Source organism: Hemicordylus capensis, chromosome 2 (genome assembly GCF_027244095.1).
Source record: "Hemicordylus capensis ecotype Gifberg chromosome 2, rHemCap1.1.pri, whole genome shotgun sequence".
In the NCBI taxonomy this organism is placed as follows: Eukaryota; Metazoa; Chordata; class Lepidosauria; order Squamata; family Cordylidae; genus Hemicordylus; species Hemicordylus capensis.
Genome location: NC_069658.1, coordinates 328,176,096 through 328,248,184, shown reverse-complemented (window position 1 = coordinate 328,248,184; position 72,089 = coordinate 328,176,096). Strand labels below are relative to the sequence as shown.

At 45.1% G+C, this 72,089-nt stretch overlaps 2 long non-coding RNA genes across 3 annotated transcripts; one reads left to right on the top strand and one right to left on the bottom strand.

The window, feature by feature from the left end:
• Positions 1-19,677: 19,677 nt before the first annotated feature.
• Positions 19,678-44,742, bottom strand: LOC128341548 (uncharacterized). The gene is made up of 3 exons (XR_008314440.1): positions 44,580-44,742; positions 32,237-32,298; positions 19,678-19,827 (listed from the first exon to the last, which is right to left on the bottom strand). It is a non-coding gene; the product is annotated as an uncharacterized LOC128341548 (long non-coding RNA).
• A 2,311-nt stretch (positions 44,743-47,053) lies between these two features.
• Positions 47,054-62,165, top strand: LOC128341547 (uncharacterized). Of its 2 annotated transcripts, XR_008314439.1 has the most exons (5): positions 47,054-47,230; positions 47,399-47,527; positions 50,723-50,750; positions 56,668-56,960; positions 60,487-62,165. It is a non-coding gene; the product is annotated as an uncharacterized LOC128341547 (long non-coding RNA). The 2 variants fall into 2 exon arrangements; XR_008314438.1 differs by having other exon boundaries at positions 47,054-47,527.
• Positions 62,166-72,089: the final 9,924 nt, after the last annotated feature.

The window sequence follows — 72,089 nt, the reverse complement described above, 5'->3', positions numbered from 1 at the left end:
GTGCCAGCAGGGCATCAAGATGGCCTTCGCCACCTGCTGTAACAACAGCTCTTCAGTCCTGCTCTCACCCTGGCAAGCTTTGCAAGGGTAACAACCTCTCTTCACACTCCTTGAAAGGCCTGCAAGAAGCACAAGAAGAACAGGAGGGAACTCTGTTGGCTGCCTTCCCTTCTCCCCCTTCACCACCCCCAGCCCACCTCCCCCGCACTTTCAGAACTTGCAAGGGTTAGTTTTGGTTTTGATTTCCATCAAGGTTTCTTTTCAGGCAAGGCAGCATTTGGCTCTTTGCCTCAGGTGCCCCAAGCCTTGGGCTGCCCCTGTGATGGCCACAGTCCTTATGGGGGGGAAAACTGGCCCAGTGAGCCACAGGAAAATATGAGGCTGAGCTGAATCTGTCTGTTTTTGAGTGGGCCACCACCAGCCTGTTGCACTGATGTCTCTGCCTACTTAGTCCTTCTTCCAGATCTTTTCAGATTTGTGCACTGTCTGAAACCATTTTCTTTTTGCTTTGTCCCCCAACTCCAGCTCCTTTTATCTTCCTAGACTCTTGGATGCCATTTCCCCTCAGGAATGCAGGATCCACCAATGGGACTGCTCTGCACCCATGTTGCAAATGTTTTGCAGGCCCCCTCCCCCAATTATTTTGAAATAATCCCTCAGAAACCATACAGACAATCGCCTCCTATTTCTGATTCAGAACTTAATGAATGTGCTGTGCGAGGGTTGGGTACAGGTTGCTACGGCAACCCTAATAGTCCTTGACAGCTTAACCCACTCTGAAATCACATTGTTCTGTTCGTTGTTGGCAAAGGACGTTCATGCTTGCAGGGAAAAAGAAAACATGTTCCAAAACACATCTCTGCTCTGAAAAAGCCAGCCTATGGGGGCTTCTTCCTTTTCAGCCACATCCTTGGGGGTTCAGAAGAGCCCCCTCAGCTCCCAAGAGCAGCCAATCTGCTTCAGAATCAGCATGCTCAAAGCTGAAACTGTAATTATTCCACTTTTCAACTCAGCAAAGTGGTGTATGAAGCACAGAAACATTTCAGGTGGAGAAACATTGAGAGATTGTGCCTGAGGTCTTCACTGTTAGATGAAGGTCTAGATATTGTTGTTCCCCCTCAGGTGGCTGGTTCAGGGGCGTAGCTATAATTGAGCGAAAGAGTTCAAAGAACACGGCCCCCAGCTCCTGAGGGCCCTCCAGATCCCTCCCTCCCTATTTTCTTCATTATCTCCCTCACTCTGGGGGGCCGCCAGAGAGAGGGATGAACACGGGCCCCCTCTCCCCTAGATACGTCCCTGGGCTGGTTATAACTAACTACTACCTGCTTGGTTGGTATAACCTCTAGGTTATTACCCGGCAAGAGAAGTGCCGAAGGGCTAGAGCAGTCCCTGTGGCTGCTGTAGACAGAAAGGCCTAAAGGGCAGCTGGGTTGGTTCTCTCTCAGTCTGTGTTGAGGTCAGCATTGCTTATAGCCTCAGTCCAACCTATCAGAGCTGGGCTGATTTTAGGGATATGGGGGACTTGGATGTCCAATGAACCCTGAGATGATAAGCCTGTGTCAGATTGCAGGTGAGGCCTCATAGTTTGACTGTTCCTCTACACAAAAACATTCCCTTCACACAGAAAGCTAGTTGATCAGAGAGAAGGCTAAGCTAGAATTCTTCTTTCTGACATATCGTTTTCTATGTGAATGGCATTTTTGGGCAGAGGAACATTCAGTCATGTGAACCTCCTCCAGCTGGAAGTGGTACAGCCCAGATAGAAGCTTAGCACCTCACTGAGAAGTAGGAAAAGGCAACTATTGGATACCCAGGGTGTCAGTTTAGAGCACAACATTTGGCCAATAATCCCCAAGTATGGAACATGACTTCAAAGGCTATAGTAGGACTTGGATGACCCCTAGTGGTACGTATGAGCTTGCTTAGTTGGGAGCCAGACACTTAGGTTGCATTAGGCTTTGTTCTTTGGCTTTGCTTACCCTAGTACACAAATCTCACTTTGTGTAGGAGGAACTTATTTCTGACTTAGATAATGTTTGCATACCACAAGGTAGCCAGTACAGACCCCTGGCATTTTTTTAGCTTGAAGCAGAGCATCAGATTGGACCCCATCCCTTTTTCTATTACAACCACACCCTCAGTTTGCCCTCCTTTCAAAGCTCTCCCCCTTCCTAATAGGAAAAGAGAGAAGAGGATGAAGGAAAGCAGCAGGGTTCCACTTGGCCTCCCTTCCTCAGCAGACCAGCCACGTTGAGGGGCGGTGCACCGGGGCAGGTTGCTGTGCTGCCCCTGAGAACTGGCCTGTGTTGCTCTGCTTCATGGCCAGGCTGGCCCTGACTGTTGTGTAACTTAAAGCAGGTTAAGGAAAATGCTGTGGCAAGCAGAAACTGGGAGTGGAGGAGAACAACACTGGGGTTACCAGGAGGAGGAAGGAAATATACTGGGGAGCTGCCAAACAAAAGGACAGAGGGGGAGAAATGAGAAAGACTCCAGGACCTGACTGAGCCCCTTAGCAGGACTGTGGGTGTCACCCAAGGGAAAGGTGGCCCTGGGAGTACATAGATGTTTCTTCAAGATCAGGCTGAGGTTGTCTGGCACCATGAGCTGGCAAAGGGACTGTAGGGGTGAGGATTTGGAGAGGAAATCTCACCAGTGAAGGGATATTCCAGGGGTGCTCCTCCTGTGTCTGTGGCCCTGTGAAAAATGTGGGACTCCTCACAGACAGTATGCTGGGGAAAGGCAAAATCTCAAACTTTCTTTCACCCACTTGCTCTCTCTTGCCTGGAACCAATTAACAGTCAATTTTGCAATGTTTGGCTATTTCAGAAGCCTACTATCAGAAGACGTGTGATTAAAGGCATAAGAATCTCACTTTTCATGTAACTGATCTAAGTAGCCTTTATAATTGAAGTGAAGATCTTTGAAAATGTTACCACCCGGATTCTCTAAAGCAAAGGCTCCCAAGTGTTTTCTTTTGCCAAGCTCCCACTTCTGTCTTGGCAGGGAAAGTAATCCTCAGCTGTGGCCTACTACAGTGCAGACCACTCACTTTGCCCAGCCTCTGCTCCGATCTCTGGCCTTGCATGCTTGTGGGGAATGCACCAGGTTTCCAGACAGTTGAGACGCCCCAGGCCAGAGCACTCCTACCATCCACTCCTGAAAAGACCACCAATGACCTGAAAGAAATCAGCTAGCCCTCTTCTTCCTGAGCGGCAGCAGCTCTCGGGGGTTTCAGATGGGGACATTACTTAGCCCTGCCTGGAGATGCCAGCGATGGAAGCTGGGGCCTTCTGCATGCAAAGCAGATGTTCTTCCACTGAGCTACACCACCACTATCCTTAAAGACTTGTATGCCCTGAGCGGAAGGCAGAAGACGAGACATCCGGCCCACAGACATAATCACAAACAACTTGAGGCAGTTCTGTTGCTCTCTTCTTACAGCTTTTTAATCTCCCTCCACCACATTTTCAGTTTCAGTTTCTGAAACTGTCAAGTGCAGTGGCAGAAAGCCAGTATGCAAATGCAACACATGAATGGATGGAGATTTCCTCCAAGTTGACCCTCATTCTTATGCGTAAGAGGTCATTGGAGTCCAATCTCAGCAAGGCTTAGCCTCAGAGCTTATTAGGGCAGGATTCAGTCTTGGGGTATCTAAAAAGCAATAATGGGAAAGATAAGGCATTTGAGAATATGCAGAGTGCCTTCTTGTCACCTCGGAGTAATCTTAACAATCTCCACACATCTGGGATGAAGTGGAAGAGCTTACACAGTTGCAATTTCCACACTGTACTGGGTATTGGCACCTTTCACTGTTTGTGGCTTCCCATAAAAGATGCCATCTGAGGAAGAATTAACTGCCTTTTCAAGCTCCAAAAAGCAGTCAGAAAGAACTGAAAACATACTTATAAAACTCTGAATTCTAGACAATGCTAAGGAAGTGACTAATACTAAATAATTAGATTTGGCAATCTTGTTGAGCGGGGCACTGCATTTCTGAGCTGAGCTCTGCCTTGTAGCCAGCTGCAGCATCTAGAGTCCTGATGCATACAGAAAGCGTGGCCAGTGCCACCCCTAGTAGGAATAATGGGGAGAATGGGAATAGCTTCACAGCAGGCAGCTGAGTCTAGGGAGAGGTTTCTCTCTTTCTCTCTCTCTCTCTCTCTCTCCAAGAAAAAGGGTTTTTAAGGGGTAGCAACATCAGGATCTGTGGAAGACTGAATTCCTAGCCAGGGGAACCTCCCAGAAAATCAAAGGAGGGAATGCCTTTTAGAGATGCACACTCCATGATGGCTGATGAGCAAAGAGCAGCACCCCCTTAAGGCATCCTGACCCACCCCACAACACTCTGCTTACAAGCACAGCTGTTATTTTTCTATATAAATAATGTTGTCAAAGTGCCAATGAGGTTCACAGAATGAACACAGCCTACACCAGGAGGTGTGGGAGGTGGGTGGGGTGGGGTGGGAGATGGGCAGAATAGATTCTGATAACAGGCTCATTTTATAGTTGAAAGTAAGTGCTATCCTGATAGAGAAACCACATTGTTCATGCCTTCACCCAAGAAAGGGAGACTTATCTGGATCAAAAGTATTTCCTTGCTCCTGTCTTAACACATGGAATGGTTAGGGCAATCTAGAACTAACTTTCTTTCTTTCTTTCTTTCTTTCTTTCTTTCTTTCTTTCTTTCTTTCTTTCTTTCTTTGATTTAGTTTCTAGAGCTTTATTTATTTGTTTGTTTGTTCGTTCGTTTGTATAATTCAGTTTCTATACTGCCTTTCATAAAACTCATCCCAAAGCAGACTACAAAAATCAAAATACATAAAAAACTCCATAAAAATAACATTAAAACAATAAAAACCATATGACACCAAAAAGCAACAGTCATATTCAAAAGAGACAAAATAGCAAAAGAGCTGATGCTACATGGAGTTGTGATGATATGAGTTAAAAAATTATGATGCTACATGATGATACATGTAACCACCACACACGGAACCCAATAGCAAGTTGATATGCAGAGAGAGAGCATTTATTACAGTCATAGACCAGCTCATAAATGTGTGTGTGTATCACAGTTAGGTAGCCATGTCGATTCAATAGCAAAAATATCAAAGCCACAATCTGGCAATGTCTTGATAAGGACCAAGCAAAATGATACCGTCTTGAGCAGCAGGTTTTGAGAACTCGAAAGCTTTGTTGCTCAATATTTTGTGTCATTTTGGTTGGTCCTATAAAGGTATTGCCTGAGTGTGGCTCTTGGAAAGACAGCTCAATATCATTTTAGATGAGAGAGTTTGTGTATGTGTGAGATGCACTCTTCCAGTCCCATGCCCTCAGGACAAGGATAAATTTTGTAGGGGAGCATAGCCCTGGAAGATGGCCAAGTATCTTTAGAGATGTGGAATGGTAACACAAGATGGTTGGTAACATAGGCTTCTTCTTATACCTATGACAGGGGCGGAACGATAATAGGGCAAGGGAAGACAGTTGTCTGGGGGCCCACTGCCTTGGGGGGCCCCCAGAGGCAAGTCATATGACTGACTCCACCAGCCATGCGCCCGCCCGGGCTTCCTTCAGTTGTATTCATTCTCCGAAATTGATGTGAGTGTTAAGACCTGGAGCTACCAGAACAGCATGTCTTTCTCTAGTACCATTAAGTGACTTGCATCATCCACAATTTACAAAACCTTTAAAAAAATAATTTAGGATGATGTTCTATTGTGGCACATAGGGGATATATATATATATATATATATATATATATATATATATATATATATATATATATATATCTGTGCTTTTTGTTAACACTATTCAGCCTCATTTAAGATTTCTTTACTTCATGAGCTGAGCTTTAGTGAGCGGGGGCATTTTAAAATCTTGTCTCTGGGCCCACTCCAACCTTGCTATGCCCCTGGCCTATGAATGGTCTCAGCATGGTGGATTCTAGCATTAAGAAGGCTCTTGAAACTGATGGAATCTACTCAGCAAGGAGAGCCCCACACACCAGATTTCATTTGGTCACAGTGGGAACTCTCAACCTTTCCAACTCCAACTATGATGCACTGTTGATATGGACATATTTGACTAAGGCTTCCTCACCATGTGCTTCCCATCTGGTTAAGGTTCTGCTCCCCAGCAACATGTGAAAGAGTGTTGTCATCAGTCTGAGTCCTCATGCTGAGAGCTCCTGAGGATGTGAGTCACCCATGAACAGTAGCACAAGCAGATTTGCAGCTCTATGCCCTGGGGAGGGAGGGAGGGAGACAGAGGTAGCAACTTCTTTGCAAACCCCTTTGCCTAATTTAGGACAGTGGCACACAGAAATCTAAAGAGCATGCATGCTGTCGGAAGGGCTGTCTAACAGAGATCTCTTGTGGCAGATATTGGTTTAACTAGGGTAGAATGGAAAGGAATGGGAACTGAGCCAAATGATTCATCATGATCCATTTTGTTCCCATGTATTTATCATTGTCTGATTACATGTGGCTCTCTGTGGTCTCTCTGCACCATAAAAATATTTTTTAAGATCTGCAAAGACCAATGGAGAAAGAGAAGGTAGAGAGGTGACATAGGAAAAGAGGGGAAGAGAGAGGATGTAAAGGTACCTTTCAAAATCCTGTGCTTCAGTTATCCTGTTGCCCTCCACACTGCAGACATAAAACAGCATCACAGCAAACTAACAACTACAATAAACTAAATTTTGCTGGTCTAAGACTGAAAATGAAATCTGATCTGAATAGATGGAAGCCATTCTAGGCTTATTCACACATCTGCCAGCAATGTAAGAGAAGTGCCCAGGAGAAATGCCCAGCAAGACAGCTGGGTATGCTCCTGGTTTCCAGTTGTGTGCTCGCAAACTTTAAGGGGGAGGCAGTGAGAATGATCGTGTGCAAGGTGGCAGCTGGGTGGGATGAGTCGTGTGCCCTACCCAGATCCCGTTTCCAGCATTTTACTGAGGTGGGAGAAAAGCTGCCCTACTAAGCTGCTCCTCATACATGATCTATCTCTCCGCCTCTTACCTTAATATTTGCAGGCATACAACTGAGAATTGGGCGTGTGCCTGGCTCTCTACCCAGGCTGGGTGCTACTCTTTCTTTGTTGGCAATCATGTGAACAATCATGTGAGCTAGTGTAAAATTATAATGTCTATATGCATAAGAGAGCCAGTGTGGTGTAGTGGTTAGAGTGCTGGACCGGGGAGACCTGAGTTCAAAATCCCCATTCAGCCATGATACTTGCAGGGTGATGCTTGGCCAGTCACTTCTCTCTCAGCCTAGCCTACTTCACAGGGTTGTTGTGAGGAGAAACGTAAGTATGTAGTACACCACTCTGGGCTCCTTGGAGGAAGGGTGGGATATAAAATGTAAAAAATAATAAAAATAAATAAAATAATAAGAACATGAAAAGCCTGGCTGGATCAAACCAAGAGTCTTATCTAGGCCAGCATCTTGTTTCCCATGTAGCCAACCAGATGCCTGCAGGAAGCCCACAAGCAGGGCATGAATGCAACAGCCTTTGCCCTGTCATTTGCCCATAGGATTGAGTATTCAGAAGTACTAGCTTAACCCACACAGAGCATCTGCATGCTAGTGCTCCCCTCACCTCCTGCCACAGCCCTCCTCACCTCAGAGATCTCTCCACCCTCACTTGAGCTGCACTCCTGCTCCTGCTCCTGCTGCTCCTCCATCCCGTTGCTTCCACCCCCCTCACCCCTCTTGGTCACTCCTCCATCCCTTTACTCCATCCCCCTCACCCCTCTTGGTTGCGGCTGCAGCGTTGCTGGTGCCTATTGGCCAAGCTGCAGCCCCCTATCCCCAGAGACCGCCCCACCCTCACCAGAGCCTTGCTCCTGCTCCTCCCCACAAGAGCAGCAGCAGCAAGCAGCAGCAGCAGTTGATCGGGCCCTTCCTTGCTGCCGCTACCACCATGGCCACTTGTTACTTTCAGGCTGCTGACAGGCTTGGGCCCCTCCCTTGCTCTTCCTTCTTTTCTCCCCCCCTCCCTCTCTCTCTCCCCCTCCCTCTATCTACCAATCTACCTTCCTGAGTTAATAGATCTTGTTTCCTCATCTTATTCACACTACGGCAGCTTCCTTCTTCTGAAGGGGCTTTTTCCTCCCTCGTGACCCCTCTTTTCGCAGACCCCTGCCCACAAATAAATAATATATATATATATTATTTATTTATAAATAAATAAATAAATAAATTATATATATATATATATATATATATATATATATATATATATATATATATATATATATTCCTCTCCTATGTTTTATAATCAAAAACATCTTCTGTCCAGTAATAGTTGCATTCCAATAGAGCTTAACTATCACAGGCTCCACCTCCCTATCTGCATATGGAATCCCCACTGCCCAATCACCATGGTGCCACAGGCTCCTCCTTCCTATCTGCATATGGAATCCCCACTGCCCAATCACCATGGTGTATCTGCTCTCACATGCTCCTCCTCCCTATCTGCATACGGAATCTCCACTGCCCAATCAGGTGCTTCTGCTTGCAAACTCTCACAAGAGCTGCCATGCATGGAATTAGCCATGGGTACGCCTTAGAGAATTATATATATAGATACTGCTTCCAAACATGGAGGTTCAATAGAACTAGTGACTGACAGACCTACTCTCCATGAATGTATCTAATCCCCTGTGGCTAGAGGCCATAACCATATTGTAGTAGTGAGTACGTTAATCATAAGTTGTGTGAAGCAATTTGTTCTTCATGTACTGACATTCAGCTTCACTGGATGACCCCAAATTCTAGTGCTATATACTACGATGACAACAATGAATATTTATATACCACTTTTCAACAAAAGTTCCCAAAGCGGTTACATAGATGTAAATATATAAATAATCTCTGTTCCCTCTCTCCATGCCATTCATAATTTTACAACCCAGTACCATGTAGCTCTTTGATCTTTTTCAAATGAAAAAGCCCCAATATGTTCTCAGTATTATTGCTTCTCATTCTATTACACATAACAACAATCTTTCTAACCCAGTATTAGCCTTCAACTCGTTTTCTTCTTCTTCTTTAGATGAATTACTCTAGCATTTTCCTAAATATATTTTTAAAAGGTAGAGGATGAATGCGTGGGTGAATCTCCTCCCCCCGCCAATAATAAGTAAAAGAAATAAATTGAAAGAAAAGGCAAAAGAAAGCAGAAAGTAAAGGGCAAGCATAAATGTAGCAAGATTTATAGAATCATTAAATGTGCTAGGAACAAAAGGATGACAGTCTTGGTCTCATGTGGCTCAGAAACAATATCTTGCTGGTACTCAAACAAAAGAAGGAGAGTCTGTACAGTAGCTGCTTTGCCCTACAGCACACTCCTGCTACAATCTGATGCTATGTAGTTGAATCACAAAAACTGCCCTGAGCAATTTGTGACTTTGGGGGTAATAACTACTATGGCAGATGTAGCACATGGAACATTTGTGGTTATAGATTAGGCCTCAGGAGGAGTTTCACAGCCAAATTGTTTACTTCCACTTGGGTCATCGTCTGGTCCAAGTAGATGCAAAGACTGTGCAAGGGTTTTGTTTTGTTTTTTAAAGGTATTTCCTTGAGAGGATCTCTTTCAGCTCAACCTCCATATGACTGCTTTCTAAAGACTCATGTGGTATGTGGAAATAGAAACACGGAAGGATCATTTGGCTGTTAACGTACAACTGCAGAAGATTTGTAGTGTTAGGCTATAGCCGCAAGAAGACAGAACTGCAATGGCACCATAGAGAAGAACTGGTCTGTTGTGACAAGAGTGTCTAGAGGCAAAGTGTTCTTCCTCAGAGGTCTGCCAGAATTCCTTGGGATGACTATGGTTTCAATAGTGTGGGATATATGATCAACGGAGATGTTCTGGATAAATTGGTGACATCTTTATACAAGAAAAGCATTACTTTTTCCTGGTGATTTATGCTGGTGACTTATCTTTATAAAAGAAAGGGATGTTAATATGGTGCTATTGATCATATACTGAAACTGGGAAACAGGAATTATTGATTCTCTTTTCTCCTTGTGCCCTGCTTCAACTTGATAACATCCTTTGCCTTCTCAGATGCTTAACTGGCCCTCACACTTTTTTTTAAATGCCCAGTTAATTTTCGTCACAATTTAATTTGGCATCTGATGTCAAATACAAAGCTATTTCAATTTCAGTATTTACTATTGAATATTGACACCGGGCGGCTATGAACTGAAGCAGCAGAAATTCAGGACCCTGGAGAGTGGCTTCTACTTGACTAAGTGAAGTTATGTCAGGCATGTTCTTTATTTTATTATACATAATAATAATAATAATAATGAATAATAATAATTCAATTTCTATACCGCCCTTCCAAAAATGGCTCAGGGGGGTTTACAAAGAGAAATAACAAACAATGCTTCTGGCTTACTTACAAAAGGTACACATTGTTCTGTACCCCATCTTGACAGCTTTCTTGTGTAGCATGTAAAATAGTGAGGAGAACTGGTCTTGTGGTAGCAAGCATGAGTTGTCCCCTTTGTTAAGCAGCGTCCACCAAATTGCATTCAAATTGCATTGGAGTGGGAGACTACTTGTGTGACCACTGTCAGATATACCCCTTAGGGGATGTATGTATGTATGTATGTATGTATGTATTTATTTAAATTTGTACACCGCCCGAAACTTTGGTCTCTGGGTGGTTAACAATAGCATAAAATAAGTTAAAAACATATACAAAAACTTAAAACAATTTAAAAATTTAAAAATAAACCAAAGATTAAAACCTAAAAAATTTTAAAAGCTGAGAAAGCTTTTTAAGGAAAATTTGGCTGTGATCCTGTGCAGGTGATCCTGTGCTCCTGTACAACTCATGTACAAGTTTCCAGGTCCCCTCCCTGGCATCTCCAAGATAGGGCTGACTCCTGCCTGCAACCTTGGAGAAGCTGCTGCTCAGTAGACAATCCTGAGCTAGATGGACCAATGGTCTGACTCAGCAAAAGGCAGCTTCCTATGATCCTTTGTTCCTATGAAGCCCTATTGTCCTTTGCCAAAGTGGATGAAGCTCTTGCTTTTTTGCAGAGCTTACAGTAGACCCAGGGCTCATTTATCAGGAGCATAACATGCAGCTTTTCCCATGGTTCCCAGACTTTCTCTTGAAAACTTACTATTCTCAGTGCTTTTATGGACATCATCAATGGTACCATTAACTTGTATCAATTTGTAGCCTTTATAACAAAACTTCAGTGAGGAAAAAGTACACTGGGGTTATACTGAATATATATAAAAAAGCATGTTCCTGCTTTTTGTGGAGTCCAGCTTCAGCTTCACTGTAGAGTGTGTGTGTGTGTGTGTGTGTGTGTGTGTGTGTGCATGCACACACAAACCATTTGACAGCAAACCGGTCCATCATGATTGGGCCGGTTCAACAGTTCCATCACGAACTGGACCGGCATCCAGGAGAGGCAGGTCAGTCCATGACTGAACCAAACTGAGCCCAGTCCTTGGCAAACCGGTTCACCGCAGTTCAACAGTTCAAGGGGCTATGCATGTCAAGGGGAATCCGGCGATGATTCTCCTTTACAAGCAAATGGGAATCCTGGCTTGAAAATGTTTCTAAAGGGTGGCTGAGGAGGCAACAAGAAGGCACCTTTAAAAATGAATGTAAAGTGCTTACCAGTCCTCGAAACCCTGGTGCTCCCCCCAGCAGTCCACCTGTGTGGTGGTGCTGGTGTTCCAGAACTGACCTGGCCTCCGTGGATGTGCCAGGTCATTTGCAGTCAGTTCCAGAACCTCTTGCAGTCAGTTCAGGAACTGCACCACCACCGTGTGGGCAGGCTTTTTAAACATGCCCTCTCACCACCACCAACACCACCAACACCACTCATGGCCATGCTTTAGAAGCATTTTCAAGCCAGGATTCCCCTTTGCATGTAAAGGGGGAATCCTCACCAGATTCCCCTTTACAAACATAGCCCCACAAACCATTGAACCAATTTGAGCCAGTTTGATCGAATGGACCGGCCAGGCCAGTCAGTCCAACCAAACTGGTTCATGGACCAGCGGTTCAGTTCAAATCCAGATTTTTCAGTGCTGGCCATGTGCATGCCAACGCTGCATGGAGGCTGCAGGGAACAGCACCGCTGCCCCATGTGGCTGGTTGGGCACCAGGCGCCATGCCTGGAAAAATAGCAGGGTGGGGACAAGCAGGTAAGGAGCTCTTTACCTGTTCCTTAAGAGATCTGCTCCCCACCCTGACAGCCCATACATAAGCAGCTCGTGCATTTCTCCATTGGAAGCATCTTGCAGCAGTGATTGCACAATGCTAAGTCCTGACACAGCAGGGCTGTTCCACAAAACTATGGGTCGTATTTGGGATGTGGACAGTGGTGCTGAGCTGTCCACATTTCCCTACACAGAACATGAAGCACTGTCTTTAAGGTTCACTACTAATATATATATATATACCCTGCTAACTGGGCAAAGAGGCACCTTTTACCGTGGTGATTCTCTTTATTTAGCAGGGGGAGAGTAACTGGCCCTATCCACCCCCAGCACAATACTTCCAGTGACTGTTGTAGGTGTCTATCTTATGTTTTGTTTTAGAATGTGAGCCCTTTGAGGACAGGGTTCCATCTTATTTATTTATTTTTTCTCTTTGTAAACCACCCTGAGTTATTTTTGGAACGGTGCTTACCAGTCTGGTGCTTACCAGTCTTACCAGTACTATACCTAGTATAGCTGGCTTCCATCTTTTAAAAGTCCTAGGACCCCTTCCCCTGGTTAGCAATTAGAAAATAGAAATCAAAATAATCATATATAGACTCAGAGCAGGACATTTATAGGGCTCAGAGCAGGATATTTTATTTACGTCTGTGTCCAGCCTTATTCCCAAAAGCTCAGGGCAAGAATGAATCAAACAATTCACAATGTAAAAATATTGCTGTATCTGTGTATTTCAGAGCATAAATATTAAAACTGAGCAAACTAAAATAAATCTTACACCTCTTTAAGCCTTCCCACCAAATGTCAGACCAGTCAAAACGGTCTTGCTTTGTCTCTGAATACATTCAGGCAGTGGCTGATGTGAATGTTCAAGGAAGAGGTTTCAACTCACTGTGGAACAGTCTCTGAGAACATGTTTCTAAGGGACCTCCTCCTTTACAGTTTGTGTCCTTCAAGTAATTCTAAAAAGATGCTTCCTTTTTATCCTGGGGACCATGACAGGTCATAGGAATGGTTGCCTCCAAGCAATGTAAGTCAAAACCATTAATAGCTCTTTAAATGAAGACTAGCATTGTGAAGTTTATTATAATTGCATATATAGATATGTACCCTTAGAATGACTTATGACAAGTTCATGAAATTATGCTCAGAAAACTACAAGTAGCTAGTGCATACTTTGAATCACTGGGTCATTTTGTTCCAGTCCTGAATTCACACACTGTTGTTAAAGTTAGTGGTCCCCAATGCATGCTGAATATAGCCTCCTCTTACATTATAGGACTGGTATCGTTGCTGTTCCAGTAATAAAAGAGTTTAAACATGTGTGGGAGGGCCAGGATTGCTTGGAAAGAACTATGCTAACATCAGAGGCCAGAACAGGGGCAGCATATATGATCCTATCCCTCTCTTGTGGTTTCTCTATGTCCTTATGGAATGGCATGGGAAGCCAGGGGAAATGGCACATTAGAACCATAAAATAAGATTCAGGCCTTTGATATGGCAAGGCCATCCCAGGATGCAGAATATATCTCTGGATGCAGATTAAGGCAGTCTGGATTAAAAAAGATTATTCACCATCCCAAATAATTCAGCTAGTATGCGTATATGCAAAGGCCATATAAAGAAAGCTTCCATTGATGTGCCTGACATCAAATGGGTGTTTAGAAAAGCAAAGTATCTCCATTGGTTGACTTCAGCATAACCTCAGTGTCACATGCACCAGTCATTTTTCTTTCCATTTCAGCTGGGGGGTGCAGAGAGAGAGAGAGAGAGACAGAGACAGACTGTGTCTCTGTGTAGGAGTCACGATAGCATAGAGTTACTATCAGGATAAAAGACTGTACTCCCAAAAAAGTTTTGGAATCTAATTGGCTTCTTACCATCAACTATTTCATCATCTAGTTAGATAAGATTTATTTTTTTTTAAAGATGGGAAATTGAATCACCAGAATAACAGTGGTTTGATCAAGACAACTGTGTGGCTTTTCAGCATCCTCCATTGAAAGGAAGGAAAAGGAAGGAAGGAAGACTGGTACATCACTATATGATGTTCTACTTCAATTAGTTGTCCTTTGGGGCAGGCCCATGTCCATTATTGTCATGGAGGCTATGAAGCTGTGAGCTAGACTCAAGAAGCTAACCGATGGCACATATCCAGAAATTGTCAAAGACAAGAACTCCAGGTTTTCTCAATACCTTCCCAGTGAACCTCTCAGCCAGCTCAGGGAGTCTGTTTTGTATCGGAGGATGGAGCACCAATAAAACCCTTAACTGGTCCTGGACATCCAAAGCTGGGAGAATCATGTGCCATGATCAGCACTGGATGCCTTCAATGAGCAGATGTATTTGTTTGGACCTGCAGGATATGCATCAGGAAGGAAGACCAAAGACTCAGCAGGGGTTTTGTTTTGTTTTTTCCTTTTGAACATGAATGTCTTGATGGTTTGTGCCTTCTTGTCCTCTCAAGGCCTGGCTTGTGAAACATTTATAGTGCAGGGATCTGTCACAGCAAGCAGCATTTCTACGACTAAAGTACAAAGTGAAGCTTCAAAAGCAGCTGCTGGGTGTCGGCAGGGAGCTGGGCAGGGGTGGGCTGTGAGCTGTTGCTGCTAATGGTACCAGCAGATGTGAGCAAGTCAAGTGTTTCGCAAGCTCCTCTCTCTGATCTGTCACAGCAAGGGAATAATATTGCTCCCATATTGTTCAGCAGTGTTGCATTTGGCTGTTACTTATTTGCCCCTTGGGGGCCTGTGTTAAAACCATGATGCATCACAATGTAAGAAGGTTAAAGTCTGGCCATAGGATTAATGCTCTCCCCCACATCCCTCTCCCTCACACACTGCTTTCATGCTTTACATTGACCATGCATGCTGTGGGTTCTAATGCTTTAACTTAGGACTGATATACACATTTAGAGAAATGGTATGTTGCAGTGGGACTGGGACTTTACCATTCTAGACTGGAGGCAGGATCCCTACAGGTTGAAATAATCTCCCCAGGTTATTCACAGGTGAGAAGGTCAGGCAAAAGGGTGAATCCCACATTTTCTAAATGGCAAGAAGTGAGCATGAAGGCATCTGAAAGACCGTCTCATTAATTTGCTTCATATCCCCTTCTTGAATGCCTGCTGTTATCATTACGTAACACAATATGTTATGTAATATTTCTGTAGCATGATGAATTTAGTGTTCTATGGAGACACATGAAGTTTGGTTCTGCTGGCATCATGGTGCCATTAACAGGCAGAAAGCCTGCAAGAGAGCATCATCTATGGATGCTGCCTTTCTCTTGCTTGTGATGGTCTTGAATATAGTTGCAGGGAGACTGGCTTTTGCTTCCTAAGAGTTTAGATGCTGCTGCTCTCAACTTAAAACCAGAAGCATCTGCTAACTACATCATGACCATTACCATGGCAACAGAATTAGGCTTCTAAGTGGGGTGGAGGAGACCATTCTTCTGGCTTACTGATCAGGAACTTGGAGCAATCAAAGAAACCTATTGCCTGATCCTTGGTTTAGTGCAGAGTGAGCAATGGAAATGGTTGAGGTTTCCAGAGTGGGATTCATTGGATCTCAGAGTGGCTTTAAACATTACAAGTAAATGCTGCAAGCTACATACAGATTACCTGGGAAATTCAGGTGGTAGTGTTTGTTTTTTCCTGATGGAAATGATTTTACATTGCTACTATTGACTTGAATCTATGAGTAACTCTAGTAATGTTCAAGAAGTTCTCTTTTGTTCTCATCAGACCAGAAGATTTTAGAAAGCTGTAGTTGACTAGTCATTTGGCTTTTTCCTCAATTAAATCTATCAGATTTAAATATATGTGCATGCATTTTAAGCACACGTCATCACACCTCTAGTTCCAGGACCAAGCATCCTTCCACAGAGTAGAAGCAGAATTGGAAGGGGGCAGGGGAAAATAAGAAACAATGTTAATTGTTTCCACAACCTGCCCATTAAATCAAGCCTGCTCAGCTTTGGCTCCCTGGACGTTAAAGGCTCTGATCTTCTTGTTCCACTTTTGCCAAAACCCACTGCCTTCAAGCAAAGCGCTCTTGTCAAGCTGCTTATAGCTTATATTGCTCTTGTGTTCCAAATGCAGTCTCAAACCATCTATATGTTCCACCTTCACCCCCCAAATAGATATTTAACCAGGCAGTTCAATCGAAAAGCAAAACTCTATCTCCATCTCCATGCAATTAAAAAGAAAGGCTTTGCATGCATCCTTGAAATCCCATTCAGTACATGTGGGCATGGACTTGTTTACTGGGGACCAGATAAAAAAGCCTCATCTGCTTCCTTTCTCTCCTCTTCTGACTTCCTTCCCCACAGCTGAACAATCGCAGCAGCTGGGGGGACCTTTGCTGCAACCACTGCTCCCCCGCCCTGCCCCCGGCACACCTCTTCACGCTGGGAGAAGGGAAGCACGGAGAGTGAATGATGGCTGAATGATGGGCTCTTGTTCTTGCTGCCTGTCCCAGGGGCTTCAGAGGAGCTGCACCATCTGCTTCAATGCCATCTTGAAGCCAATAGAAGCAGTGCTAGCTAGAAATGCACGGCTATATTTCTGCTGGAACTTCTGAATCCACGTTCTTGAGTGTTCCTTAGAACAACTGCTTTCTTGTTGAGGCTGGTTTATGTTCAGCCCTGGGTTTATTCTGGAATCATCCTCTTTGCCCCATACATGACTCTAAGCGACTAAGTATTAATTATGGGAGGAAGGGGCAAAATGAGCCAGGACAACTCCTCTGCAGGAGCTTAGAACTCATTGTAGTCTCCCACTCCCAACTGTCTGCCCCGATTCTTCTTTTCTCTAGCCCTATTGACTTCTAATGGGGATCAGGGGAGGAAGGAGGCTTGTTTTACTGCCACCTGAGTCCTCCTCTTCCCTCCCGCAGATGGCTTCACTCACCCTCTCCCTTATCTAGGGGATAAAGCCGGCAGCCCTGCTCAGATCTCCTCCTCATTCCTTGTCCAGCTTCTTCAAATAGTTCTCAGCAGCACGGGCCTTTGTGTGCCTGCCCAGCTGATAACCTACTTCCTGTCTGAGGACTCTTGAGACCTCCCTGCCAGCAGAACTGTCATGGCGATGCCGTCGCTCACCCACCTCATGCCATCCCCATTTGGCCTCCTGGATCCTGATCCTGCTGACCCTCCCCAGTGGCTCCACTTTCATTGTTGTCAATGGGCCCTCTGAATACTTATCTCTGCCCAGTGTCAGGGCTGGTGGTCTTGAGGGGAGTCTGGAGGTGGTTGTGGCTGATCATCTGGAGGTGAGCCAGGAAGCAGCCAAGCAGTCAAGTGGGTGGTCTGGGAAGTAATGAGTGTTTCACGGGAGTAGGACTCATACCTAATAGGATGTGGAGAATGCAATCTGGATACTATGCAGACGTATTCATGAGGGAATAAACCTCCATCTGGAAAGACTTAGAGATAGGCAGTCAGGCTGTGCCTGAACAGCAAGGTTGTATACCACCTTGGTGCGTATGCGTTATGTGGTTTATCAATATGATAAACAAACAAATTGCTCAAACCTAGAAGCCTGGCCAGGGTCACCTGACTCCCGCTGAGCTGGTGACTGTAATACCACTCTCTGCCCAGCTGTTGTGGGCAGGTGGCTCCTGTTTCTTCCTTCCAAGGACCCTTAGCTTTTTGAAGGTTAAATGTGTGCAGAGTGAATGGCAGCAAAGTATGTAGGCCAGGCATCTACAGTCAGTGTTAAAGCTGAATAATTCACTTCTGCTCCAGCCTTTGGGCTGCATCTGAGGGGAAGTGGAGTAAATAATAATAATAATAATAATAATAATAATTATTATTATTATTATTATTATTATTATTATTATTATTATTATTTCTTGTTTACACAGTCAGACAGGTGTTATTGACTGGTTTGTTTTATCCAGACATCGAGTCCTTCCCAAGGACCTGGGATGCCAGAATTTTATTGTCAATGTTGTTGCTGCTGTTATAGATATCGTCGCAGAATATAGGCTGTTCCCAGTAAAGCTGCTTTTTGTAATTGGCTGATGGTGATTTCTGTGGCCCCTATGGTGTTGAGGTGCTCTTCAAGGTCTTTTGGAACTGCACCCAGGGCGCCAATGACCACTGGGATTAATAAAATAATAATAATAATAATAATAATAATAATAATAATAATAATAATAATAATAAATAATTTAGGTTTCTATACTGCCCTTCCAAAAATAGCTCAGGGCGGTTTACACAGAGAAATAATAAATAAATAAGATGGCTCCCTGTCCCCAAAGGGCTCACATTCTAAAACGAAACATAAGATAGACACCAGCAACAGTCACTGGAAGTACTGTGCTGGGGGTGGATAGGGCCAGTTACTCTCCCCCTGCTAAATAAAGAGAATCACCACATTAAAATGTGCCTCTTTGGCCAGTTAGCAGGGGTATATATTTTGCAAGGAAACAGGGCAGTTGAGGGAAGAAGCCAAACCTATTGGCAGCTCAGCCTTTCCTCATTATAGTTCAATCCAATAATCCACGGCATAATAATGGTTAGAAGGCTATACTAACAGCTGTGGCATGTGCAGAGGTGCTCTTACCCCCTGACCTTGGGGGCCCAGACTGTGGCCTCCAAGGTCCAGGGGGGCCTCCTGCCACCACCTCACGTCTGCCCCACCACTGCCCTGCGGCGTCGGAAACTTCAATAATTCTAGCCACCATGTGCAGAGCTGGGGTGTGTGGGGGTGAGCTGAGCACACTCACCGTGGGGGGCAGGGGCAGGCAGAGCAGGAGCAGCCGCTGGGCTGGACTGTTCGGCCCAGCGGCCCTTGAGAACTATTCGGCGCTCCAGCACACCTGTGCAGTTAGAATAAAGTGTCGCAAGCCTGTGATGTCATCATGTGAAAGAACTGGGGGAAGAATTTAAGTTTTTCCAGCAGAAGTTTGTATGAGTGGTTGGGCCTGTATGATTTTTTCAGTGGCCTGAGCAGTCCTAAATCTGTTGGGCTAGAAACCAGAGATTATCTGCAGATAAACTGCAGCCACCAATTTATGTCTTATGCACTAGGCTTTCCCAGTGAGTTTTTAGCAATAAATTGCTGAATTGTGAGGAGTGGTCCTGCCATGGATTGCTGTTCTCACATACTGTAAAAGCACCAAGTTTGCCACAATGGAAACACAACATCAAAGGTCTAGGTTCACGTTGATTTTCATTCGGGGATATACAGCAGCAGGTTCTTCAGCCTCCTTCTCACCACTACTTCATTTGCCTTGCTGCACATTTCCGCAACCCTCTCCCTTCAACGAGTACTGTGATTTTGCATCTCTTTGATAGCAGGTAAGCAGCTGGCTGGCTTTTCAGCAAACACAGAATGCACTCCAAAGCTTTCACTGGCTCCCTCAGGAGGTAGTAATGGGTTTCTTCAGCATCATTGACTTGTTATCTTAAGGGGGAAACTTACCACTAAGTGAAGTGTCCTGTTCCCTCTGAGCAGGCCAGGAGTGAAGAGGCTCCTGCTTCTTCCAGGGTCCTCAGCAGCACTACTTCACCAACAAGCTAAGTACATAACAGCCTGACTGTGTGCAGAGCACTGTGCCTCCTACGCCAATGGAAAGCAATTCTTCTGCCTGGAATTGGGCCCTGTTTGGATATAGTGTGAAACGATATTTGTCAAATATTTGAAACTATATTTGTCAGGTAGTCAAAGCAGTGGTTAATCTGTGAAGCCAAGAATCATGTGGCAGATGATTGAACTACAGGTGAAACTCGGAAAATTAGAATATCGTGCAAAAGTCCATTAATTTCAGTAATGCAAATTAAAAGGTGAAACTGATATATGAGACAGAAAAAATTCCTCTTGTGTGATGATGATATATCCTGCTTCTGAGTGGACCACTCTCTCACGAGAGTGCCTGCTCACAGAGATACACATGCAAGCTGGAGGGCTTTTACCACCTGTCCCAGTTGACAGTTCCACCAAAACTCTGGGAAGGGTCCCTTGCCAACATCCCTCCTGGTCCCAGTGACTGCCAGGAGCTAAGCCAAGAATATAAGCACTACTTAAAAGAGTCTGGACTCCCCACAACACATCTCCATGCTTGGTTATGATGCTCGTGGTCACCCCCGGGTGTCATGTCCCAGAGTGCCCAGCTGTGGCTGGTTTGCATTCGTCGCAGCTTTGGGCCCAGATAGTAGTGATTAGCCTGAGACATAGGATTCATTCCCAGTCTCTCCTTGTCTGCCCACGCAACCCAGAGCCATTTGAGCACCAAAGTGGCCACTTTTAAGTTTGGAAGGGTTGGGTGGGAGGAGGAAAGTTTAGAGTATGAGTTCTATTATTGGCCCTCTCATGAGAAGCCTAACCCTTGGCCAGCAAACCAGCATGAGGACGGGAATGAGTTGGGTCTTTCTCACTACTTTGCCCGGCTTGCAAGCCTGGTGGCACCCTTGGTTACAGTGAACCAATCCCCAGGATCCTTTGCCTGCCTTAATATACATATCACCTCCTAGGAAGTCAATAAGATATTTTCCTGGCATACCAGACAAGCAGCCCCAGCTCTTCCATGGTCCGGCAACCAGTGTCTTCCCCTGGGATCCTCGAGCATATCCCTTGGTCTGGTTCCCCACGCCCCCACACCTTTGTGTACACTAAGGCCAAAGAAGCCACACTCCATTGATAGCATTTGAGAGCCCAAGGAACAGGGTTAGATTGGGTGCTAGGTCAATGAGAGGGCTCCTTGCATGTGTGTCTATTCTCCTTCTTTTATTTAAAGCATGCTTTCCCCAATGTCGTTCCATCCCCTTAAATGCAGGAACTGCAAGGACATGACATCCCTGTTGCCAAGCAGCAGCAGGAGGAGCAAGGGGACAGCAGAGGGTGGGGCATCAGCTCCGAGAGGCAGCCAGCAAGAAATGCAGCCACCCTAGAACTGATGCATTTATGGGCTGCTTTGAACTGGCCTCTCTATTGTGGTGGAAGGAGCTTGCATATGAAACCCAGGTTATGGTGGGCATCAGAATTCGGATGACACAATGGTGCCTCCCAACCTCAGGTTTCAGCAGTGAAACTCACTACAAACCGAGGGTTCAGATTCAGGTTTGGGAGTGAAAACTGAATTCAGGTTGGGTGACGAAGCCACAGCATCCCACTTTCAGACAATCAGAAACTCAAACCACTGGTATGTTTACCTATGGTTTAGCATTATGTCTGAATGGGGCCTGGGCTCTAAATCTACCAGATGTTGCTTAGATGTGACTAACACAGGCCTGCTCAACTTGGGCCCCCCAGCTGTTTTTGGACTATAACTCCCATAATCCCCAGGCACAGTGGCCAGTAACCATGGATTATGGGAGCTGTAGGCCAACATCTGCAGGAGGGTCAAAGGTGAGCAGCCATGGACTAACATGAGGTGATATATGAACAATGAAAGGTCTCAGGGTACAGTGTGCGTGGCCTATGCTTTCTCCTTGTATGCATATAAGTGGATTTTAATAAAAACTGAGTGTCAGATCAGATGTACCCTCAATGATCTCTCTCCCCCCCCACACACATACACTATATTGTATAGCCAGGACTGAATGATGATTTCTCAAAGAAAGCCTGACTAAAGTTGACAAGATGAGCACTTTTCACAAGGAGCATACACCTTTGCTTATAGTGCTAAGGACAAAATATAATGTGGGGCTTCTCCAACAAAATGTGAATTCTTGTCACTGATTAGAAAGCCCATTTCAGTCGAATTTTAAATCATGAGAATAATACCCAAAGTAGAGGCCAGACCCAAACCCACAGTGACAGGGCTCTTTGCTCTCAGAAAAGAAGTGAGTAGGATTCTACTCAGTGTGGGCTGGTAAGATTATCCTCTCCACAGTGGGCAAGCTCCATGTCAAAGGGGCTTGAGAGCAGAAAACTAGGCTTGTGTATCTTAACTTCAGACTGCTTTTATTGTAAGAACAAGAAACCGATCCGGGAGGGGCATAAGCAGTTACTTTATTCCTATGTTCCTCCATGGACCTTGTTCAGTCGCAGGTCTTGGAGAGCTTGTTTGATCCTGGCTCTGTGGGTGGGAGTCAGGGAGGGAGTCGCATGGACTATCTTTGATTCTCCTTGTGGTGGGAAGGGCTATGGTCCCCCATGGAGATGCTGGGCTATCTCAACCTGAAGCCGGTAGCCTCCATCTTCTGCCCCTCCTTGGGAGGGTGTGTGGATAAAGCTGAAGAAAGGGCATATCTTTAACTCACTACTGGTGAGGTGAGCCAACTTTCTTTCAGGTTCCTTTGCTGCAGCTGCTGCAGGCCCATAGCCAGAAAGGTTGTGGTAAAGGAGCCAAAGGGTATATGATCAGGGAAGGAGGAAGGAATTAATGCAGAATGCACAGAAGCTAAATACAGGTGGTCTGCTATGTTCAAAATAATTTAATTGTATTCAACAGTAACGGAATCTAATTTTATCAAGTGTAAAGCTTAGTGCTTGTCAGTTATCCCCATGTTTTTGTGCTAATTGACCAGAACAGTAGAAGATTTACTTCTTACTGAGCAATTTGCAAGAACTGCCTGCCTGCCTGCTTTTCTTTATACATCCACAAAGAAAAGAGTGTTCTTTTTAAAAAGAAAGCTGAAAATTCAGACAAGAGGCCGGAAGTCTCCCTGAGGGGGCTAGGCCTCTACAGGCCCTCCTGTGTCTATGGCCCTGAAATGAATAAGCCCTCAGATCAACAGGCAGACAGCAATCATGTAGCTCTCTGCTGTGTGTGTCTTTCCCAACCAGTCTTTATTATCTCAGGTCATATTGTCATGCTGTCAGAATAGTGAGCAAATGCTTGAATCCTGAACCCTTAAAAGTAGCAACCACACTGTGATGGTGATACACCTACTTTGATTATTGTTGGCCAACATCCAACCCTTGTTCAAGACAGTCACAGTTCTGTGCAAAGCCACAGGGATGTTTGAAGTAGTGTTCCTGCACAAAAGTTCCTCGCAAGACTTATGAAGAAGAGGTTTTATACCAGGAAGCGTACCACCTTGCTGTACAAGCACAAAGACGATTGTGCTAGTGCAACACTAGTCTGGAGTGCAAGCTCCTGAAAGAGCGCATCTAGCGAACACAACTTTCTTGCACTAGTTTATGCAAATGCAGCATTGGTCTGCATGTCGGCCATAATCATTGTCGTCGTCATCATCCTCACCATCTATGTGCATAGCACTTTACAGAGAACAAGAGGGCAGGTTTCTGCTCCAAGGGTCTGCTTACAAATGAGCAATTGCAGCTGAGAGTCTGATCCATTGCATCTGAAGAAAGGGGCCCTGAGTAGTAGTCATCCCTGCAGCATGGGGAGGGGAGCCTTTAACTGCTTTGCCCTACCATGGTTCCTATGTAGATTGGATCCTCTTGCTCTTGTGGCTTCTATTTGCCCTGGGGCCAATAGGAGTTTCTTTCTTGGGGCCCCAGGGGAGGAGGCAATCCAGGCTGGGGTATGGTGGGGCAAAAGGTTAAAGCTCCCCTCTCCCCATGTGGCAGGCGTGATCGTCTGACCCCAATAGCTGCTATTTGGAGATTTAAAACAAGCGCATCATGGTCAAGCACACTCGCTTATCATCACATGTAATTTTCTCCTCAGAAGCACTTAGTAGAAAGGCATTTCCCATGCTTATGCTAAACACATACAGTCAGTTAAAAACATTAGCTTTTGCCACTAGAGGCAGCAGCCATAGCAATCTTAGTTCGGGTGGGGGGTTAACTCCTGGGAGGGTGGCCCCCGGCTCACTTCTGGCAGGCCCTCATCATCAACATCTGACAGGACTTTGTTTATATTCAGCATTTTAGTGTGGATCTGCTTCCAGCTCAACACACAAGCTTATTCATTCTGGACAGAATGCTTTCTGGAACTTCCTGGTGCCATGAGCCTATAAGCTCTCTTCCAACTGTGATCCCAAAATTCCCCTTTGAATTTGTAGGATATTATTATGGGCAATAAATGATTCTGTCCCTGTCTTCCATTCCCTTGTTCCTTCTCCTGCTTTAATATTAGTAAATGACCCCTTGGCAGTCCCTCCCTGGCAATTATTTTGACAGATAAATGTTGCCTGTGTAGCTCACAAAAGTGGCCTGGCTCATAATTAGCTCAGTAACTCAAAGGAAACAGAGATGCATACTGACTGCATCCAGGCAGACTACAAGCAGCAAATGGAAGGCTGACAGCTACAGCAAGGGGCCTGGGCCATTGCTAACACGGGATCGAATGGCTTTGCAGCCACAGGCAAAATCACTTAGGATGGCTTAGGAGAACTTTGGCAGTGGAATCCAGGCAGGTGGACAGGACACAACAGCACTCAGGCTTAATGGAAATATCTGGAAATATATGCACAGAGAGTCAGACACTTGTCAAGCAAGCAGAGCTCAGTTCTCTGTTCCGCCACAGGCACCCCATGTAACTGTAGATAGTTCATACACTATGGGCTGGATCCTAAGAACCCTCTGTTTTTCACATTGTAAAACCAGAAGCATAAATCCACTATCACAGAGAATTATCTCTTACAATGGCTAGCCAGTTTCCCAAGAATGGGGAGCCTAAACCGAGAGTGTGGACTCGGAGTCCATTATGCCCTGTCAGTTCTGTCCCCTTCAGTTCTATCCCCTCCTTCCACACCAAGGTGGCAGCAGTTATCCACAGTGCTGATGTGGATCTCCAGCGCAAAAGAATTATGCAGAGAACTACTTTGGGTGGGGTGGAATGGGGTGCGGGGAAAGGAGCTAGCCAGAAAAGAGGGTTATCCAAGGCCCTCAGCATTTTATCCTAAGGACTGTGGGAGGTTTCTATACAGCCTAGCACTACCACTACGCTGTACTAGTAAATTAGCATAAGAAAAGAGTGAAAAGGTGTCTCTAAAAGTAATGAGGTAGAGCATAGTATCATAGGATGCCACCTTAGTCATTGTGATACAATCCTGTGTGCTTGCACTGCAGGATCTGAAGTGGTAGCTCAGACATCAGGTGGCCACTCATTTTTGTCCTAGTAAACAGTGTGCTCAAAGTAAAATGTAGTAATGTACTAGATAAGCTAAACTGAAATGTCTCACAGCAGTCATTTTTGGATTCCAAAAATGTGCAGGATAAATCTGCTAACCTAGAGGGAGCTGTGCTGTCCAAAGAACTGTCCATAAAGTAGTAACAAATTCTGGAAATCTTTTAAACACATCCTTTTCCAGATTTGCCCCATTTAACCCATATTTGTCAGGGCTTAGCAGAGGTCAGCTCCAGATGTCAAGTTCTTGGACCTTGGGAAGTTGGATGTCAGTAGAGGGGGCTGGAGGAAGGAGCATGGCCCCCAAAAGGCAAGAGAATGCAAGGCAGACCAAGATGCAAGGAGCAGGAGCGGGTGCACTGTCAGAGCCAAGCAGAATGTATCCAGTGTATCCTTCTGGTCAGAAGGACTAGAAGCAGGAGCACAGCCAAAATCAGGCAGGTGTCAAGATCCAAGGCAATAACAGTGAACTGGAGGAACAAGAAACAGAGGTAAGATCAAAGTCCGGTAGGGGTTATGATCTGAGGCAGCAGTCAGGAAAAAGGAGCAGGAGTGTAGGCAGAGCCCTCACACTAGCAACCATTTCTCAGGCCAGGGCTTTATAGGACTCAGTGAATGGGGACTGGCCCTTGGAGATTAGGTGACCTGATGTTTAAATAGGCTGGTACTCCAGCCTTGATAGCTTCTTTGACATATGGAGCTCACTTTGCTGAGCTTGCACAGGAAACAGAATACCAGTGGGACAGGTGAAAAGATGCCAAAGCCCATTTTCTGGGAGCCCCAGTTTGAGATATGCACATATGCATAGATAAGGCCCTGGGGCCTTAAAGATCCCTTCTTTTCCCTCAGCTTGGCTATATACTTGCTATGAGTTTTTGCTGCTCTCCTCTGCCCCTGTGAATGCTCTGCATTCTGGATGGAGGGCGGGATGCACAGCCTTCAGGGACATATTTCTGCAAGGTAAAAAGGCAGGGGCAGAGGAGAGCAGTGAAACACCCCCCCCCCCACACACACACAATGTGTGCACTCTGCTGCTAAGCAAGACTGTGCCTGAGTCAGGAGCAGCCGCTTTGCATGTGGATGGATGCTGCTCTGCTGCATCTCCCCAGACAGCTGCTCTGGATGTCAGCCAATGGGGCCATTAACACAACCTACCTAGTCGTAGGCAAAGGTCTTCACAAACCTTGCCTCCCCCCCCCACCCCCAGATGATTGGTCTATGCTTGGTGGGAGCGCAGAGCATGTTCCTACGCGATCCACCCTGCTCTGTGCAGTGCAGAGCAGGCGGATCTCTCTGAGGCCAGGACTTGTTATCCTGGCTTCTGGGTATCCCACAGTGCACTGCGTGCCGAGCATGGTGCACTGGGGGATTCCCCCAGGGAATGGTTGCTCTAGGCACACATCTCTGTGTCAGTGTGAGCGGCAAGCAGCTCCTGCTGACACACAACCCTGGCAGCCAGGTTAAGGGTGCATTTGTGCCAGGCTTCGGTGCTGGGTTTGGTGAGGTGGCCCCACCGGGATCCACATGGATCTCAGTGGTTCTCATGGGCAGCCAAGCCCAGGCCTTGGATGCTCTCAAGAACAGCCTCACTGTCTGATATATCCATGGAACTCCTGTTCTCTGCCCCCCGCCCCGCCATTTCCTTTTTTCTATCTCTTACGTTTTCCAAATTCGGTAGTGGATTTGGGGGTAAGTTAGCACTTGTTAAAGAAATGGAACCAAGAAGTTACAGCAGAGAGAAAAGTAAGAGATTTTGGCTTTATGTCTGATTGAAACATTGCTTGTATTTGTCATTGTTTAATGTCAAAAACCAATAAAGATAGTAAATAATTATAAAAAGTTAATTGAGATCAGTAGTGCTGATATGAAGCATCCTGCCATCAAGCACTATTGCTGCTGAAAAATGCATTAGACCCAAAAGTGCATTAGAGCTGATTTGGAACTATCATGATTTGCCAAATGCCAACAACTCCAAGGCTGAGCTACAACTTGAACCCAGAGATCTGAACTCCAAGTACAGTGCTCCACTTCTGCCTACTGAACTGGACAATATGGATTAATTTGAATGCCGCCCCTAGTTCATTTGTTGGTCTGGCTTCGGAAAGCACTCATCACAGAACATGGGAGACACTCAATTTACACACACGGAGTAGTCAATTTATTAACTGAATACTCAAATTGGTAGTCCAGTTTGAGGGTAGTTCCAGACCTCAAAATAGGCTACCATTTACTTTTCCTCCTTATGAGAGCAAGAGCAATATTTTGATACAAAAAGTATATTTTGCATTTTAAAAAAGCATATGTATGTAAGTGTACATTGGCAGTATATTCAGTTTCAAAGAATGGCTTTCTTCCCACTCTCTACTCCACATGAACAACATTAGCACAAAGAGTGAAAAAGACACTCAAATACACCCTGATTATTGCACATTTTGCTATTAAATTTCCCCAAAAGAACCACAGCCATATGTGAAAATGCTGCTCTTAATTACATCAAAAACATATCTAAAGAGGTATTTCCAGTTTATTTTTAAATGTTCCTTCCTTTGTCTTAAACATTTCTGACACAGATTCCCCAATCTCTTCTTTAATGGGAGATGTTGAAGAAGGCTAATGAATTACATGAGACTGATGTTCCCCCCCAGGATATGTCACTATCGCTAAAAGTGTACAGGAAAGTAGAAATGTTCTGCCCAAACCATTCTCAACTCATCATTCCCACATCCAATTATCAGCACATCCAATTAACATGGCTCTTTACATGAAGAAACTGATCAGGGAGTTGGTGCTGCATAATGGGAAAGAAAGAAGAGTCGGTTCAGATTCAGAGAACGATAGTCCCAACTTCAAAGGTTCAAAGAGGGGCCATTCTCCCAGTCATAACCCATAAAGGAGAGGAAGCTCTCTGCCTCACTCGCCTGCCAGAACGTAAACAGAGATCTGAACTTCCACAAAACTCACAAATATAATAAAAACCTTGTATCTCCGGCAAGTGTGAGCTTAAAAGCTTTCATGGCTCAGCTTGGTTAAAAAGTGGAGGGGGGCCCATTGTGCTCCTTTCAACGACTGGCTAGAAAATAAAGCAACAGCATTGATGTTTCTCACACTGACTGGAGTTCTGCAGTTAATGGTGACAAACGTTTCACAGGCAACAAACCACACAACTACTAGCACTCAAAAGCCCCAAAGCAGCTCTTTGAGCTTAGCTTTTCTCCTCAGACTGTGGAAAAATATTCTCCTCCAGGCTGGAGTTTCATATAGGAAGCATTTGGAGCAGGGGAAAGATCCTATTTAAAGGCTCTGAATTGTGCCATATGTACGTCACATACCATCACAAATAAGTGCAGCTCTGCTCGTACTGTAAACAGGGAACAATCCTTCTGCAATATTCAGAGCTCTGAGATGCTGGCAATGTACCCGAAACTTGTCATGCAAAAAGCTCGTGTCATTGGACAATTCCCAGGTATGTTCAGTGGGAAGGAGGACCTGTATATGCTCTACATTTGGGTCCATTTATGTAAGGATGTGGCAGAATGCCCTGAGTTCATCTTCAGGAGCCGGCATACACAAATGCACATCCTCTCTGCACCCTTCTGCAAGGACTGAGAAGAGGCACATACAGAGAAAACTACAGAGAGGGACAGGCAGGGACGGATTAAGCTTTTTGCCACCCATAGGCAACCAGAGATTTGCCATCCCAGCAAGGGTTCCCCTTTTCAAGTAAAGGGCTTGGGGAGGGGGATTAAATCTATTCTTAAAATGTTTTCAGCCCATTATGGGCCTTGTGTGCACACGCACAGAAGCCCAAAATGGGCTGGAAATGGCCCAACCTGTCATTTGGGACCCACCTCTCATGAGAGGAGCTTTTACCGCTGTCTCCGCCACCATCCCACCACATGCACGTACGAAGATGGCCCGACAACTTGTCATGGTTTGGGAGGCAGGCCACTAGGAGCTCTCACCGCCTTCGCAAATGTGTAAGTCTGGCACTTGCTGTGGATAAAATAGACCTGTGATAATTCCAACTTACCTTTATGAATTTTGCTATTTTTCTTGTTATAATATGCCCCCAAACATTCTGGGGAGAGGGGAGGAAATGACCTTGGTTGTAAAACCAGACTGCACAAACTTTGCATTGCATGCCAAGTACTTTGCTCCAGTGGCAGGTTTTCCTGCCTGTCCGCAGTCCGACCACCTGCCGATCTGCTCTCCTGCATGGCTGGGGATGGCAGGCTGAGGGCCAAGTGGACCTGCCTGCAGCCTGCCCTTGGCCTTCTGCTTCCTTAGAGGCCAAGGCATTGGGCCCGGGCAGGGGCTGGCCAAGCCTGGAGCAGGCAAGCCACTTCCCCATGCCTGTGCATTGCGAGTACATGACATCATGTGCTTGTGACACTCACGAATGGCACTGCGCAGGTGTGGGGAAGCAGCTCACTTGTTACCGGCCTGGCCAGCCTGGCCTAGCCCAGATCCAGTGCCTTAGCTGCTGGCGCCCCAGAGGTAGGCATCTGCAGGCTGGCCACAGGCAGGCCCCTTGGCCTTCAGTTGTGCACAGCAGATCGGCGGATGGGCGGGCCACCCTCAGAGCTGCACGCAGCTCAGCCATCCAGTGTGGGCAGGCAGCATGGCCACCCTGCTCCCCGGTTGGTCATTGGGGGGGGCCCCAGGTCCAGGCTCACTGCCGTTCCACTCAAGAGAGGAACTGGAGAGGAATTTGATCTTGCCTCCAGTTTTGACCTCACACAGAGGAGGCTGATAAAAAATGATGGACAATCCTCTGTACCAGCAAGAACATAACTAACAGCTCCTGTGCCAGAGAACCCAAGAATTACAAGTGTGTGCAACAGGAGGAAACCACTGAAAAGTCGTCTTCAAGACTTTGTCATTGAATTTTAAATTTTGTGTTATAAAAGGGAGGGATGTGTTGTCTTCTATCAAGTAATCTTGTATATTGTGTTTTTGAGAAGTTGGTCTCAGAGGGAGTCCTGCAGAGAGAGAGAGAGTGTGTGTGGTGGGAGGCATAGTCAGAAAGGAAAAGGAGAAGGAGAAAATTGAGTTCTCCTCTGAATCAGGTTCTGAATAAACCTTTAGTTAAATCTACATATTGAGGCGGGTCTCACGATCCGTGAGACCCGCTTTTTTAAAAACTGCGGGGAGAGCGGGCTAAGTCCGCTCTCCCCGCAGATGAGTGGGTAGGGAGCCCTGGGCGGCCGGATTGGCCGCCCACATGATGGCCGGCTCCGTGACAGAGCTGGTGGGGGCTGGGGAGCTCGGGGGCCACATGACCCCCGAAAGCCCCAGTATGCCCTGCGCGAGTGTGCAGGTCATACTGGGGAGACCCCCGAGCCGGAAGGCTGTTTTTAAGCCTCCCGGTCAGGGGTCTACTCGCAAGTAGCCATGGCGCAGAGCCGCAGCGCGGCTACTCACAAGCAGATAGCCCGGGTTTGCGGAGCGCTCGCTCCACAAACCCGGGCTAAGGGGCTGGCTACAGGAGCGGGTTAGCCGCCCCAGAACCACCAGGCTCAGCTGCGAGCCCGGTGGTTCTGACTATCACAAAAATCGGGCTAGGCTTTCCAAGCCCGATTTTTGTGATCATCAGAATAGCCCCAATATGTCTTTGTATATAATATGTCTTTGGTGCTGTACTAGTGAAGGGGAATCTGGTGAGAATCCCCCTTTACCAGTATAGGCAGGGGGGCTTTCCTAAGTATAGAGGGGGCAGGACTAAATATGTCCTTACAAGTATGAGCTGTGTCAGCCTTGGATTTGAGCCGAACCGGCAAGTCTGGTTTTGTGCACACCCCAAGACTTTACGTGCATGTGGGCAAATGGCCTCTGTGCATGTATGGAGGTCAGTAAAATGGCCCTGCATGTGTACAGAGGCCTGAACTGGGCCAGAGAAGGCCCAAACTGGGCCACTGGTAGCCCGCAAAACTCAGGGGGAGGCCGGCGGGTGGGTGAGGAGTTGCCACCCCCAATGCAGCTGCAGCACGTACTTGTAAGTACATATTTACTCCCCTCCCACCCCCGCTATACTTAGGAAAGCCCCACTACCCCTGTACTGGATAAAGGGGATTCTTCACTCGGTTTCCTTTTACCAGTATAGCTCTGAGCCGGTTGAGCTGGCTCGAATTGGCCAAAACTGAGGTGGGCTGGGTAGGCTTGAATCCAGTTTGGATTTGAGCCAAACTGGTACATCCGTTTTTATGCACATCCCTAGACTGTACATGCATTCATTTAAAAAGTGAACTTGGGTGCAGACCCATTCAAATGCAGATAGGGAGTGTACTGCTGGACCTGTGTTCAGCATAACTTATGGTTAACTCTCCGTGCATACAGATTCGTACCTGATTACAGTGCACACAGATTGTATGTATGTTGAACACAACGTGTGAATAGGGTTTATGTCTTTTCGGAAAGCAGCAAGTGCGGTGTAGTGGTTAGAGTGTTGGACTAGGACCAGAGAGTGAAGTCCTGAGTTCAAATCCATGCTCCACCATGAAACTCACATGGTGACTTTGGGCAAGTATCTTCTCTCTCAGCCTCACCCACTTCATAGGGTAGTTGTAAGGATAAACATAGCCATGTACACAACGCTGGACTCCTTGGAGGAAGTGCAGGATATAAATGTAACTGGGGGCATAGCAAGGTTGGAATGGGCCCTGGGACAAAAAGTGAAGACGCTCCTCCCCATCTTCTTTTCCCGAGAGGCGTGAAGGAGTGAGCAAATAACAAACTGCTATCCAGTCGCCAGGCCAACCCCCCTTTCCCTTAGGGGCCAAGGGACATGTGTCCCCCCTTGTTCAATTGTAGCTATGTCCCTGAATGTAATCAGCAAAGGGCGAGGCTTACCACTTAAGAGATCTACATCTGTATGCAGCCTTTTTCTTTATGTACTTCTGTGCTGTTTCAATTGCACAGACATTCCATGCACTTTACACCAGATACCCCTTGTAGATAGTTCAACTGACATGTGATGCCATCCTGCTCAGCATTTCTGAGAGTCCTTTTTCTTTTTAAAAGGGCCATACCTTTGGTTCTTTTTGTTCTTCAGTCCTGCATATCTTAACAAATGGTTTCCACGTGTACCTCTCTGCAGGAAGAAAAACACTTTGATTCCAAACCTTCATTGGTCATGTTTTATCTTCTCACATAAGTATTGGCCTGCATTTTTATGGTGACAGTTTTGCTTAAGCTTTCATAAATATTTGAACTTCTCGGTGAACCAAGGCATAGCCATTTTTCAATATAACTTTCATTTTAAGACGGGGGCAGGGGGCGGGGAATGAGCTGGAACTATGGGCTTCTTCTTCTGTCCTATGAGACAAAATCCATCTCCCTATGTTTTCTACTGAGCAGCAGAGGGAGACTCTTTTCAAGACAAGGCAACTGTTTTGCTTAACAGCTCCTTTAATTCTTTTGCTGCCATTCTGTCCTGTTGAGAATGCCATTAAAACATGACTCTCCTTTTCATAGGCTCAAACTACACATTGAAGTTGTGCACACGAGCAGCCAAGCCCAAGCTTGCGCAGCCCTACTTGGGTTGGGCAGCTTGTGTGCAGCACTAGGGATCGTGAGTGATGCCGGTGCGGCCTCCTCCGCAAGCCCAGGAATTTACCCCCGGCTCAGGCTTGTGAGCACACTCAGGCTGCACGCAGCCTGGGTGCCCAACTCCTAGGGGTTCCCCCAAGGCGCCATGCTTGTTGTGTGGTGCATTCTGGGATTCCTAGAGGCTAGGAAAATGAATCCTGGCCTCCAGAGATCCACGCCGCACAGAGCAACATGGGTTGTGTGGGTGTGTGCCAGCACATTGAAGAGGACATCGCCGATCAGTCTGGGGGGAAGCGAGGTCCATCCCTGCCTCCCCCCACCCCGCACCCTCCCCGCCCCATTATGGTCATGAAAATAACTTTAACATGTAAAGTTCTGTGATAATCTTTCCTCCGCAGTTGTTTTCTAACCTAAAGCAGTGTGGGTCATGCTATGCCTGAGTAGCAGAAGGATAGGCTGAAAGAGATCCTTAACTCTTTGCTCTCCCGTCATTTCCAGCTCAAATTCACACACACCCCCAAGCTGTTTTTAAATTCATGGAGGAAAGAAGTGGAGATGATGTGGGGAGCCCATATCACCACCACTACCCCCACAAGCGAAAAAGCAGCCCAGGGAGCATGAATTTGAGCTGGAAAATGACAGGAGGGTAATAGGTTAAGCAGTCTTTCCTCATGAGCAGTTTTGGATTAGAAAACAAAACCACAGAAGAAAAGATCATGGAACTCCACGTAATGTGCTTTTTGAGTCTCAGTAGGGTGTAGGCATTTTTAAATATACAGGCAGTCTTTTTTAACCTTTGCCTGAATAGTAGAACCAAATTTGACCCAGCATAGTGTTACTGGCAATGCTTTTCTGCTGGCTCTCAGGAACAACCCCCCCCCCACACACAAACACCTTATGTTTGAGTCTGCAGGCTTAGAGATCTCACTCTTGGCATGCTCAGGAGCCTCACAGCATCATGAGCTCTCCTTGTGGCACATTTATTTATTTATTTATTTATTTGATTTGATTTGATTTATATACTGCCATTCCAAAATGGCTCAGGGCGGTTTACAACAGAATAAAAACAATGAAAAACAATTAACAATTATAATCAAAACTATAAAAACAGAATAAAACCAATTAAACATTCAAACAGCTAAAAACGCTGGAAAACCAAGGCAAACATTTAAAACAGTTTACAGCAGTTTAAAAACCCTGCAAGGCCAGGCCAAACAGTAATGAACTCAGTAATGAACTCAGATTATGGATTTCTGTCGGGAGTGCCCATGGGCCCGCCTGTGAGTCGTCACCAGACGAACTGGAGACGGACCTCCTCAGATGACCTTCACATCCTCAGATGACCTTAACACACATGGGGACAGGTCACTTTGTTGACAGTTGGACAGGAGCCCCTTGATTTGGCTACTAACAAGCAAATTGGAAAGCGGAGCAGATGCATGCCCTCCCTATCTGGGATACCCTAAGTAGACCTCAAAAGTTAGCTAAAGCAGGTTAACTTCCAGCCAAGGCCACTCTGCACTCAGAATGAACTGCCTCAGCCCCACCCCTCCGTTTGCAAAGGATAGCAGCAAGCTAATGTGCCCATTAACTCAGCAGGAAGAATTCAGATAAGGCTTGTGGAGGTAAATCCCCCCCTTCCACACAAAAGAGGTTGGATCTGTGTGATAAGGTTCTAGAGATGCACCCATTAAAAATACTGATTGGATTATTGGACTCTCCGTCCATGCAGATTTCCTCTTCTCACATCTATGCACTCTATTTTCATGACAATCAGCCTTGGCTTGCCTCAGCAATTCCCACATTGTTACACCCAGGAAGAGCAATCAGTAACAATGGAATCCTTGCTGGTTCCACCCAACACACCCATTCAACAAAAAAGGTCAATTGGAATGTCCCCCCAGGACATGTTTTGAGGTATATCAAATCCCAATTCCATGATCCAATGTGCTCTTTGCATACCACCCACCTTGGAGTCATTGACTTCCGGGACGATCTACTGTTCACAGGCCACCACACCAGGCTGTGTTCAGTTCTTCGTGCCACCCTCCAGTCCGTATTTCTTGCCCAGTCTGATCTGCCCAGTCTTCCCCGCAAACACAGGAAGCTGGTTACATGGAGGAAGCACTCTCGTGGATTCACCTCTATCAACGAACCCCTCCAACCTTCTTGCCCCTGCCTCTGACTGAGCTGTCCCTGAGGAATGAGGTCCTTTAGTTGTTCCAGGAGCCCTGAGGTTTCTTTGTCCAGATCAGGTGATCTGGGATATCTATATCCCTATTATCTTTTCTTAAATCCAACCTCCTCTTTCTCTAAAAGCTCTTTCTCTTGCCCGCCAGGGAATTTATACAATTAGGAGTTTAAGCTAAAATGCCTCATTGCAGTTGAATATATCTTTGAGAGTAATATTGCTTTAACCACATATTTCCGCTGTACCCCTCCCTACAATAAATACTTCCTTTTGATTTTGAAAATTAAATCTTGCCTCAGACTAGTCATTTCCTGGGTCCAAAAATTTGCACAAATTTAATCTGACGTGGAACTGCTAATTTATCCAAGCAAGCCAGAACACAAATTTAGGGGTGTTCACCAATCACACCTGGACAGTTTCATTAACAATAGTGGAAAACAAAAGATAAAACCTTGGATTTGACTCTTCTTTAACTCCATACTGCTCATATTATTCAACATTAAGGAGGTTAATTTCCTTGTGGCAACTCATCTCCCATCCCCGTGTGTGTGTGTGTGTGTGTGTGTGTGTGTGTGTGTGTGTATATATATATATATATATATATATATATATATATATATATATATATAGAGCAGTGTAATCTGACGGGGTCATTTTTACCCCAAACTAGACCAGTTTTATCTTTCCATTTGTTGTGAAAAAGAAACAGGCAGGCTGAAATGCAGACTAGTTTATCTTCATAAATACAATCTTTGTATGTCTCCAAAAATATCACTACAAAGATTCTGGAGAGTCAATAACACTCCAAGATAACTTTTTACAAAGCTTGTGATCTCTCAAATTCACAGCACAATGTTATACATTTTTATTTTTCTAGATGTTATGGGGAAGAGAAGGTGACTATGAGATGTGGGGCTGCTGCTTCCGAGGTAGCTCTTTATTCTGTGTAATGTTTAGTTCTGGCTTGAGAAATGCACATTTGTGGAGGTGCAGGGGCGTATCTAGGGTAGGGCAGGCAGGGCACATGCCCCGGGTGCCACTTGAAGGGGGCGCCATTTTTTTAAATAAAAAAAATGGCCAATGAAAACAAAATGGCCACCGTGCATGCTCAAATGGCCTCTGTGTGTCATGCCAGGCTTTGCAGAGGCCAGTTGAGCATGCATGGTGGCCATTTTGTTTTCAGTGGCCTTTAAAAAATATTTTTTTTTAAAAAAAATGGCCACCACACATGCTCAAATGGCCCCTGCAAGGCCCTAGGTCTTTCCAGGCCTTGCAGAGGCCATTTGAGCATGCATGGTGGCCTCCAAAATGGCCACCATGCCGATCTTTGCAGGCCTGAACAAGCCCGAAAATCAGCCCGGGACTGGCTGTGGTGGTGAATGAAGAGGCTGGTGGGGGGAGGGGGAACATTTGCAGACTGCCCCCCCCCCAGTCTTTAGGAAGCTCCCAAAAGGGGCTACAGGTTAAAAAAATTCTTCATTTAATATAATATAAGTCACTGTACTCATATTCCGTTTGGTACTATGTATAGAGAATCAGGGCTTGTGAATACTGAGCTGAAGCTTATGAGCTAGAATTGTATTCATTTGCTCTTACTTTGCTTCTTGTGATAAGTGAGTTAAATGTGATGTCTTAATCATATGGCTATTAATGGTGAGTTTGTCTTTGAATCAGTGTGAAATCCTTAGTATTAAGGCCCACTGGAAGTTTCTTGCTCTCTTTCTCTCATTTTAACTGTCTTTCTGAAAGACTAGAATATATTCCAAGCAGTGACACAGTTTGCTTTGCATATCCTTTAATTATTTTCAGAGTATCTGGGAAAAGTAAAATTCTCCATTTATTTTTAAAACTTATGTAATGGTGATGCTACAATGCATAGTAGAGAATTAGACAGGCACTTCTGTTTCATTTTCCAAGTACACCTCCACATAGTATTTGGGTATTTCATGAGCCTCAGAATACTGAAATTTGTAGTTTTCCAGCATTTTTTGGTCTGGCTACGTCTACTGCTAAATAGTTTTTGAAATATTAAAAGATTAACAAGCCTGACTTGTGTTTTTCAGCTGATATTACGGTAAAGTTATCTGAAAGATGGGTGTCAGATGTTTGGACAGGGGGCGCAATTTCAGTGCTTGCCCTAGGCGCTATTTTCCCTAGATACGCCTCTGTGGAGGTGGAATAAAAACTGTCTGGAGCAGAAGGGCTTTCATCTACTAGCACTGATATGTCTACCACCTTAAACCCAAGTGATGATGGTGAGGTGTTAAGATTTGGTCAGGACAAGGTTTCCGAGAGGGGGCAGTGTAAATTGATCTATACAGTTCTTGGAATTCACAACTTTAATAAATAATAATAATAATAATAATAATAATAATAACAACAACAACAACAACAACAACAACATAATAATAATAATAATAATAATAATAATAATAATAATAATAATAATAAATAATTATTATTATTATTAATTAGTTCCCCCGTGACGCACTACCCCCAGTGAGGCACTACCTTGGCGTGGTTGTGGGTCTTGCGTGCTCTGAGGAAGGTGAATGCTATGCCAGAGGTCCAACCATACTGGACAGGTCTCACCAGAGGAGCCAGACGAAGAGTGCCTCTCCCATCAACAATATGGTGAGACATAACTTTAATAAATCTATACCGGATCAGTTGTCGCCCGGGTCAACAAGGACCGCACCAGGTACTGGTCCCTTGACATCTGGTGGCAAGTGGGCTACAGGACTCAGAATCTTCAGTTGAGCAACCAGGGCTGAGACTGCAGGGTTACCGGAAGAAACGTCGCCAGGGAGGGAACTTGAAACCTTCTGCTCTTCTCAGAGTGGCTCCATCCCCTGCGGGGAATATCTTACAGTGCTCACACATCAAGTCTCCCATTCACATGCAACCAGAACAGACCCTGCTTAGCTAAGGGGACAAATCATGCTTGCTACCACCAAACCAGCTCTCCTCTCCTCTCCCCTTGCTGGAAATAATATACAAAAAATGCCAACAAGGCAATGGAGTTTGGAGCAGACAAGTGTGCTGCATTAATAATGAACAGAGGAAAAATAACAAAAACAGAAGGAATAGAGCTGCCCAATGGAAGCAAGATCAAGAACCTGGAACTGAAAGAACGTTACAAATACTTGGGCATTCTCCAGGCTGATAACATCGCACACACTGAAGTTAAAAGAAAAATTGGAAGTGAATACATCAGGAGAGTTATCAGATACACTGCAGGAATAATAGACTGGACCCAGGCAGAGCTAGAGACACTAGATTGTAAGACCAGGAAAATAATGACCATCAATCATGCTCTGCACTCCTGCAGTGATGTAGATAGGCTATACCTCCCTCACAGCTCAGGTGGAATAGGAATGCTGCAAGTCCATCAAACAGCAGAGGAGGAGAAAAGAGGCCTTGAAGAATATATCAAGGACAGTGAAGAAGATGCATTTCAAATGGTCAAGAACAAGAAACTATTCAACACCAATGAAACAAAGCAGACCTACAAGAAAGAACAAGTCAAGAACCAAGCAGAAAAATGGAAAAATAAGCCACTCTATGGTCAATATTTGCAAAATATTAATATAAGTGAAAAATCAGACATCACCAAGACCTGGCAATGGCTTAAGCATGGCAACTTGAAGAAAGAAACAGAGGGTCTTATATTGGCTGCACAAGAACAGGCACTAAGAACAAATGCAATAAGAGCAAAAGTCGAAAAATCCACAACAAACAGCAAGTGCCACCTTTGTAAAGAAGCAGATGAAACAGTGGACCACCTAATCAGCTGTTGTAAAAAGATCACACAGACTGACTACAAACAAAGGCATGACAAGGTAGCAGGGATGATACACTGGAACATCTGCAAAAAATACAAGCTACCTGTAGCCAAAGATTGGTGGGACCATAAAATGGAAAAAGTGGTAGAAAATGCAGATGCAAAAATATTACGGGACTTCTGACTACAAACAGACAAACATCTGCCACACAATACACCAGATATAACTGTAGTCGAGAAGAAAGAAAAACAGGTTAACATAATCGACAGCAATACCAGGGGATAGCAGAATAGAAGAAAAAGAAATAGAAAAAATCGCCAAATACAAAGATCTACAAATTGAAATTGAAAGGCTGTGGCAGAAAAAGACCAAAATAATCACAGTGGTAATTGGCGCCCTAGGTGCAATTCCAAAACAATTTGAAGAGCACCTCAACACCATAGGGGCCACAGAAATCACCATCAAAAAGCAACTTTACTGGGAACAGCCTATATTCTGCAACGATATCTATAACAGCAACATTGACAATAAAATTCAGCCATCCCAGGTCCTTGGCAAGGACCCGATGTCTGGATAAAACAAACCAGTCAGTAACACCTGTCTGACTGTGTAAACAACAATAATAATAATAGTGGTAAATGAAAGCTTGGCAAATTATCTTCCAGTGAGATTTTCACCTACTTTAGAGATCCTTGGTTTATGTTCAAAAACAGCAGATGCTTTGGAAATTCTGCAGCTACTTCCCACCTTGTTAGTCACATTATCAAAAAGAGTTCTGCCAAAGCAAGAGATGAACTTTTCAGCATACATAAGTGGATGATCAGTGGATGGTAATTTGAAAAGGAATGTAACTAGATTTTAGATTCAGCTGGGTAAGTGCTTCTCTCTTCTATAAATTCATAGATAGGCCAATATGTTCTACAGTTTTTGAGCAACAGCTCTTTCTAAATATCATCAAGAGGGTGAACTATCAGAACATAGTCGTTGGCACAGAATATATCCCTAATTAATTGCTCCCCAAACATAAACTCAGCTGTCTTCCAACTAAGTTTAAGTATGACGCCATCTGTCCAAAAACAGATCCTAATACTTTATTCCAGATCATTTAAGGCATCAGGAAGAGCTAAAGATATGCACTGTTGTTTTATACCACAGTTTGCTGAACAGATAATCTTGAAGAGAAATATTTTCCATCATTCCCGCATGAAAGATTCTAATTGTGTTTATTAACTTCAGGATTGCAACCAGACTGACATGTAAACATTGTGCCATGGGCAAAACTGTACAAAGTGGGAAGAAATGGAGTGTGACGTCTACAGGAAATAAACTTCTGGCAATATTTCAGAATTCAGATTCAACTTTTGAAAGCTGAAAATCAAACTTCTCTGATAAAAACTGAGTTTGTTACATATATTTGTTGTCATTATTGAATTTGACAACTTGATAATGGTCCACTTTTTAAAACCCCAGTACAGCAGTATTCAGTCTGACATTTTGTAGGAGGGGATCACAATTAGGAAAATATAATTGAAGAAAACATGAATTAGAAGCATTTACTTGAGATCCCCCTCCCTCCAAATTCAAACACATCTTAACTGCTTTACATGGCACATGTGGGAATGAGATAAATATATGTGAAAGTGACAAATGCATCTTCAGTTACATTTTTTAGATAGGCATACTCTCCAGAGTGTCAGAATTAGTGGGGCTCCCTGAGTTTTACACCTAGGTTTCCCACCAGAATGTATGAAATTCTCCTGCAGATAAATCAGTGAAGAGCTCAGAGGGGTGCTGGGTGAAAGTCATAAGTGAACTATTGATAGAAGACCATTTTAATACTAGGGATGTGCAGAAAACTGGATTTGCCGGTTTGGCTCCAATCTGGACAGGATTTGAGGCGACCCGGCCCAGTTTGGTTTTGGCCCGTCAAGCTGGACTCGGTTCACATTCGAACTGAGCCGGTTTGACTGCTTTGGCACTCTGCTTGTAAAGGGGATTCTGGCAAGGACTCCCCTGTACCAGAAAAGGGGCAGGGAGCTGTCCTATGGGTAGAGGGGATGGGAGGGAAGGAAATAGCTACTTACAAGTGCCGCTGCTGGATCTGGTGGTGACGGGGTGGGGGGATGGACAGCAGGGGTGGGGGCGGCTTCCCCCATCCCCACTGGCCTCCCCCAGAGTAGGCCAGCCTGCTTCAGGCCTTCCTCAGCCCAGTTTGGGCTTCTGCCCATGCGTGGAGGCCATTTTAGTGGCCCCCGCACATACGCAGAGGCCATGTTGTGTGACCAAGTGCAGAGGCCCAAACCAGGCTGAGGAAGGCCTGAACCGGGTTGCTAGCAGCCCTGTCTCCCCTGGGAGAGGCTGGCAAGGGTGGGGAGGAGCTGCCGCCGGCTACCCACACACCCCACGGCTGCCGCAGCCACTGCTGAGGTGGCACTTGTAAGTATTTAATTTAACTTAATTTGATTTAACTTAATTTTTTTAATTAATTAATTAATTAATTAATTAAATTAAAATATTTTCATACTCCCCAAAACATTCGTCTCTGGGAGGTTTACAATCAAAATCATTTAAAACATCAAATCAATTAACCATCAAAATCATTTAAAACATTTAAAACATTTAAAGCCCAGTACTAAAAAATTTAAAGCTATAAATCTAATTTAAAAACTGGGTGAAGTCACTATTTACTTCCCTCCCACCCCCTCTACCCTTAGGACAGCCCCCTTCACTGGTAAAGGGGAATCTTCACCGGATTCCCCTTTTCCAGTAGAGTTCCGAACTGGCTCAGTTTGAACTGGGCCCAGTTCAGTTTGAATTTAGACAAGCCAAGGCTGGTCAGGTTCGACTCTGAACCCATCGAGCCAAGCTGGCTTGCATACCCCAGTTGGTACATGGGTATGAATCACAAATGACAAAATATTCTGTGTGGTGTAGTGGTTAGAGTGCCGGACTGGGACCAGGGAGTCCTGAGTTCAAAACTCCATCCAGTCATGAAACTCACTGGGTGACTCTAGGCCTTGAATTATATTTCTCAGCCTAACCTACCTCACAGGGTTGTTGTGAGGATAAGTATACCGCTCTGAGCTTCTTGGAGGAAGAGCAAGATATAAATGTAAAAATAAAATAAATAAAAAGACAATTCCCAATTCAAAAGGTTTGAGATTCTAAATTATTTATTGTTTGATTTCTGTACCGCTTTTCATTAAAATAACCCCGAAGCGGTTTACAATATAATTAAAACAAACCACAATTAAAATACAAAAAAAATATTAAAAACCTAAATGATAGTTTTAATTGTAATTTTAATCTGCTTTTAATTCTTTTTTTATTTTAATTGTTAGGGAATTTTTATTTTAGTGTAAACTGCCCTGAGCCACTTTAGGAAGGGCAGTATATAAATTGAATAACTAACTAAAATAAAATAATAATAATAATATATCTCTATTTAAAAGTTTTAAAACCTATATAAAACAGTAACACTCAAAACACAAAGCAGCAGCAGCAGTAAAAACAATACTCTCATATAAAAGCCTGGGTGAAGAGCCACATTTTTACTTGTTTTCTAAGTTTTCGACTGTGAAGGAGGCTGAGGAGTGGATGCCAGCTGGGAGAACATTCCAAAGCCTGGGGGCAATGACTGAGAAGGCCCTGTCCCACATGCACAACAGCCGAGCCTCTCTCTCCGTCAGCATGTGGAGCAGAACCCCCTCTGATGATATTGTCAAGTGGGCAGAAACCCTTGGGAGCAGGCAGTCCTTTAGATATTTAGGGCCCACACTGTTAAGGGATTTAAAGGTCAAAACCAACACCTTAAATGGGACCCAGAAACAAACTGGTAGCCACGGCAGCTCTTTCAGAATGGGTGTAATATGATTCCAGCAGGCAGCTCCACATAAAATCCTAGCTGCCACATTTTGCACTAGCTACAGGTTCTGAATATACTTCAAGGGCAGTCCCACGTAGATCATGTTACAGTAATCCAGCCATAATGTGACTAAGGTGTGGGTAACTGTGGCCAGATCTGTGAAACCAAATTAGATTTCATTATGCCACCTAATGGCACAGCGAGGAAGTAACTTGCCTAGGAAGCAAGAGGTTACTGGTTTGAATCCCCGCTGGTATGTTTCCCAGACTATGGGAACACCTTTATCAGGCAGTAACGATATAGGAAGATGTTGAAAGGCATCATCTCATACTGCACGGGAGATGGCAATGGCAAACCCCTCCTGTATTCTGCCAAAAGACAACCACAGGGCTCTGTGATCGCCAGGAGTCAACACCGACTCAACAGCACAACTTTACTTTATGAGGATTTTTGGCCAATGGAAAAATGTATTCCAAATGTGCTGCCATAGTGTTAGTAGCATACTGTGCTAAGGTGCATACAGAAGTAGTAAGGACTGCAAAAGGTTTAAGAAAGCTCCTTTTACCAATAGATGACCATGTTACTGATGTTCTCAACCTGTTCTCTCTGCAATTGGTCCCTTTATTATTATTATTATTATTATTATTATTATTATTATTTCTTGTTTACACAGTCAGACAGGTGTTATTGACTGGTTTGTTTTATCCAGACATCGAGTCCTTCCCAAGGACCTGGGATGGCAGAATTTTATTGTCAATGTTGTTGTTGTTGTTATAGATATCGTCGCAGAATATAGGCTGTTCCCAGTAAAGCTGCTTTTTGTAATTGGCTGATGGTGATTTCTGTGGCCCCTATGGTGTTGAGGTGCTCTTCAAGGTCTTTTGAACTGCACCCAGGGTACCTATTATTATTATTATTATTATTATTACTAGGTTTTTTTAGGCCCGTTAAATTAACGGGCGCTAGGAGAGTTGTGCGCTCTGCCTGTGGCCTCCGCGGCCGGGCCAGGCCCGCCGCCTCTTCCCCCCCCCCCCGCGACCCAGTCTCGGGCCGGGCTGGGCTGTGGCTGGCCTCCGCAGCCGGGCCGGGACCTTCACCATCGGCCTCCTTCTGGGCGGGCCGCCTGTGGCCTCCGCAGACGGGCCGGGCCCGCCGCCGCCTCTCCCCCCCCCCGCGACCTAGTCTCGGGCCGGGCCGGGCTGTGGCTGGCCTCCGCAGCTGGGCCGGGCCCTTCACCATCGGCCTCCTTCTGGGCGGGCCGCCTGTGGCCTCCGCAGACGGGCCGGGCCCGCCGCTGCCTCTTCCCCCCCCCTGCGACCTAGTCTCTGGCCGGGCCGTGGCCCCAAATTCTCCCTCCCGCCCAGCTCCGGGGGCACCGCCAGGCCTCGGCGGCGGCTCTGCCACCACCTCGGCCAGCTTCCCCCGCCACCTCTTCCCCCCGCCCGGCTTTGGCGGTCAGGCCTTGGCCGCACCGCCGCCTCGGCCAGTTCTCTCCTCCTCCGCATACCCGGCTTCTTCGGGGCAGCAGCTTCTAGCCGCCCGGGATGGCCGCCGGATGCTGGCAGTGGTGTCTCCCTTGCTCAGTTCTGGGCATGCGCTCTGCGCATGCCCAGAACAGGCCAGGGAGGCACAAACGCACGCCTTGGTGTCCGTGCACGGACGGACACCAAGGCTTTTATTAGAGAGGATTATTATTATTATTATTATTATTATTATTATTATTTTCCTCCAAGGAGTCCAGAGCGGTGTACTACATGCTTGAGTTTCTCTTTCACAACAACCCTGTGAAGTAGGCTAGGCTGAGAGAGAAGTAACTGGCCCAAAGTCACCCAGCTAGTATCATGGCTCAATGAGAATTTGAACTCGGGTCTCCCCGGTCCTAGTCCAGCACTCTAACCACTACACCACGCTGGCTCTCTTTAGAAAGTTCCATAGGAGCCCTACTGATAAGCAAGACATAATGGGCACAGAGACATGTGTACCTGGGAGTGGGGCACAGATCATTGGTGATGGCTAGTTACTAAACCATCCAGCAATGGCCTCATCTTGCAGTGATGACAGCTTCTTTTATCTTCACCAGGGAGCCTCCAGCTACTCTTTCCTAGGCAGAGAAGTTACTAAATATTGAACAAAGATTTGGCTAGAGTCTTTTCTCTAAATAAATCACAAGCTTGAATAGCAATCAGAGAAGCCCTTTGTGCTGCTGAGCCAACAAAATCAGCTGTGCTTTGCCTCTACTTTTTCCTTGCAGCTCTCATCTCAACTCCCTCCCCTTGATCTGTTGCATTAAAAAGAACAGTTCTGCAAATGAGTTGCCCTTGCACTCCCCATCAGAGAAGTATGTTTTTGGCCTCTATTTCTCTCTCTCCCTCCTGCTCTCTTCTCCTCCACTCCACCCCTCTCTCCTAAACAGGCAGACCTCAGGGGAGAAGCTACCTAACTTGTCTGCCGAGTGCCCGTTGCACGTGAAGCCTGTATGAGTCAGGACCCCCATCTCTCCCTCCCCACTGCCTTCATGTATAATAGATGGCTTGGCTGTCAGCGAGCCCGGCTCACTGCCTCAATAATTGATGTACTGCAGCTCCTGCCTTGTGCAGGCTTCTGGGTGCCTGCCACAGCTGTAGCTGCAGCACACTCATAAGTTCAGAAGGACTTGCTTATCATGGCTAGTTGTAAGGAGAGGGAGAGGATAAGCGCCAATAAAGGCCAGAGATGGGGAGTCCAAGCTGATTGCTTTAGGCTTCTTCCTCCCCCCCCCGCCCAAGTTTGGTCCCCCTTATTGCTCTTCATTCCTCAGTGATCCAGGGAAGGAGGTCCAGAGTGGACACCATTTTAAGACATTGCTTTACAACCCTGGACATTGAGAGTTAGGTGATCACAGAATGTTCAGGCTCAAAACAGCTCAAAATGGAGCCTGGGGTCCCCAGATCCTTAGAGGCTGAGTTCAACAGAAGTTGCAGCTTGGGATTCCTGGAGGACCTGCAGTGCTGTATGGAAACAGGGCCTATTGGCACCTGTAGAGTTCAGCATATGGGCACACAACACACTCTAGACATCATCATCATCAAATAATCACAGCCACAAAAGGTTGGCCTGGTGCATCAGTCTCAAATCAGTGAGGAGCAGAGTTGCCATATTCGTTAGAAAGAATTTCTGGACACAATTGTCAACAGAGGGACGGTGCACAAATTTTTAAAACCTACTTTGTTACTGTGATTAGAGAGTGCTTGATAATGAAGCTTGGTGGCTGTTTTGCGTATTTTCCCCTATAGCATTCTTTGCAAGGAGAGGGCTAGGAGCTCATTTCATTTTGGGAGCAGTACCTGGGGGTACAGCTTCTCTAGAACTTCAACTTTCATGGTGAAACAATAAAGGACAGCTGGATTTTACAGCCTGTTGCTCCTTGCATTTCTTCCTGCTTTACCCAGGAGATACTTCCTGTTGGCTAAGAAGGGCCCTCACAAGAGTGCAGGTGCTGCATTAGGTAATGAGTGCTCTAGAGAGAAGTGGGGGCCCAACAATGCCACTAGAGGAAACGGGGATCTCTGTGTCCATACCCTTCTCAGCTAAACCCTGAGGTCCACTACCATCCTTGCTAACTCTAGAGATGATCCAGGAAGGAGGGGAAGAGGTTTACTGAGCCATAGAGAGAGAGAGAGCTAGCCTAGCCAGCCAACAGCACTGGTGCCAGAGAACGGGTCAAGATATGGGGCTTTTAAACATTGACACCATGTAGCTACAATTCCTGGAGAGAAGCACCGGAAAAATGGGTAATATTCATTAAAGCAATCTTCCCATTCAAATTTTGGAGATTTTGTGTCCAGGACACTTATCCTACATCCTGGACAGGACATCTGATCCCTGGACTGTCCAGACCAATTTTGGACATGTGGCAACTCTAGTGGGGAGTGTATGAAGGGCTTAAACTTAAGTTGCCTCTGGGATGTACATGGACCCGGTGACTGCCAGTTCAGACAAGGAGGGGTAGCTTTAAGGAATGGGGAGAGTGCTCTCCCCTCACCCACCTAACATGTTTCCCCCAATGGTGCTGTGTGCAAAACTGGTCCCACGGGGCAGCAGCGTACCTCCTTGCCATCCCAGTGCATCGCAGACCAGAAGTGGCCAGAAGTGCCTAGTGCACATGCGCACATCACGACGTGTGCACACACACTGGACACTTCCAGCCTCTTCCAGTCTGCAACACACCAAGGCAGCAAGGAGGCATGCTGCCGCCTCATGGGGTTGATTTTGCACACAGTGCCAGCGGGGAGAATGTGATGAGGGGGGTAGGAGCACCTCCCCCAGTCCTTAAAGCTATCCCCCCCCTTAGAACCAGCAGACTTTCGAACCAGTTCGGAGGTCTGTAAAAGGGTGTCTGAACCAGTTCTGTGCACAACCCTAGCCTCTGTATGGTTTGCGCTAAATGTGTTTTACTAGGTTTAAATTAGTCAGTCACAATATCCCAGTTCCTTTCCATTCCAGTAGGAGCAGAGTGAGAAGCAAGCAGGACAGTGTTTTCTGTAGCACATGGATGGATATCCGTAACAAGAGCCAGCCAGGGAGGCGGATAGAATGTGCTGTTGCCTCTTGAATTTCAAGCCACCTACTTATCTCTGAGCAGTAGTGCTGGAAGGTGAGGAGAAGTAGCTAGTACAGATCTTAGCCACACACCACTCAAACCCCTTGTGCTAGCCATTTAATATCTGGATTTGTTTGTGATTTTATCAGTGCTTTCCTAATCTGTCTTCCTTTGTAAAGGTCTGCCTATTTGCATCATTCAATCTTGTTCATTTTTCAACAGATATAGAGAGCAGACAAGCAGGGAAAGTTAGCATGCTCCTCCTAATGAAAGCCACTTGAGAGTATGAACAATAGAGAAACAAGGCAATTGGTGAATGCCCCCTATTTGAAGGCCTGTGTGAGAAGGGAAGTATGTATGTGCAATAATGTTGGTCTCAAGCACTAAATATCAGTAGAAACAATATCAATGATATCTGATAATATCTATATCAGTAGAAACAAGAGCTCCATCTTTGCAAGGAGCCAATAAACTAGCTGAATGTGAGGCTTGGCTTGCAGTCCTGCACAGGTGGAGAGAGAGGGGGAAGTGATTTTTGCTTCTCTCCTCTCTCCACAAAAGCCTCTTTCTCTGCCAGGAATATGTCCCCGAAGACTGTGCGACCCTCAGGGACATAGTCATGGCAGAGAAAGGGGTTTTTCGTGGGAAGGGAAGAAAAGCTAAAATAGTTTCCCCCTCCTCCTTAACCCATGCTGGGCTGCAAGCCAAGCCTTGCTCTCAGCTAGTTTACAGGTTCCTTGCAACGATGGAGATCTGCTCTGCCCTTATAAGAGTGCACTGCATGTCAGTCACTGTATATGGATATTAAGGCCATCAGATTTCATGGGATTAGTAATTATGGGGTTGTTAATATGGGGAGCATCTTTTACTGCCATACCTTCCACATCAACAGGAGTGCTGTTAACTCGTCTAGCATTAGCATTCCATGCCACGAAGAACCAAGGAAGTAATGGAAATAATTTGGAAAGTGGACTCTAAAGTCCATAAAACTATGCACTGGAAGAACATAGCTTTTTGGTCAGATTTCTTTCATCCAAGCTTGCTGCAATTGTAAGCAGCAAGTTGCTTCATTAACCCATTTAGAACAACATTGCCTGTGAGGTATTTTAAACATGTTGCCCATCTTCAGTAAGTCAGTGCATGTTGTGCTTTCTCTCCTTATCTCTGAAGGGCAATCGTTGTATGGAAGAGCATGTAGCAGAAGTGTATAGGCCTAGCTAGTTCAATACACAATATTGCCAGTTAAAGGATCTTAGACAGCAGAAGACTTATAACCACTGCTACTTGTGATGTGCAGCACCAGCCAATAGAGCACTGGCCTGACTTTATATGAGACAGCTCATTATAGTCTTTGTTGTTCCCTTTAATGTAGGATAAAACTAACTCAGTTTTGTATGGCCAGGTTTACTGATTTTAGATCAACAGTATATGAGATGCACGTTAGTTTGTAAAATCATTCACACAAACAAAACCCCTGGGGCTAGGGAGAGCTGGGAGAAAGGCAGGATTATACCTACCTTCCCCCACATGAGCAAGGGCTCATCTGTGCTTAGCTGCACCATGCACCCATACGATCAGCACAGCAGAGAGGTCTTCAGCAGAGATCTGGAGGAGGAAGTCCTCCAGTATCCCACAACGCATTGTGCAGGCAGCAGAGAGGCTACCCACATCAGTGCAGCAGCTCCTGGCTTCCTGGCTGCTCTATAGGTGGCACTCAATGGTTGGAAGCAAGCCGGGCTGCTGGGAGCTGATACAAACAGCCCAGATCACACACATGATGGAGGCTGTGAGGTAAGATGGGGCCTTTCCCCTCTTACCTTGGTTAACACCAAGGTAAAACTATAGGGGAGCCCTGATCTGGAGTAACAGGGTAGGAATGGGTCCTATATCTCCATACGAGCCTCTCTACCTGGTTTTCCTGCTCCTACCCTGCTTTGGCCAGTCGTGAGAATGACCTTAGTTTCATAAGAACAGCTCTGCTGCTTAAGGCCCAAGGTCAGCATCCTGTTTCACACCGTGGCCCACCAGATGCCTCAGGGAAGCCCACAGGCAAGAGATGAGGGCATGCCCTTTCTCCTCCTATTGCTCCCCTGCAACTGGCATTGAGAAGCATCTTGCCTCTATCTTAAAATATGACTTTGCCTGATCTCTTTAAATCATTGAGTAAGTGGACATATTTGAGAATTCTCAAATGCTCTTACTCAAACATTCTAACATTCAAAGTGTTCCACACTATGTAGTCTTATTGTGTCAATCATCATCACCATGGTTTCATTCATTTTTCTAGATCTCATTGATTACTTTCAGGCTGCACTGAATGCCATATGCATTATATTCTAATCTAAAGCTTGACCTCAAACTAACTACATAGAACAGATAACTTTAAAAAGCTGTAGAGTAATCATTGTTACCACTGGGAGCTGCATTCCAAGGGCAAAGAGCAGGCAAGGATGATTCTGTGGCAGGTGCTTCTCTCCAAAAATATTTCCCACTTCCCCATCCACCAGACTGGTACTTCACAGCAAAGTGTCAGACAATACAATCACAATGGTTGTTCTCACAACCATCCCTACCTGCGTGGCGTAGTGCTAGCCTGGGTCGGGCTGGTTGCGAGAAGCGCCAAGATCGCTTCTGATCCCGGTGGTCCTCCACTGGGTAGCCTGGGTGTGAAGCCCAGGCTAAAAGTAAGGTATGAGGGCGCACCCGTGCCTCTTACCTCACTGCCCAGTTGTGTGGGCGCTCAATCTGCCAGCAATTCATTTTGGGCTGCTAGCACCCACTGAGACTATAGAGCCAGGGGGAAGGAGCAGGAAGTTCCCCAATGCATGGTGCTTTGTGGGATTCCTGGTAGGGGTGTGCATGGAACCGGCTGGCCTGGTTCGGTTTGAGTCTGGACTGGACTCAAACTTGACAGGCCAAGTTCAGTCTGGCCCCCATCGAACCCCCCGGTCCAGTCCGGATTCCCTCCCCCCGCAAATTTTTAAAAATTAGAAAATTAAAAATACCTCTAGCCCCTTCAGGGGGCTTCCTGTAGGCCATGGGTGTGTGTGTGTGTGTGTGTGTGTGTGTGTGTGTGTGTGTGTGTGTGTGTGTGTGTCCGTCCACAAAGGTTCTCCCTTTAAAAAAAAAAAATTGAAAAAATTTGTGCACTTGTCCAGAGGTTCGGTTCCAGTACGGATGGAACCGGGATGGGGTTTGGTTCGATCCCAAACCCCCAAACCTCTGGACCGAACCTCCGAACCTCCGGACCAGTCCGCACATGCCTAATTCCCCCCCAAGTTCGGTGCATTGTGGGATTCCTGGCAACCATGCTCCATCCCACCCCCCACCCTCTGGATCACTATGCTGCTCGCCGCCCTGCTGATTGTGTGGGGGAAGAGGTCATGTGGGGGGAGGTAGGTAGGCTCCTGCCTTTCCCCCCAGCCCTCCCTAGCCCCAACACCAATGATTGTGTGAATAACCTTATATTATATGATGGTCCTATAGCATGAATTAATTATTTTAAATATTAATTATTTTCTTCATTCACTCACCCCTCTATCTCAGAACAAGCTGCAGAAGTCAGTGCAGTCAGGTAGGTAAGAGACTCATTAATTACCTTAATTATGTCAATTACCTGACCCCTTTAAATATTTAATGTATAGCAAAATCCTTGCTCCCTGATTAATGTTCTTTGCTACCCCTTTATGCTTCCAGACTGGTTGTTCTAGAATTGCTCCTGATTGCAGCTACAGAAGCCCCTTATTCATAGCAGAAGCACTGCAGGGGCAAATTAAAATCCTCATCTCCCATGATGCAGTCCTGATCTGGATAGGGGCCCCAATGGCTCCTATTTAAATAAGAAAATACAAGTACACCAGGGTCAATAGTCTATTAGCATAATGTGCAGTTTGGTACAACTGTGTGCTCCTCTTCTCAGCTCAAGAACATAAGAAATCTAGAACCATAAGATTCTGGATCACACTGCAATTTCACATTATTCTCAGTAAAAGAAACTAGCTGGGAGCTTTCCAAATTAAACCCTACAACAATGTCACTGCAGATCTGCTAAGTGCCCTTCCCTACCTGTTGTATTGTGACACCACAGTCCCTGCACTGACAGCAAGGTGCCATTCACATTTCTGATGCCTTATTTCAGATTTTATCTTTACATTATAGTGCTACAACAATGCAAGTCCATTACAGGAAAATAGCTGTATTTTGGAGTTTGAGATTCTGGGGATTATTTTCAATACGATCCTGCCAAGTCAAAGCATTTTACCCCTGTTGTAACCTGTAATCTGGAAAGTGCCCTGCAGGAATTTTGGAAGCAGTTTATATATAAGCAGAATGTTTAAAAACATCCTAATTACATTCTAATTCTATATAATTGCTATATAGTTAGGGCAGCTAGGAAACGGCAGTTCGTTAAGATACACCTTTCATACTTTACTATGGCTGTATTCACACATAACAGGAAACCGGAGGTGAAGGAGCTTGAGGTTGAATTTCTTGTACGTCTGAATGCATGCAACTGTGGTTCCATTAGAAAAGCGACCTTAGCTTTCCATTCTCAAACTACAATTTGAACCATCAGATAGTAGTGAATTTTGCTGCTCCTACCTGAGGTTTGTGTTTGGCAGCATTATTTCCGAAGGCAGAATTGGAGTACAGTGAGCTGTAAGTGGAGTTGAGGGAGGAGGCTCCTCCCTCTCCCTGGCTGTGATTGGCTGCCAGGACTGTCCTTCATGCAAGAAGGAAGCCCACATAGCCAGCTCCCCTGGCCAAACAGCAAGTTCTCCCTCCTCTTTGCAGTCTCTGAGACTGTAATTTTGAACATCTGTGTTGTGGGGTGGGGACATTCAATGGAGCAAGGACCATGTGGAAGGAGCTTTCTCCCTCAACTCTGGTTGCAGCTTGCCTATAATTCTATTTCTGCCTGTAGTGATCAGCCTTCCCTCCCTCCAAGGCAGTAAACCCTTGTCTTGATACACACGCTGGTGAACCCCAGGGCAGCCAATCAGTACAACAGGTGAGTGGGACATAGAGAGTAGTTGCTGGGAATTCTGGGAACAAGAAGGGTGATCTTTGTTGGAGAGAAGCACATACAGAAAGGCTCAGTGAAGGGCAAGGAGTTTTTGCTCTCTTGTGGTCAAAGCCAGCATGGAGGTTTCTCTCATGGAATAACTGCAGATCCTTGAGAGACAGGATTGCAGGAAGCTTGATTCCCATCAGGTGTTGGGTGAGTTTTCGAGGAAAGGGGATTCAGCATAGGGAATAGTTTATCAGATTTTGCATTAGAAACTTCTATTTCTTTGTGTGTGTGCTTTGCATATTCCTGATACTGTTCTATTATTGTTTACCTGCAATGTAATTAAAATAAGATACACTAAACTATGCTCAGCCCACCTAAGGTGTTGCAAAAGACTGTAAACGTTTAAGCATGCCTAAATGCAAACTGCAACTGTTGCCTAAGACAACCTATTTTTGTAACCTACTAAGTATTTTGGAATGTATCTAAAACTGAAAGCCTCAGATGAAAGCAGTCTCTAGTAATTGAATAAAACTGGGGTTGTTCTTTTTTTTGTTCTTTTCTTTTTACAAGCCTTTCAGAGTCAGTTTTTAACTAGGAAAAGAGGGGGCAGAAAAAGTGATTTCTCTGGTGCAAAAGCGTCCTCAAGAGCTCAGCAGCTATCAATTTTTTTCTCATCCCATGTACATATACACATGGAAGGTTTTTTGTATTTGCCCAATACTCAGTTACAGAGGGAACTTGGATTAAAGCACCCAATCCTGGTCTGGTTATCTACAAGCTTTAGGGTGCTTTAGGGTGCTTGGTGGCAGCATTTTAAATCTACCGGAAATATAGAAAGGTTTTATGAGAAGCCCACCCAGGCAGCTCAGCAGGGATGACTCAGCATTTTCTTTCCCTAGCTCTAAGGCAAAGGTTTTCATTTGCTACACTGCCCTTGGGCATAACACTGCTAAACACAAACCTCATGTAGGAGCAGTGAAACACACTACAACCCAAGGGTTCAAACAGGAGTTTGGGAAGGGAAACCTCAGGTTTCTCATTATGTGCAAATGCGGCCTTTATTTTCCCCTGGCTACAGCCCATGTAATTGCAATAATGTTTGGAGGTCAGAGCCACACACCTGGGAGGATCCCTACAATCTGTCCCACCCACACAGCCAAAACATTCCTGCAGCAGAGTCAGGAGACCCCCTCAGAAAAATGGCTCCTGTGTGTCAGGGCAGGCTTGGTTCTCTTCTCTTTAAACTATTTAATTGTTGGGCGATCAGTTGGTTCAAGAGGAGTTTTTCTTGAGAGGTTCAATATCCTTGACTAGATTTGGATTTTGCGAATTTTGTTATCGTAATATTCCTTACTCCTTATATATACACATATATACATATATAATTACTATTATTGTATCTTTCTTATGTATGGGTTAGATAAGATGGACAAGATCTTGTTTGTAAACATGTATGGTTTTCTGGACTCTCAGAGATGTAGCCTTTTCTGTTTCTACCTTTAATACTAATAAAAGCATTTTTTAAAAAGAAAAAAAGGAAAATGGTTCCTGTGTTGCTGCAATAATGTATCCAGGATCCAGTTGCTATTTAGTTAAGACAGGCACCATTTCTAAGGCAAAGCTGTAGCTGTCTTTCTGCCTCTCTCTTCCCTCCCCAGTGTTTCTATTAATACCAAACTACTCGTGCTTCAGATCATCCCCTTCTGAGTTCCAGCACCCAATTGATGTACACACAGGTGGAAACCAGATTCTAACAAGCAGCCTCCTGCTGCTGTGTTTTTAAAACAAGACATCAAGCATTGTTACCTTCAGCCCTCACTTCCCCATGTTTCATCTCCCTGCCTTGGCTCTAGGTTGCATTGGGGCTAATTTATGAGAACTGCTGTGTTTAATGGGGAAAACTTTTCTTGAAATCAAAGTCTGGTTCCAAATTTGAACAGACTTGCTGCCTGGCTTCGTACACTCACTTTCTGCAAAGTGCAATGAATAAGATGAGCAACCAGCTGCTTTTGCTAATGGATGACAAAGGTCCCTTCCATGTCATGGCCTGGAGCTTTCTCAGACAGCAGACTTTCCTGTAGATTTTCTTCGAGGCTTTATTGTGTGTTCAAAGTTGCCCCCAAAACCCGACACAAAAAGTGGTTTTTTTAATACCTCGGATATAAATTGGGCTACACTCTAATGTATGATGAAAAGCCCGAATTGTATGTGAAGTGCTCCCTGATAGCTCACAGGGACTTCTAGGTAAATCTGGCCAATATGTGAATGCACACACTTCCATTCCAGAGGAGATGCAAACTAAAAGCTGGGTGTGAAATTTCCTGGAGGCGTCAATGGCAGAGTACCTGCTTTGCCTGCAGAAGTCCCTAACATCTCCAGAGAAGAATCTCTGGGAGCAAAGTAACTCTTCTTGACACTCAGGAAAGCCACTGCCAATCAGAAGTAGTAAAAATGGCTCGACAGACCAGTGTGGTGTAGTGGTTAGAGCAGGCGCGTAACAATGATAGGGCAAGGGGAGACAGTTGTCTGGGGGCCCCACTGCCTGGAGGGGCCCCCCAGAGGCACCTCACGTGACTCCCCATTGCCCCCTGCCCACCCCCAAGGCCCCTCAGCCACTTGCCCTCTTCGCCGTCTCTCCTGCTTGTTCTGCTGGCCGCAATCGAAGCAGCAGGCAAGCTGCAAAGAGCTCCTTTTCTCCCGCCTCTCAGCTGATCGGCGGGTGGGCGGGGCTTCCACGGAGGCCTCCCTGTAGGCCGCAGTGAAGCCTGAACTCGAGTAGGGCCCAAGCAAGCCCGGAAGGAGGAGGCAGCCAGAGTGTTCTCGGCAGCAGAAGACCCCTTGCTGCCCTGCTTAACCCAGACCAGCATTTGCCAGGTAGAGTGTGAACTCCTTTTTGTGGTTACCTTTCCCGCCCACCCCCCCTATAGGGATCTGCTTGCCATAGGGCTTGGATATGGGGGGGGGGAGGGACCGAGAAGTCTCTGAATATTTATTTTGAAACAGCTTGGAAAATTTGCTGACTTAAAAAAAAACTGTCTAAAAAGTCCTATAAGTGGCTTGTTTCATGGCAGAAAATTGCAAAAACTTCTGGAACAGTATTTTATTAATTTTATTTATTCATTCATTCATTTATAAATGCACTTATGATCAAGTTGTTTTGCAACCCAGAAGGTCTGAGTGAGAACTGTGAAGCATGTGTGGTGCTTTTATTTTATTTTTCTTGTGTGTTCACTGCTCCCCAATAACTTGCAGGGACTTCAGGGTAAATCTGGCCAACATGTGAATGCAGCACCTCCATTCCAGAGGAGATGTGTCTTAAAGGGCTTTAAAAGCCTCCTGTGAAAAACCTCCTGCAATCAAACTTGACTGAATTTGTTCAGAATTCTGAGAAAACAAACATAGGTTCACCCTGCATGGTTGAAAGTCTCCTTTGCTAATCTGCAGCGAGGGGCCCATTTTAATAATTCATCTTTCTAGTGTGTTCTAGGCATTAAAAGTAAAACAAATGTATAGTACTCAATGTATATCACTATATATTGTGACGTGTGTGTGTATTCAGTGAAATGTATTTGCAGGCAGCATACTTATTTTGGAATATCAGACTTAAATCCTTGGGGGCCTGGGGTGTGCGGAGGCCCTGGACTTTGGGGGGGGGGCCATTTTAAAATCTTGTCTCTGGGCCCACTCCAACTTTGCTACGCCCCTGGGTTAGAGTGCTGGACTAGGACCGGGGAGACCCAAGTTCAAATCCCCATTCAGCCATGATACTAGCTGGGTGACTCTGGGCCAGTCACTTCTCTCTCAGCCTAGCCTACTTCACAGGGTTGTTGTGAAAAAGAAACTTAAGTATGTAGTATAGCGCTCTGGGCTCCTTGGAGGAAGAGCAGGATATAAATGTAATAATAATAATAATAATAATAATAAAAAATAAATAGGTCTGACTGACGATGGGTCTGACTCCCAAAGCTGCTGTTTTATAACTTCTCTCATAAACACAAAACAATCTTATGTGGATTTAACTAAGACTTTACTTCAGAAACAACTCCATTTTCTCCTTCGCCTTTCCCTCCCTTTTCTTTCTGACTCCATCCCCACCACCTCCCACACACTATAGGATCCCTATAGGATCTGTACTGAGACAAATTTCCAAACAACAAAACAGAGCGAATTATAAACAGATTACTAGATAGAATACAACAGCCACTCAGTACCAAAGCCATTATATGTGTTCAGTGACAGCACATATGATTTGCAGATATTCTTAGTTTCGGTTATTGACATCTGTAGTTAAAGTATCTGCAAAGATCTCTGTCTGAGAGGTTGGAAGGTTGTTGCCAGTCAGGGTAGACCATACTGGATTAGGCAAAATGTTGATCTGATTCAATAATACTGACTGTATACAACTTGAACTAGAACTGCTTTCTTTAATCTGTGCCCTGTTCTTTGACTGATGGGAGAGGATTTTTTTTTTTTTAAGGGAGAAAGAGAATAAATCAGCCAATTTCAAGTCAGTATCTACAGGAGGGAGCAAATAGCATCAAAACCAGAATTATACCAAGCTGAGTCAAATTGTCTGCCGACTGCAAAAGAGGAAAGTAAGTCCACTGAGCACCAAGTTGAAAGAGACAAGCCAAGGGCAGAGTCAGAGGCTGGAAGCTGTCCAAAGAAGACAGGAAAATGAATGAAGCACAGCAGGAAGGTCCAGGGAGCAAGAAAGCAGGAAGAAGAAATTCAGCCGAAGTAGAGAGGAGGAGAACAGGAGGCAGGCAGGTAGAACTTGGGGAGTTCTTCTGAGGTTCCTATGGAATAGTTTGGTAGTTCTATGCTGAAACATCCACCCCACCCCCCGCCATGCACCCCTCCCCCCCCCTCTCTCTCTCTCTCACACACACACACAAACACACACTCTCTTTCCCTGCCACTGTCAGATTCTGCAGCAGTTACCAAGTTTGTCAGAAAGCTACACCGTCCCTAATATTATGAGCTCTCTCCTCCCTGGCATATGGAATGTATGTTGCAGGTGGACTGCGAATGACAGTGGCTATAGCACATTGAGTGACTCTAGAATACAGACATATTATTAATAATATTTATTATTATTGCTTGTTTACACAGTCAGACAGGTGTTATTGACTGGTTTGTTTTATCCAGACATCGAGTCCTTCCCAAGGACCTAGGATGGCTGAATTTTATTGTCAATGTTGTTGTTATTGTTATAAATATCGTTGCAGAATATAGGCTGTTCCCAGTAAAGCTGCTTTTTGTAATTGGTTGATGGTGATTTCTGTGGCCCCTATGGTGTTGAGGTGCTCTTCAAGGTCTTTTGGAACTGCACCCAGGGCGCCAATTACCACTGGGATGATTTTGGTCTTTTTCTGCCACAGCCTTTCAATTTCAATTTGTAGATCTTTGTATTTGGTGATTTTTTTCTATTTATTTTTCTTCTATTCTGCTATCCCCTGGTATTGCTATGTCGATTATTTTGACTTGTTTTTCTTTCTTCTTGACTAGTTATATCTGGTGTATTGTGTGGCAGATGTTTGTCTGTTTGTAGTCGGAAGTCCCATAATATTTTTGCATCTTCATTTTCTACAACTTTTTCAATTTTATGGTCCCACCAATTCTTGGCTACAGGTAGCTTGTATTTTTTGCAGATGTTCCAGTGTATCATCCCTGCTACCTTGTCATGCCTTTGTTTGTAGTCAGTCTGTGCGATCTTTTTACAACAGCTGATTAGGTGGTCCACTGTTTCATCTGCTTCTTTACAAAGGCGGCACTTGCTGTTTGTGGTTGATTTTTCAACTTTTGCTCTTATTGCATTTGTTCTTAGTGCTTGTTCTTGTGCAGCCAGTGTTAAACCCTCTGTTTCTTTCTTCAAGTTGCCATTCTTAAGCCATTGCCAGGTCTTGGTGATGTCTGATTTTCCACTTATATTGTGCAAATATTGACCATGCAGGAGCTTATTTCTCCATTTTTCTGCTCAGTTCTTGACTTGTTCTTTCTTGTAGGCCTGCTTTGTTTGATTGGTGTTGAATAGTTTCTCATTCTTGACCATTTTAAGTGCATCTTCTTCACTGTCCCCTATATATTCTTCAAGGCCTCTTTTCTCCTCCTCTACTGTTTGATGGACTTGCAGCATTCCTCTTCCACCTGAGCTGCAAGGGAGGTATAGCCTATCTACATCACTGCGGGGGTGCAGAGCATGATTGATGGTCATGATTTTCCTGGTCTTATGATCTAGCGTCTCTAGCTCTGCCTGGGTCCAGTCTATTATTCCTGCAGTGTATCTGATAACAGGTATAGCCCAGGGGTTTATGGCTTGTATGGTGTTCCCGCCATTGAGTTTGGACTTGAGGATTTTTCTAACTCTCCTGATGTATTCACTTCCCATTTTTCTTTTAACTTCAGTGTGTGCAATGTTATCAGCCTGGAGAATGCCCAAGTATTTGTAATGTTCTTTCTCTTCCAGGTTCTTGATCTTGCTTCCTTTGGGCAGTTCTATTCCTTCTGTTTTTGTTATTTTTCCTCTGTTCATTATTGATGCAGCACACTTGTCTAGTCCAAACTCCATTGCTATATCGCTACTGAATATACGGACAGTGTTTAGCAGTGATTCAATTTCTGACTGGGACTTTCCATACAACTTCAGATCGTCCATGTACAGCAGATGGTTGATTTGACTTGATGTTTTAGATGTTTGGTATCTGAGGCCTGTTTTATTTAGTATTTGTGAAAGTGGGGTCATGGTGATTACAGACAACAGAGGGGATAATGAGTCCCCTTGGAAAATGCCTCTTCTAATGCTAACCTGTCCAAGTGTCTCGCCATTGATTGTTAACTGTGTACTCCACATGCTCATTGCTTTTTAAAATAAATATCTGAATGTTTTTGCTGACACCAGTTGTTTCTAAACATTTTAGTATCCATGTGTGAGGCAATGAATCGAAGGCTTTCTTGTAGTCAATCCATGCAACACTTAGATTGGTTTTTCTTCTCTTGCAATTTTCTAAAATCATTTTGTCAATCAGTAGCTGGTCTTTTGTGCCTCTGGTGTTCGGGCAATTTCCTTTCTGTTCAACTGGAAGCTGTTTGTTAGTTAATAATAATTAATTTATTATTTTATTTATTTATTTATTTATTTTATTTGATTTCTATACCGCCCTTCCCAAAATGGCTCAGGACGGTTTACACAGAGAAATAACAAACAAATAAGATGGATCCCTGTCCCCAAAGGGCTCACAATCTAAAATGAAACATCAGATAGACACCAGCAACAGTCACTGGAGGGGCCCCAGCTCTCCCCCAGCTAAATGAAGAGAATCACCACATTAAGAGGTGCCTCGTTGCCAGGTTAGCAGGGGTAAGCATATAATCCTGGTTTTATTCCATGAAAGGAAGCTGGCATGCCAGCCAGTGGCATAGCAGCCGGGTTGAAGGCAGCCTGGGTGCACACTCCAGGGCACCCTTCCGCCCCTTTGCTCACCACTTTGCTTCCCCCACCCACCCCTCTGCTCACCAGGTGATGGTTTGTTTCCCACTGCAGCATGGAGTTGGGGGGGAGTATGGTGGTGGAGGTGATCAATATGGGGCAGGGCACGCTCCCAATTGTGGCAATGCCCCTGATGCCAGCTGCAAAATACCTGCTCTGGTTAATCTAAGAATATCCCTTTGGGCTGCCTGTCACCTCCTTTCCTGTGCCTTTAACCCGCATGATGGTGAAATATCAACAACTGCTGCTTCTCCTGTCACTATGGTTCCATGATTAGAAATGCTGTGTCTGTTGAGTTTCTCACAGACATGCAACTATTAAAAGCAGAGAAGCTTCTTTCAGAATAGGAGGAGGCAAATGGAACTCAAATGTTCTGATCCATAGAGAGGGTGATACACATACTTTTGTACACAAACCATGCATGTGATGGCACAGGCTTGCAAAAATCTCTCAAATGCGCAGGCACACTACACAGCTGGCAAAAGATGCTGGCCCAAACAGACGGCCCCAGCGTTGCTCTGGCCATTATCGCTGCTGCTGGGGGAGAGGGGAGAAGGGAAAAGGACTGCTCCACTCCCACTAGGCAGCCACCCCTCAGCTGCAGTAATAATAATAATTTAAAAAAACATGGGGGTTTGGCGCAGCGGGTGCGGGGTGCCTGCTGGAGGCCACTGGCCATTTGGAGCCCCCACTCAGACCTTCGAGGACCAGACCAGGTCCCCAAGGTCTGGGGGTTAGAGTGCCTCTGCTTTTAAACAAAACTGCAGTTTGCAATTTTAAACAACTGTTTGTTTAACTGTACAACAGGGACATCAACATCCAAGATACTCTAGAGAAGATATTCCCTACTTGCAAGAACCTCTAGTACAGGAAGTTAGATCAGCACTCCGGTCATTACCAAATCAGAAGGCTACAGGAATTGATGGAATAGCTACAGAGATATGGCAAGCAACAGAAGAAGGATCAGTCAAGGCTCTAACCAAATTATGCCAGCAAATTTGGAGAATGACACAGTGGCCAACAGATTGGAAGAGGTCAGTCTACATACCCATACCCAAGAAAGGAGACTTAACAGATTGTGCAAACCATCACAAAATATCCTTAATTTCACATGCTAGCAAAATAATGCTCAGGATCATTCAATGCAGATTAGAGCTCTATGTGGAAAGGGAAAAGCCAGATATTCAAGCTGGTTTCAGAAAAGACCAAGGAACAAGAAACATCATTGCTGATTCATGCTAGATAATTGAGAAAGCCAAAGAATACCAAAAAGAAGTCAATATGTGCTTTATTGACTACAGAAAAGCCTTTGATTGCATCAACCTTGTCAAGTTGTAGAATATCCTTAGGAAAATGGGCATCCAAGAACATTTCACTATTCTCATGAGAAACCTATACACAGGACAGGAAGCCACAGTCCACACAGAACATGGTGAAACAGACTGGTTCCAGATCGGCAAAGGAGTAAAACAAGGCAGTATACTTTCTCCGTATTTATTCAATTTATATGCTGACCAAATACTGAGAGAAGCTGGATTGGAAGAAGATGAGCATGGTTTTAAAGTGGGAGGAAGAAACATCAATAACTTGCACTACGCTGATGACACCAGTCTGATAGCTGAGAATGCGGATTATCTGCAAGCTCTAGTAATGAAAGTCAAGGAGCACAGTGAAAAAATGGGACTACAATTAAATGTAAAGAAGACTAAAATACTGACAACGGGTACAGCAACCAGCCTCAGAATTGATAATGAAGACATTGAAGTGGTGGATAGCTTCTGCCTTTTAGGATTGACTGTCAACAGTAAAGGATCCAGCAGTCAAGAAATATGCTGCAGACTAGCACTTGGTAGGGTTGCAATGAAGGCCTTGGAAAGGATATTTAGATGCCATGACATGACTATACCTACAAAGATCAGAATCGTCCGGAAAGTGGTTTTTCCCATGACACTCTATGGATGTGAAAGCTGGACTTTGAAAAAGTAAGATAGAAAAAGTATTGACGCTTTTGAACTTTGGTGCTGGAGAAGACTTTTGAGGATACCATGGACAGCCTAGAAAACAAACAAATGGGTCATAGAACAAATCAATCCAGAATTTTCACTCTAGGCACAAATGACCAGGCTCAAACAATCATACGTCAGATGTTCATAATGCTGGGAAAAGTTGAAGGAAATAGAAGAAGAGTACGACCAACAGCAAGGTGGATGGACTCGGTTATGATAACAATGAATGCACCACTGAGAGACATTAAAGGCCAAGTTGAAGACAGATCATCCTGGAGAGAATCTATCTGTGTGTTGCTGAGAGTTGACACTGACTTGATGGCACTTAGTCAATCAATTGTTTAGGTATTATTCAGGTCGTTGTGATGCTGAGTTAAATGCATGACATTCTTATCTAAATGTATAACATTCTTATCTGGTGAACATTTTTAAAGGCCTTGTTTTAGACTCTGCCTTACTTAAATGTGAAACAGAAAAAAGTAAAAATCCAATGTTATAAATAGAATAGAATTGTAAAGTACAATTATTTCCTTCCATTTTTATGGTGTGTGTGGTATCTATAATGCACACACATTAATGCACATGTGCGCACCCTGCCTTGATACTGCCGCCCAGAACAATACTCATTCCACGCACTGATGAGAAAGATGAGAGGGAACCCTGCTCCCAAGGCCTAGCTTTTCCATCAGTTAAAGGTTCCTCCCAGTTGCCAATTGCCCCAACCTCTATAAAAGGCATAAAGAGACACTAGGCTTGTCCACACTGTTATAAATAGAGTAGGAGAAGCCTAATACCCCAAATTGGGAGCAAAGCACTCTCCCATTTGCCAATCATGTGCCGCTTAGAAGCTTTAAAAAAAGGTTGGAGGGGCAGGAGGTGATTGTGTGGGAAGCAGCAGCTGGGTAGGAGAGGTTTTCATCCTACTTCAATCAGCAGCTGGCGTCTTCTATCCTATTTCTAATCATGTAAACAAGCAGCGGGGAAATGCTTGACTAACAAGTGGAAGGTTGCCGGTTCGAATCCCTGCTGGTACTATATTGGGCAGCAGCGATATAGGAAGATGCTGAAAGGCACCATCTCATAGTATGCGGGAAGAGGCAATGGTAAACCCCTCCTGTAGTCTACCAAAAGAAAACCACAGGGCTCTGTGGGTGCCAGCAGCCAAAACTGACTTGACGGCACACTTCACCTTTACCTAAACAAGCCTACCCTGTATTAAGCAAGACTAATAGTCCATCTCATCCATTACTGTCTATGCAAACAGGGGCTCTTCAGAGACTGAGACAAAGGTCTTTCCCAGCCCTACAGTCCAATATCCTTTAGCTAAACATGCTAGGGATTGACCTTGGGACTATCAGCCTGGAAAGCGATTGCTCCAGGGTCCCTCCTCACCATGGTCCCTCTCCAAAGGTCTTGTCTTCCCTATTTGGGGCTGGTTTGAGGGTTCTCTCAGCAAACTGCTCTCCATCATGGGCCCTGAGAGAGTCCTTCCACCACACTACACAAAGGATATGAGCACATAGGTGGGCTCAGGGGCCATCAGTGGGCCCTCCTGAGGGACCTTGGCAGCTGCCCAGCAGTGCCAGTCTCTGACATTGGCCATGCTGATGCCTGACAGTCCTTCCAGCTCTATACAATCTAGATTAGTGCCAGCTCTTTCCAGACTAGTGGCCGTTCTCTTTAGGAAGAGAGAGGACCTTCCTAGAACTGTGGGAATTTAATGCAGGCACTAGGGAGGTTTAGCCCGGCACCTTGTGCACCCATGCAAAGCATACACTCTTCTTCCACTGTGCTATGGTCCCTCTGAATCTCAGGAAACTGACATAGACCATCTCCATGTTTGTTAATACAAAGCTGGATAACCCAAGCACATTTTCTGCTGTTTGAGAGTGGCTGGAGCAACAAGCCGCTGTGCTAGGCCCAGGTGTCTAATCCTGTCCGGAAGTTCCTTAGAGGCTGCTTCAGAGCCTGAGGATGCAGCTAATGGCTCCTAACTACCACTTGTTCTACATGTAAAAGTAAAGCACAAGACTCAACCTGTGATTGTTTTAGGGCAAGGTTCACTGGCACACAGTGAGCCCTTCCTCACTATCATGGAGAAAGGGCTCTGCACTGCAGGAGACGAAGCCTCAAAATGCTTACCTCCCCCGCAGACAATCCTGGTCTTCTTGCTGGGCGAGCGGATCACTCGCCCAGATGTTCGCCGGCTGCTACCAGTTTGGCAGCCAGGAGGTTTGGGGGCCGGGAGGCCCCTGGGATTTCCATAATGCACTGTGTGAGTGTGTGGTGCATTATGGGTAGCCTCCCGATGCCAGCCAGGAGCCCCCCAGTCTCCAAGCCCCAGCTGGTTGCAGATGTTCAGCAAAATGGGGTTAAGAGGGTGGCTGGCTTGGTGGATTTGCCACGGAGATGCCATTGGGATTAGGCACAATCCCGGCGGTTCTCACGTGAGGGCAAGACCGGGCTTGGCTTTGTTAGTCCATTTTTGCCTGCACATGAGAACAGCCTCATTGTTAAATGAGTCACTGTAATTCCATCTTTCTGTTTAAATAGGAGCTGTATGGGGTGGGGGGCAATAGGAATCTGGACTGGGAGTGATATGGGGCAGGGGAGATTAATTCTCTCCATGATGTTTTTCTGATTAATCTCACCCCTACTCCTCCACACACAAACTTCCCTGGGAGGGAAGCTACTATTGGTGCCCATAAGAGCTCTCTTCGCAGGGCAAACAACAACTATGGAGGGGGTGATTTTTGTTATACAGCATATATAGCACTGGGAGAAATGGTTCAATCCCCCCTCCCATGCTCTCGTCCCTCCCAATCTACAACAGCCCTCCTTCCCGTCAAGGCTTCTATTATTTAAATAAACAGACAGACAGGAAACATGTAGTGCTACCTGCAGGGCCGCCTCTAGGGGATCTGGCGCCCAGATGCAACACTCTGTTGAGCGCCCTTCGTTATCGTGAAAAATAAAAATTTGGAATACAATTAGTGTGTATTCAAAATTTAATACACAAAGATTTTATGTAATTATGTATATAATATTGTATATAATATAATTATGTATTATTATTTTTATTTTATTATTATTTTGCATTTATATCCCGCTCTTCCTCCAAGGAGCCCAGAGTGGTGTACTACATACTTAGGTTTCTCCTCACAACAACCCTGTGAAGTAGGTTAGGCTGAGAGAGAAGTGACTGGCCCAGAGTCACCCAGCAAGTCTCATGGCTGAATGGGGATTTGAACTCGGGTCTCCCCGGTCCTAGTGGGTTTCAGGCAGATTGGGTGGAAGATACTGTATGGGACGGAAGTCTTAGGAAGAAGGCTGAAGATGGAGTCAGAGCTGAAGGAGGAAGGGCAGGCAAAGAGCTAAGGTGCCTGTTCCCTTTCAGGAAGTCAGTTTACCAGGGAAGAGAGTCATTGCTGGCTAGATACCGATGACCTGGGGAATGGCTACCCAGTTTTAATAGTTAATTAGTTTAATTGTTTATCATGTTGTGAACCACCCTGAGCCATTTTGGAAGGGCGGTATATAAATCTAATAAATAAATAAAATAAAGAGAGACCAGATTGAGGACTGCAAGAATTCAAGCAAGCCATCAGGGAACAGCAGCCAAGTCTGTTTGAAAAATTCAAGGCTGAAGAATCCATCCCAGCTGTCAGAAGGCAGGCCTGGCTCAGAACCGTCCAAGGCCTGTGGCATTTAAAGGGATAGCACACCTTTGTCATCAGCTTCGGTGATTGCCACTTGAAAGGACAATTAGGGGGAACTGGTGGAAATGTCAGTTACAGATTCAAACTGATATTATAGGAGGAGAACTGGTCTTGTGCTGGCAAGCATGACTTGTCCCCTTAGCTAGATCCGCTCTGGTTGCATATGAATGGGACACTTGATGTGTGAGCACTGGAAGAGATTCCCCTCAGGGCATGAAGCTGCTCTGGGAAAAGCAGAAGGTTTCAAGTTTCCTCCCTGGCTTCTCCAAAGATAGGGCTGAGAGAGATTCCTGCCTGCAACCTTGGAGAAGCTGCTGCCAGTCTGTGAAGACAATTCTGAGCTAGATAGACCAATGGTATGACTCAGTATATGGCAGCTTCCTATCTTCCTATGTTCCTACACGCAAATAATGTGCCATGCACAGTGTGGCACACAAAAACATTATATCTCACCTCCAGCCCCTCACCTCTGGCTCTGACTTTACAAGAAGTAAGGTCTCCAGGATAGCTGAGAAGAGATAAGTATCTGCCTCTCAAGCTATATTATTTATGGCATATAGAAGAACAGGTTCATTTCTCATGGGGTTATGAAATCTCATGGCTCCTCTGTCCCTTACAGATTATTATGACATTTATATCCTTCTCTTCCTCCAAGGAGCCCAGAGCGCTATACTACATACTTAAGTTTCTCTTTCACAACAACCCTGTGAAGTAGGTTAAGCTGAGAGAGAAGTGACTGGCCCAGAGTCACCCAGCTAGTTTTATGACGGAATGGGGATTTGAACTCAGGTCTCCCCAGTCCTAGTCCAGCACTCTAACCACTACACCACGCTGGCTCAAATAGTCCCTACCTATGCCTGTAAATTCTACTCAATTAACTCAAAATAATCATACTGAAAATTAAATAGAACATTATACTGCATTAAGCAACTAAAACATACTGCATTTTTTGCATTTTTGCCCTGGATTTTACAGGCACTGCATGTTTTGCATTCAATACTCTGCCATCCCCAGAATCACAGACACAGAATGATTCCATGCCTGGTATCTCCCCATTTCATAAAACATACATCCCCCATAAGCACCCCCTCCATTTCTGCTTACTGTTTTTGAAATAGGAATGATAAAGGATGCTTCTTGTTTGAAATGAGACTGTGCCTATGGTCTTGCTCGCTCCCCATGTCTCCTTTCTCCTAGCCCAGAGCAAGCAAGGGGAGGAGGAGAGCCTCTGGTCAAGTTTGAGAGTCCCTTTGCAAAACAAAGAGAGTCCCTTTGTTTTGACTTGATGACTTGTTGACTCAGACTGAGCCAGAGCCCAGAGGGGGCAGCTGGGAGAACAAAGGGAAGCCACCCCACCCACCACCCACCTCTGTGAGTCTGTCTGTCTTTGCATTGCAATCCATTTCGGAATCCATTTAGCTGCCTGCAGAGGATTCCCTGTCCTGAAAGAGACAGAAAAGCCTGTTGCTTTTCTTCAAGTTCCATTGGCACCTTCCCACACTCCAGTGGGTGGCGCTCCGATGCTACGCATCTCTTGCTTCATAGAAAAAGCCGGCCCTGGCTTCCTGGAAAGGTTTAAGTTCCAGCTCCTCCACTCAGAAACTACAGCCTCTTCCTTTCTCTGAGTCTTCTAGAGAGAGCAGCAAACAGAAAGAGTGCTCTTTCAAGATATTGCAAAAGGTAGAACAGCAGCAGAACAAAATTATAGCTTTGCAAAATGCATTGCTTTTCTTGGGAAGCTGAGAGAGAGAGAGAGAGAGAGAGAGAGAGAGAGAGAGGTGTGGGGTGACACTTTGATTCCATCTTAAGGCAGAGTTAATGTGAGAAGTTCAGCCCTGAGGCGGGCATATGCCTCAGCCTTCTGTGTTATTTTTTTTATGGGATTTGATTTGTAGCCGGCCAAAAGCTACCTTTCTTGCAGCCTGTTCTTGAAGGGAGCTGTGAAGGAAAGGTTTCCTTTAGAACCATTGCCAGAATCTTCATCTTGGTTCTTATGGGTTTTTTAATTCCATTATCTCAAGGTGAAGCAATCACCATTTGGAAGGAATAGTTGCCATCCCGAGAGAGATCCATCCTAAGAATCATGGATACAAACAGATGAATGCTGATTGCCCCTTTGTCAGCAGATTGCTGTCATGATTACAGAATGACTGAGGTTCTCCTACCATGCTTTATACCTCAGTAATTCTATTAACTCGGAATTCCCCTCTATCTATAGCACTGTTCAGGATGCCTACACACACTTATACTGGGGCAAGTGGGTGGGGCATCCTGCCCCCAGTCCCTCACTCTGTCTCCCAACCCAGCTCTTCATGTTTTTGGTGGCATTGGACTGAAGAGATGGGTGCTGTAAAGTAATTATTGTGCCTGTTTCCGTGACTGGAAAGAAGATGATGTTTTTCTAGCATATCTTTGACCAGTACCTGAGGGCAACCCTCCAGTATTGATCTTTGTTGTGGAAAAGAGTGTGTTCATCCATAGTTCAATCTGAAAAGTGTTGTGGGGTATGAAGCTAGGATCAACCCTGGACATACAAAGTCATCAAGGAAAAAATGCCTTCCTATCATCACTGAGTAATTACAATCAGTCCAGAAATATCTGGTGGGGGCAGCAGGGTGAAGGGGCTGCAGGGGGAGATAGTGTAACTTCATTGCTCATCTTACTAAGCACTAGCTGTCAGATTTTGGGAAGGGCGAGAGCCTGTAAAATAATTATCCTACCAAACTCATTAACTTGCTCTTGTCATGGCTGCAATGAATAATGCACCAAGCCTGTTATGCAAAATGCATGCTCAGAACATTACAATTAAAAATCCATAAGTATTTAAAAGCTTAGAAATGTACAGGAGTGGCCATCTCCATCAATATTCCAGCCCCATTACAAAATATATGCTAAGGACATATTTCACAAGATGCTCCTATTTCAGTCCCCAGGGATGGGCTGAAACATTATTTTATCACACCCATCAGAAGGGATGTATGGCAAGAAAGCATCAGTCAGCATTTCTCTGTGATGACTAAGCAGAAAGACCAAAACTACATATAGCAGACCTGCCATGCTATACAGGGCCTGCGCGCGAGCACACACACACAGCTTGTCTGGGCAGGCCCTGCTTTGTGTGGCCATCTTAATGGATGGCATTTATTCTGTGTGCAGACACCTCTGCTCCTGCAGAGCACAACAGGTCCAAGGATCTTGAAGGTTGGAGTTCATTTTGAGCATCTCCTAGCCAAATTCTTGTGGGCAGTGGTCACCAGCATAACCACCTGAAATGCTCCTCTGGCAGTGTTGTTGTGGGCTGGTATTGTTGCATACCCACATTCCTCTAATGGCATGGTGGATCCCATACTCCTGTAAAATGTACATAGATACTTGAACCACAATGTAATGGCAAAGTATGCTGGACCTCCCCTGCTCCCCAGTAGTCACCTGGTCCAAATAAATGAGGTCAATGTTTCAGACGAATCCGTTAACACAGATGTTTCAGACTGGTGTACTTAGCTCTGAAGATATCCAGATAAGTAACAATATGTGGCAGTTCAGTGAGGATAATTATGAGCCGGGTCTCACGATCTGTGAGACCCGTTTTCATTTGGTGAGTGGGAAGGGAGCCCTGGGCGGCCGGATCGGCCGCCCACATGATGGTCGGCTCCGAGATGGAGCCGGCGGGGTCTGGGGAGCTCAGGGGCCACGCGGCCCCCGGAAGCCCCAGTATGCCCTGCACGAGTGTGCAGGGCATACTGGGGAGACCCCCAAGCTGGAAGGCTGCTTTTAATCCTCCCGGCCGGGGGTCTGCTCACGAGTAGCCGCAGCACGGAGCCGCCCCACGGCTACTCACAAGCAGTTAGCCTGGGTTTGCGGAACGCTCGCTCTGCAAACCCAGGCTAAGAGGTAGGCTACAGGAGCGGGTTAGCCGCTCCGGAACCACCGGGCTCAGCTGTGAGCCTGGTGGTTCTAACAATCACAAAAATCGGGCTAGGATTTTCCTAGCCCAATTTTTGTGATCGTAAGAATAGCCCCATTGCCTATCATTGTAACTACAATAGTGTTGTAAGAATCTAATAATACATCATATTTTATTCATTTGGTTTATCCCAAAGACTTTCAAGTTTGGGGTTCTCATTTTTGCAATGCAAGCTTTGCGGAGAAAAACTGCCAGAGGTAAGTTTTGTGAAAGAAAAAAGAATGGAAAGAAGAAAAAATATTTGAAAAGCACCCAACTGGAAAGTGGATCAATGACAAAGTCTCCTGAATAGAACACATGCAAAACTAGATTTAAATAGATTATGGGGTTTTTAAAAGCTTTGTTATGTATTGTATAGTGTCTCACAGATGGTAACATTTTTGATAAATGTTACAAAAGTGCTGAACAGTGGAATCGATATGCTAAATCTATAAAAGTGTAGCATTAATTAAAATTTGAGGAGTGAGTGGGGCCCACACCAAAAACCTGCACCAGGGTCCATCACATCTTCTGCTGCCTCTGCTCCTCTTTGGCATTTATTGCACACATCCTTCCAGAGGGGGGCAGGAAGGAGTTAAATGGTACCAGAAAATTATTTGACAGCCACTACCAGCTCTGGCTGCCTTTAGTAGCTGAGAGTGGGTTGGGACCAGCATCTTATGAATCATTTCCTCTGACTTCCCAGTGATGGGTCCCTCCCACAGAGGCCTGCCCAACACTCCATTCTCCAACGTTACCAGTGCCTCCCACATTGAAGTCTCTGTCAAACATTATTCCGAATCTCTTCTCTTAAGGCAAGAACACATTTGAACAATAACTTACTTTGCTTAATTTGCATAATATATGCAGCACATAACCTGGAGTTCTTGGGCAGAGATTTTTCAGAGACTGGTTAATGAATACCCTGTACATTGATTCCGGTGTTCTCTCTGCAAGAGAATTCCTGAGTGATGATGATGACATCACTTACAAAGCAGCAAAGTCTGATGAGGAACACACCACCCCCTTCTCTCCTGCATAATTTCTCTTCCCATCTGTCTTGAGTCCCAGCCCTTAAGGTAATCCATCTGAAGAGAATTTCTTTGGAGAAATTTTTAGGATTGAATTACCTGGCCAACACTCTCCCTATTGTGGCAGAGTTATAAAGGAAAACATGCAGGCTTGTCTATTCCACTCATTTGATCAGTATGAAGCAAAATTGCTTCCAGTTTTCAATATTTCAGTATTGAGGCCAATGGCTGCAAAGGCACTGGGAGGATTGCTAAGCATTTGGCACTTTTATACATTGATGAAAATCAAATGTTATGTTACTAAGATTATTTAAGGCAATAAATAATTGTTGATAGAGTTACACTGGCTGCCAGTAGGGTTCCAGGCAAAATACAAAGTGCTGGTTATATAAAGTGCTGGTTTATAAAGCCCTAAATGGCTTAAGCCCTGGGTATCTAAGAGAACATCTTCTTCATTATGAGCCCCACCGCCCATTGAGGTCGTCCGGAGAGATCGTCTCCACTTGCCGCCAGCTCGGCTGGTGGCCACACGGGGAAGGGCTTTCTCGGTTGCTGCCCGAGACTGTGGAATGCGCTCCCTACAGAGATACAATCCTCCCCATCTCTGACAATTTTTAAAAAGCATTTGAAAATCCACCTCTTCACCCAAGCTTTTTCAGTTCTTTAAAATTTTAAGGTTTTAATTTGTAGATGATGTTTAAATTGTTAAATTGTTTTAAGTTTTTGTATATATTTTACTGTTTTATGCTATTGTTAACCGCCCAGAGACAAAAGTTTGGGGCGGTGTACAAATTGGATAGATAGATAGATAAAAACATTTTAAAGTCCTTGTTCTTAGGTTTCTGCTTTTTGACCCACAGTGTCCCCAATATGCTTATAATGCCCTTCCAACATCACAAAATATCTGGCTTCAAACCTAGAGTTCCTCTCCCTTTTGGCAGTGCATCCAACTCACTGTGGGGGGGGGGATTGTGAGTCTGAGCTGTCAGCTGAGTGATTATCAATGCCTGATATTGATTTGCAATTACAAAAATAAAAAATAAAAAATAAAATAAAAAATGACTTGGCCAAGAGAGACAAATCCAGCAGTCTAATGGGGAAAAAGTCACCACAACAAGCATCTATCTGGGATATCTTCCTCATTATGAAGAAGCTGTGTATCTGGTCCAGACTCCTCTAAGAAGCCTGGTGGTAGTTCCTCTACTAACTTATGAAACTCTTTCTAATTTATTTCCATGGACAGCCAGGAAAACAAACAAATGGGACATAGAACAAATCAATCCAGAATTTTCACTCGAGGCACAAATGACCAGGCTCAAACTATCATACTTCAGACACATTATGTGAAAGCCCAGCTCCCTTGAGAAGTGCATAACGCTGGGGAAAGTTGAAGGAAAGAGAAGAAGAGGCTGACCAGCAACAAGGTGGATGGACTTGATTACAACTGCAATGAATGCACCACTGAGAGACCTTAAAGGCCAAGTTGAAGACAGATCATCCTGGAGATAATCTATCTATGTGGTCGCTAAGAGCCAACACCAATTTGACAGCACTTAATCAATCAAACAGGCACAACAGCAGTCCAGACTCAGTGGGGGACACTTTTCGGTGGCACCTCATGGAGATTATTGTTTCACACTCCCACTTTCCAGAGTGGTAGAAGGTTCCTACGGTTGCCAACTGTCCCTCATTACACAGGATGTCTCTCATT